The 72,089-nt window shown below is 42.8% G+C and overlaps 1 protein-coding gene and 1 long non-coding RNA gene across 11 annotated transcripts; one reads left to right on the top strand and one right to left on the bottom strand.

The window, feature by feature from the left end:
- Nucleotides 1-22,428: 22,428 nt before the first annotated feature.
- LOC140917727 (uncharacterized) lies at nt 22,429-39,241 on the bottom strand. 2 transcript variants are annotated; one of them, XR_012160961.1, is made up of 3 exons: nt 39,132-39,241; nt 25,062-25,230; nt 22,429-22,613 (listed from the first exon to the last, which is right to left on the bottom strand). It is a non-coding gene; the product is annotated as an uncharacterized lncRNA (long non-coding RNA). The 2 variants fall into 2 exon arrangements; XR_012160962.1 differs by lacking the exon at nt 39,132-39,241 and adding an exon at nt 27,683-27,731.
- A 96-nt stretch (nt 39,242-39,337) lies between these two features.
- RLIM (ring finger protein, LIM domain interacting) lies at nt 39,338-55,620 on the top strand. Of its 9 annotated transcripts, XM_073361111.1 has the most exons (7): nt 39,338-39,579; nt 41,999-42,204; nt 42,671-42,969; nt 45,898-46,005; nt 48,626-48,818; nt 50,491-50,574; nt 51,695-55,620. In XM_073361111.1, the coding sequence occupies exons 5-7, from the start codon at nt 48,650-48,652 to the stop codon at nt 53,251-53,253; spliced, it is 1,812 nt and encodes a 603-aa protein (XP_073217212.1). In that variant the 5' UTR covers nt 39,338-39,579; nt 41,999-42,204; nt 42,671-42,969; nt 45,898-46,005; nt 48,626-48,649; the 3' UTR covers nt 53,254-55,620. The 9 variants fall into 9 exon arrangements, with proteins under 9 accessions (XP_073217212.1, XP_073217217.1, XP_073217214.1 ...); XM_073361116.1 differs by lacking the exon at nt 42,671-42,969 and having other exon boundaries at nt 42,145-42,204; XM_073361113.1 differs by lacking the exon at nt 42,671-42,969.
- Nucleotides 55,621-72,089: the final 16,469 nt, after the last annotated feature.

Genomic DNA, 72,089 nt, shown 5'->3' with positions numbered 1-72,089 from the left:
AAAAATAGCTATTAACAACTCTTTGATCTGAATTTTCCAAACACAAGTTATGGATCAATGAGCAAAAGCAACTGAATTCTAACATAACATTTCATAAATGGTATTGACTAGTTTTCAATAAACTCTTTTTTTTCTGACCTTATGAATGTTGTTTTCCACCCTTGGAAAAGACAGATTAAATGTTGTTTAAAAGATACTCAGGCAATTTAGGCCCAAGATTTAAGTTTTGTGGGATAGAATATGAATATAAACATTTTTGTGATTCGATTTCAAAATCTATGGAAACATATTTTTTGGGTGGGAAAATTCCAAGCGAGCCAGAAAGTGAGAGGGAAGTTGACCAGAAACAGGAAGTAAAACTGAAAGAGATGAAGGGTGGGGAAGGTGTATCTACTCAGAAGGCTAGGAGAGCTTGGCAAAGGGAGTCTTCTGTTTCTCTCCTTCTCTTCCCGCACACCTCTTTATTTTGGGGCAGGCTATGTCCTAAGCCTTCATCGTCTTTTTTTTCTTCTATGGCCTCTTGTTCTCTCCTACCAACATATCTCAGGGTTCCTCCTCTCAAGGCCCTGGTAGTGAACATCCTGGGGACAGCCTATCCCACTCAGGCTTCCTTTTCCTCTGAGTGCCTGCTCAGCCACTTCTTCTTTTCCCCATTTTCTCCTTGGGAATCTCCATTTCCCTCTTTTACCCCCAGCTTGTATCTTCTTGTCTAGGGCAGCGGGTCTCAAATTTTAGCAACCCAAGGACCCTCATTTTGATTTTAAAATTGGGGGGGTTCTCCATCTCTTCTACTTAAACCAGAGGTAGGCAAACTATGGCCCGCAGGCCACATCTGGCCTGCGGGACCAGCCTGCCCGGCCCCTGAGCTCCCCACCAGGGAGGCTAGCACCCGGCCCCTCCCCCGCTGTGGGTGGTGGGGCTGCGCTTTCCTGCAGGGCAGAGTGGCAGCTTGTCTAGCTCTGGCCAGGCGGCATGGCTACCAGACATGCTGCTCTGAGCAGCATGGTAAGGGGGTCGGGGAGTGGAGGGGGTTGGATAAGGGGTCCCTGGGGGTGGTCAGTGGACAGGGAACAGGGGACAGTTGGATAGGGCAGAGGTTCTGGAGGGGGCAGGGGATGGGGAACGGGGGGGTTAGATGGGGGTGGAGTCCCAGAGGACGGTTAGGGGATGGGGTCCCGGGATGGGGCGGACAGAGGACAAGGAGCAGGGGGGGTTGGATGGGTGGGGGGTTCTGAGGGAGGCAGTCAGGGGGTGGGAAGTGGAAGGGGTTGGATGGGGGTGGGGGCAAGGCTGTTTGGGGACATGTGCACAGCCTTCCCTACCCGGCCCTCCATACAATTTCGCATCCCAATGTGACCCTTGGGCCAAAAAGTTTGCCCACCCCTAACTTAAACCCTTTCTCTATCTTCTCTGGAAGCTTAGTTCCCTTCCACTGTGGACCCCAGATGCCTGCTCTCTTCCTGAAGGGGAAGAGGCTCCAGTCCATCCCTAACACCACCGGATGGGGCAACCTCTCCACGACCCCAACCTGTTTCAATTTGAACTTTCCCTGGACCTCCCAGGGCATCTCAGCCATTGGTCAGAGTTTTCTCTCCCCCTGGATACACTCCAGAGTCAGCTTTTCCCCTGACAGGACCCAGTGTGGCTTTACCACATCTTTCCTAGCCAGCAAACACCCTGAGGCAGTGTCCACTAGGCCCTTCTCCCATCTCCTCCCCACCCTCACAGAGACTGTTGGCATTTTTCTCCACTGCTCCCCCAATGTCCCAGTCCAATCATGAAATTCAGTCACCCTACAATCCATTTAGGGGCAGTCTCTTTTTATATGGTCCAATCTCCCATATGGGTAGCAGGTAATTTCCTGACTTCCTGAAAAAATTCCTCTGGTTCTCTACCCTTTTCTTCTCTGCAAGCTTTACCCCTGCCAATTCTCCAACCTTCTTTCCCAGCTCTGGCCTGTTAAATAAACGCACCCACTTTGGGGGAAATTTCCTTCCTCAAACTCCTCTGTGAGTTTGACCACCACTTCCGGTGTTGTGAGTTGATGCCACCTAACCCAGATACGGGGGTGTTCAGGTACAAATTGATCCAGAATTATGGAGTCCATAATTTCACCCACACTCTGCATACCTGGATTTAACCAGCAGGTAGCCCAATCCATTAATCTTTGGGTGAATGCCTTAGGTCGTACATCTCCCACCCACCTAGCAGCTTGAAACTTCTGCCTGTACTTCTCTGTAGACAGTCTAATATAGCCACCTTCACAATATCATAGTCACTGGCCAGTTTGTCACTCAGGGCCATGTAGCCCACTTGAGCCTTCTCTGCCAAATAGGGTGCTAACCAGCGGGCCTACATTCTGCTGTCCCACACAGCTCCCATTGCTATCCTTGCAAACGTAACTGGAAATGCAGGTCTCATTTTACCCAGGCTGACTCCGTGTCTGCTTGCTGTTCCCCGTACTGGAACTCACCAGTTTCTGAAACAACTGTGCTTGCTCCCTGATAAATTCCTTCTGCTGCTCCAACTGCCATGCCAGCAGGGACTCTCTCTCTCTCTGGATGGCGTGATTGTTGAAAGACCTGCATAGTCTATTGAATCTCCTGCAGCTGCTCCACCAACCACTCCAGAGACTGCTCCATCGTCCAGATGCCAAATCCTCAGAGCTGCTTCCCACGTCTGCTTTCTCTATCACTGCAGCTGGGGGAGTCTGATCCCATCCAAGCCCCCAGTTGTAATGGGAATGCTCCATCCCCATCCTCTGATGCCCCAGAAACCTCTCAGACTCTGTCCAGTAAATGGCAACTTTGTGTGATTTATTTACATTCCCAACACCAACAGTCTTCTGCAGCAAATTATTACAGTGACTCGCTACCTAGCCCATTCCCACAGGCCAAGAGAGGAACACACTGGGCTCAGCTAACCCAAGTCCTTTCCCTCCCCCATACACTTTGTTGTTCTTTGTTTTTGGCAAGCAGCCTCATCACACAAGGCTATGAACACCACTTTCTTCATTTATTTTTAGACAAGATTTTTTTCAATGTCCTTTCACTCAGCCTAGTATCCTTAAAGAAATGCAACAAGCCTTTTTCCCCCCTGCACTATTCCATTTTCCCTGATATTCTCACTACTCCCTACTTTGATTCCAAGCCAACTTAATCTTCCATAAAGAAACTTTCTTACCATAGAATATTGCCCCCAATGCCACAGAACATGCTCACCAGTTTCTTTGGTTTTGCACACATTGCAGAGCCCAGCTTTATGTCTTTTTAATAAGTTTAACTTATCATGTAAGGCACAATGACCTACTCACACTTTTTAAAAATGACTCCTTTTCTGTCATGACCGTGGAGTATATTATTATCTTTGGGTTTTGAGCATATTTCATAAACCTTTGTCCTTTCGTTTTCTTGCCATTCCTTCCTGAGCTCCTTTGTGACCATATGTTTAAATTCGGGTCTACTTAAAGGTATCTTAATATCCACCTCCTCATTTTTTAGAGCTTGTTTTGTTGCTTTGTCACCCATCTCATTTCCAAGTATTCTGATATGCACCAGAACCCATGGTACAGTAGAACCCCAGAGTTACGAACCACAAAGTTATAACTGACCAGTCAACCACCCACCTCATTTGCAACTGGAAGTACTCAATCAGTCAGCAGCAGAGACCAACTCCGCCCACCCCCCCCCACAAACCACAAATACAGTACAGTACTGTGTTAAACATAAACTACGAAAAAAAGGGAAAGTTTTGATAAGGAAATTGTTTCATTTAAATTAAGATGGTTAAAAGCAGCATTTTTCTTCTGCAGAGTAAAGTTTCAAAGCTGTATTAAGTCAATGTTCATTTGTAAATTTTTGAAAGAACAACCACAATGGTTTGTTCAGTTATGAGCATTTTAGAGTTACCAACAGCTTCCATTCCCCAGGTGTTTAACTCTGAGGTTCTACTATATTGTTACACAGATGATTGCATTGTTATCATAGTTAAGATTATTTCACTTATTATTACATTTCTGCATTCCAAAGTCCCTGTGATAATGCTTGACAAGGAATCAGATAAAATTACAGCTGCAGTTGCACATCTCTTACCCAGGTTAATGCCAACATTATCCCCCTTAGTTCAGCTGTCAGAACAGTCATAATTCAATAGCCTTTTAGATTTCTGTATTCCAAGACTAGGAACTTAGAAGGCTGTTCCCACTCTACCCATGCTGTCATCTTTTGATCTGTTTGTACAGACTTGGCAAAGCTGGTCCCATTTTTCATAAATACATTTAGAAATGTCACTTGTGTGTTTTTTTCCCCTCCCAAGGTTTTTTTCATACAATTCCAAATCCCTAAATAGAGAAATATCTGTCCCAGTTGTAATTTCATTTCCATGACTAAACATTTTTAGTTCTCTCCTTTACCTATTTTTTGCCCCTGATAGTATGAGGATGTCTGTGGCAATGCATATAATTTTGCCTACTAAGCTCCCAGCAATCTTCAGAAATCTGTTGTGTACTTCTGTTTTGATGACTGGCTTTTACCTTCACCCAAAAGGTTAAATCTAATAGTTTTATCCTCCAATTTATAGGTGCCTCTCCAGGGCTGTTTGCCGCTCTCACACTGGTGGTATTATCATTGAGCCACATGCCAACACAGAACTTGGGCCGACAGCAATTCCTAGTTTCTAAGAGTTGTTTTTGAAACTGAACCAAATCTTGGCAGCCATAATCTAAAACTGGTCTTATCAATACTCTAGACATAATGGTCAATACCTTTTTATCGGCACCCCCCATTTGTTTCCAGCTATACTTTTAAGTAAGCTCATTCTACTTTTACGCTTTTGTATGATGATATCGATGGAACCTTTCCAAGTTAATTTATTATCAAACACTGTTCCTAGGAACATAAACTTTTCAACTATCTGAATTTTTTCACCATAAAGCAATAAGTCCAAAGCTTCCCTAATTTTCTTCCTAGTTAAAAGCATTCCTTTTATTTTTTGCAAGTGAGAATTTAAATCCTCACTCATTACCCCACTTGGAAATTCTCTGGAGTGTTTCATTTGTCTTTTCCATGGTTATTTTAAGTCTTTTAGGTTTCGTACATATAACACAGTCATCTGTGAAAGGGGAAATACCTATTCCCATCTGCACTCTTTCTGAGAGGTCATTTATCATAATGGAAAACAAAGTAGGGCTGATAATACTCCCTTGTGGAGTTCCATTTGTAAGCTTGTAGGTTGTTGATAAAGCCGTTCCCACTTTGAATTGTATAGTTTGTCTCTTAAAATGTCCCTTATCCACTACAACATTCTCCCCTTCATTCCAATTTTGGCTAGTTTATATAGGGGGCCTGTCATCCATAGCATGTCATATGCCTTTTCAATGTCCAGGAAGACGTATCATAAAGCTCTGAGTCCTTATGCTTTTTTTGTACCTCTGTTTCTAGTCTCACTATATGGTCAGCAGTACATCTTCCTTTTCTGAAACCACTTTGTACCTCAGTTATAATATAATTTTTCTCCAAGTATTCCGTTAGTCTTACATTTATCATTTTTTCCCTGAAACAATGTGCAGACAATAGGCCTATAAGTAAGGCTCCGCGTTTGTCACAGAGGTCATGGAAGTCATGGATTCCATGACTTTCCGTGACCTCCATGACTTCTGCAGCAGCTGGTTTGACTGGCCCTGGGGGGCTTACCTGGAGGGGGGGCTCCCTTCCCTCAGCTCCTAGCTCCATGTGCTGCCTCTGCCGGCAGGCACTGCCCCCCAGCTCCCATTGGCTGCAGTTCAAAACCAATGGGAGCTGCAGAACTGGGGCTTGGGGCAGAGTGGAGGCAGGATGTGGAGCTCAGGAGTCAGGTAGGGAGCCTGCCCCAGCCTCGCCAACCCCTCCTCCCCGGCACCTTGGCGAAATGACCCCTGCAAGCACCCGCTGCACCCCCCGGGCCATGCCCCCCCAAGCACCCACCGTGCCCCCCACCAGGCCATCACCTGAGGCTTCCCCCACAAGCTTTAATCAGGGGTATATAGTAAAAGTCATAGAAAGATCACTGGCTGTGAATTTTTGTTTACTGCACATGACCAGTCCATGACTTTTACTAAAAATACCCATGACTAAAACGTAGCCTTACCTATAAGGATCAGATCTTTTATGTGCTTTGCCTGGTTTCCTAATTGGTACCACCAATGCTTGTTTCCATTCTATTGGCAGCAGTCCTTTCCCCTATATATCATTCTAAACCACAATAGAACCTTTAGACTCCCTTCTGACAAGTGTTGAAGCATTTCATTACGTATATTATCTTTACCTGGAGCTGTAGTTTACCTTTTTCCAATAGCTGCAATATGCTCCTGCATACTAAAATTTTTGTTTAACACATTATCAGTATGTTTTCTCCCGCCATTTAATAGTTCACATTTTCCTCTATAAACCTCCTTTTTTTCCTCATGAAACTCATTGCTTTGATTCATATCCCTACTGACCCTTTGGAATTCTTTTTCTAAAATGGCTGCCTTTCCTAAGTTGGAAACCTCAATTTCATTGTTTACAATAAGACCAGGTATACATTTACTTTTTCTTCAAATTCCATTCGTTCTTTGAATTTGCTTATATATTTCTGAAAGCTTTGAATCTTTGGTCAGTTTCCCACAGAAATTTCTCCATTTTCTTTTTCTTTTTTTGTCTTTTTGATAATCCTTTGTGACATCGCTTTGCATCATTTATAATTCATTGTCTTTACTATTCATGGTGTGTTTTTCTTGCCTGTATGCCTTATTTCTTTCTTTCTTTGCTAATTTGCAACCCTCATTCCTCAGGAAAATGGATTTCTAAGTCAGGGGCCATTTCATGATTTGTAGGTGGCCAGATCAGTAATTTCTTTTATGACATTGCAATAGAATTCTCCTCAGTTGTCACTCATACAGTTACTATGTAAATATTCATCACATTTAATCTTGAAAAGGCCCAATCAGCTTTCTGAAAATTCCAACTAAGAACTCTTTTTGTGTTTTCAACGTTTCCTCAGTTCATCTCCCTGCACTTTCTTCCTGTCTCTTTCTTATGTACCTCAGCTGAGGGGTTAACTGGTTCATCAGCCCTCCCAGCCTGATCAGCTAATTAGCTTGCATATCCCCCATCAGTCTTCTTCCAGGGAACTGATGGATGTCTAAGTGATCAGAGTGCTGACTCACTGTACGCTTCCAGCACTCTGTCACAAACACATTTCTGCTGAACTCACAGTGCTGTAATTAAAACTTCCATAATTTCTGACTCAGACATCATCTATCTGAACTCAAGGCCCAGTGATTTCTGCTTGTGAGCAAAGGCAGAATCAAATCTTGTGTGAATGTAACTTAGTATCACAGGATTTTGAGTCTTGCTAATTAGAGCAGGTACATCTGGTTGATGATGGTAACTGTATGGAAAAATCCTATGGAATGTAATAGGGTTCTGTTAAATTACTCTGCAAACCTGATATTTTTCCTAAAGGATTTTTTTTCTACCACCCTACAGAATTCTGTTGCAGAAATATAATTCTCTGTTCAATTCTACAAAATGCTTAAAAAAATCTAGACAACAGTTAATTTTCTGTTAAATTCTAGAAGAGTTTCCATAAATGAAAGTATAATACATAATGGTTGTCAGTTTGCCCTATATAAATGTATCTCAGTAGGATCACCACTTATCTGAAGGGATTACAGAGCAGTTTTTTTTAAAATCAGGTTTGCAGCACAGATCAGTAGTGACTGATAGTTATTATCCAGTGGCTGTACAGAAGTCTATGTGAAATGAGTTTGGGATCTCAGCCCATTTCCCAGTGAAAGGATGTCCACATCAGAAAAACCACCACCACAGCTGACACCAGTTGAGCTCTTTCAGTGCAGTGCCAGGAGAGAGAGCAGAGCTAGAATGGGCAATGGAAGCTAATCTACTTTCTTACTTCTAGAGAATATCCCTTCAGGGGCACCTTGGCAGATCTGTGAGGGGAAAGTTTACCCTGCCACTGCCTATTCTGCCCCTGTTCTGTGGATTAACGAGAGGACTTTAGTCTCTGGGGTTGTCTGTCTAGCACCTTTCACTAACACTCACTAGGAACATCTTGTGGTAGCAGAATTGATTTTGTACTATCAGTTTCCAATGTATCGTCAATATTTAGTGTGGTTATCTCTATGTCAATCGACTAAGGAATAGTCCCAGGTTAGTTCACGGTTCAAGAGGCAGCAAACATTTCTCACCAAACTGCCGCACATATTCTTGAAAGAATTAGATTTAAAAATCTAATTTCCTATACCATTTTCTATTATGAGATTACCTCTGCTTAGATGCTACTCTACTGTACCTTGACTCAAAGCTACCTTAATACCCATTATAATTATCCTAGCTGCTGTGACATGAAAAATGGTTTCCTTCCATGCACTGCCTCACAAAGACAATTCAGTTATTTAACTGTGGGGAGGGATAGCTCAGTGGTTTCAGCATTGGCCTGCTAAACCCAGGGTTGTGAGTTCAATCCTTGAGGGGGCCATTTAGGGATCTGGGGCAAAAATTGGGGATTGGTCCTGCTTTGAGCAGGGGGTTGGACTAGATGACCTCCTGAAGTCCCTTCCAACCCTGATATTCTATGATTCTATGAAATGCTTAGCAAATGGGATGTGTTCAATCTTCTTTCCCTGCTCTCCTCACCAGATCTCTAACCAGGACAGAAATATTCTAAGGCTACTGTTGGAAGTACAAGAAAAATGAAGAAGATGAACAGTCAGTAGGTGTAAGAAGAAAAGGAGTGCTTGTGGCAGCTTAGAGACTAACCAATTTATTTGAGCATAAGCTTTCATGAGCTACAGCTCGCTTCATCGGATGCATATTGTGGAAAGTACAGAAGATCTTTTTATACACACAAACCATGCAAAAATGGGTGTTTACCACTACAAAAGGTTTTCTCTCCCCCCACCCCACTCTCCTGCTGGTAATAGCTTATCTAAAGTGATCACTCTCCTTACAATGTGTATGATAATCAAGGTGGGCCATTTCCAGCACAAATCCAGGTTTTCTCCCCACCTCACCCCTCTCACAAACCCACTCTCCTGTTGGTAATAGCTTATCCTTGTAAGGAGAGTGATCACTTTAGATAAGCTATTACCAACAGGAGAGTGGGTTTGTGTGTGTGGAAAAAAAAAGGGGGGGGGGGGAGAAAACCTGGATTTGTGCTGGAAATGGCTCACCTTGATTATCATACACATTGTAAGGAGAGTGATCACTTTAGATAAGCTATTACCAACAGGAGAGTGGGTTTGTGGTGGGGGGAGAGAAAACCTGGATTTGTGCTGGAAATGGCCCACCTTGATTATCATACACATTGTAAGGAGAGTGATCACTTTAGATAAGCTATTACCAGCAGGAGAGTGGGGTGGGGGGAAAGAAAATCTTTTGTAGTGGTAAACACCCATTTTTGCATGGTTTGTGTGTATAAAAAGATCTTCTGTACTTTCCACAGTATGCATCCGATGAAGCGAGCTGTAGCTCACGAAAGCTTATGCTCAAATAAATTGGTTAGTCTCTAAGGTGCCACAAGTACTCCTTTTCTTTTTGCGAATACAGACTAACACGGCCGTTACTCTCATAGATGTAAGAATTTATTGTATAAATTTGGTCACAGGCAGCAGTGTATCCTAATGTTTAATTAGGAGAATCATGAAAGTCATCAGAATCACACGGGTTTTTAAACAAGACATCTTGAGTTTCTCCTTGTGTTCTAGATAATAGCATCAGGTCCCCTCAATTGATTTACACCCTGCTAGTCTGTCTGTCTTCCTCATCCACGTTCATTATCCTATATGTAAATCCCTCAGGCTCTGTCTTGGTTTTATCAAAGCAGCACCTGCAAAGCACTCCTGTGGCTAAAGGGTCTGTCAGCACTTCCACTTTAAAGCCTTCTATGGAGGATTTGTAGCTTAGCTGTTAAACTCTATATCATGTGGAAGCTCAACAGCTGAGTTCACAGCTTGGGAAGTGGAGAGCTTCTGTTTTTATTTAAACCACTTTGGTTTGATTGTTTTCAGTTGATCAGAGGGGGGAAATACTAAAAGTGTACTAAGTCTTTTTAAAATGTTGTTTTGTTTTTTTGCAGTCTATATATCTCAACAGGACTTTTAGTTTAAAACATGATGATTACTATTTTATCTAATAATATCATGCATGCATAGTGCTGTTCATCTGAGACTATCCAAGTGCTTTAGAAACCTCGTTTAGGTTTCTTAACATTCCTGTGAGATAGGCACTGTAAATATTATCTATCTCCACTACCATATCCAGCTGGATAAACTCGGCACAGAGTTAAAGGGCTGATTTTGAAAATGATGTGCAGTTGTGCGTACAAAAATATGCCTAATTTTACATGCAGTTATTGCAGTCTCATAATTGCACTTGTCCATTTGCATGTCGTAACAGAACTGGTCAATTTAGGCATACGATTATACACATGCTTTTACAACCACAGTTGTGAATGCAATTCTTGAAAGCTAATTGGTCAAGGTCACATGGTGAATCAGTGGCAGAACCAGACATAGAAGCCAGGACTCCAGTCTTCATTCCCAAACCTCTGCCCTAGCCATAAGTTACTTTACCTCACTCCCTCAAAACATAAAAAGCCAAATTCTACCTTCAGACAAGCTTGCAAAAATCCCATTGACTTTACAGGGAGTTATAGCCCCGTAACTGAGGGCATAATTTGGTCCCCAAACCTGCTGAGCTAGCACATATTGAGAAGCAGCTGTGGCCCACGTTGCAATAACAAACCATTACAGCACTTAAGGAAGCTGGCCCATTTCACTGTCTCAAGCAGAGGTGGTCAGAAACAGCTAAAATATAGCCTTATTCCGCTCTTGCTCACTCCACATGTAAATCATTGATGTCAATGGAACTAAAGCTGGTTTGAGTCAGGCAGAATGTTTGTGAACATTCATAAATGGGTGTTTGGTTTATCTTCTCCATGCCGCAGGAGGACAGGTCCCAAGACTGAGAGGTAGCTGAACAGAGAGACAAGATGGGTGAGGTAATATAAACAAAAGTTGGACTAATAAAAGATATTACCTCACCCACTTTGTCTCTCTAATGTCCTGGGACTGACACAGCTACAACTACACTGCAGGTAGCTGATATTGAGATGGATGCATGTAACCAATGTACAAAATTTAGGTTAGTAAAGTCAACAGCTGACTAATCTGGTCATGCATGTGCACAGCTGTGAACTATGGATGTTGGCACATATGCTTGTTGCTTTTGGTGTAGGACGGAGGTCTTATCATGGTGTTGAGACATTTAGGGGTGTAGGATTTGGCATTTTTCACTTCCTTCTCAGGGCATGCTTACACTCTGACCTCAAATACACTTTCTCCAGTAGATCTACTCCCCACAATAACCAGGTGCTTATCAAAAGCAGTAAACACTGTGCCACTGTATGTGTAGGGTGCAGATACAACTGGGCACACCTGGGGAGGAGGTAACTCATACTAGGAGAGAGGGATTGTCTTTGTCTCCCTCTAGTGGTTGGTTCATAGAAAAGGCTATGTGTCTATTTTAAGGAGAGTTACTATTTTACCTTAAGTGGCTGATGGCCCAAGAAAGATCAGTCCCGTATGCATACACAACACAGCTAAACATAATCCTATGGAATTTGCCTTTCCCTGCTGCATAAAGTAACAGAAGATCCTTAATAAGATGAAGAGTAAGGCACTATAGACTGGCTATTTAAGGTCAGGTCCCCAGTACTGCATTATCTGAGCACCTCGCAGTTTTTAATGTATTTATCCTCACAGCACCCCTAAGAGGAAGGGAAATGTTACTATACTCATGGACAAAAGAGGCACCAAGAGGCTAAGTGACTTGTCACAGTCCCACATGAAGTCTGGGGTGGAGCAAAGAATTGAAGCTGGGTCTCCCAAGCCCTCAGCTAGTGGCCAAACCACTGGACCATCCTTCCTGAAATTCTGTAAAGCTTGTGGTTGTTAAAGACCCTATAAATTATGTATAATTAATAACAATAAATAACTGTGACTCCCAGACTGCTTTCACCTTATATTGTGATGTTATAATAGACACGATCCACCATATCATTACACACTGCTTTTTAACACTTCCAAGGAGTGTTGAATTTAGGTGTGCAACCAGAGCATTCATTCCACATCGTCTTGCTCATATTTTTTCTTAATATAATACATGGTTTGCTTCAGGGAAAACATATGGGACAGGATTTAAAATATGCTAAAACACAGGCTCGGATGTAAGAGAAGCTGTGACAGAGGAAATGCTCCAACTGGAGCCTTGCAGGCTTTGGCTACTGAAATGGAAAGTTTAGTGAGGAACAAAATCCTTCAGCAACGCTGCGACATGTTCAGGAGCACTGGTATCCGCCGTGCCAGCCATGGGCTGTAAACTAAATTTCATGGTCCAGAGTCACTGGTATGTGCCAGACTCTCTGCACCACTCCAGAGTGATGCAAAGCAGCTGTAAACTTCAGTTTAACTAGAGCTGGAGCAACATAAAGAAGCAGAAGAATATCAGTAAATCTGGCCCCATAGTTGTATGCCCTTGTAATAGAGGCACTACCTGGTCTCCAATGAACAAGGGGTTAACTTCAACTTGGCTTTGGGAATGTGTGTGGGGTGTGTGTGTGTGTGTGTGTGTGTGCAAAGGTTACTCAGGAGATGGGATCTGATTTTCCACTTCCTTGAACCTTGTGTGGTCATTGTCACCCATGCAGTGAGTGTAAAATGTTATCAAATCAGAATGGAAGTGTTTCAAATCCTCTTTGCACAGGAATAAATGACTATACAAGGCAGTGAAGAATCAGGCCCAGATGTCTTTGATAGGGTACACAAGCTTCAAAGGAATAAGTTGAGCCCAATGTGTGGCAGAGTTTTCTGTTTACATTTTTTCTGCTATGGTGCCTTATTTTGAGTGCTTATTATAAGTGTAATTCCTTACGGAAAGAAACTTAGCTATCGTTACATTTGATACTTCTTCTGACTCTTGCCATCAGTTTACAGCGTCATACCTTGCGGCATCATTTTCAGGTTTCTTTGTGTGTGTGTGCACGTGTGTGCAACACATCTCTCTCTCTCTCTCTCTCTAATTAAACCTTTTTCTTCAGTGGTGTGATCCTAGACACAACAGCATGAGAACCAGAAAGTGAAACTAACTGGAAACAAAGAGGTGAAATTGACCCTTTTAGTTCCATTATCTAAACTGAGCAAAGACAATCTTGGGAGTATTCATGAGAGTAAAATCAGACATGTGCTTAAATGTTTGCAGGATTGGGGCCTTAAGTGGCAGGCGAGGATTTTAAATATGTGATTTTTTAATCTTGGCTATATCTCTTTGAAAAAATATTTGTGTGTGTGGTGTCCAGAAGAGCTGGCCTTAAATATTTTCCTAACTTGAAAATGACAGTGCTTCCATGAACAATACATTTTTAGTCCTCTTATACTCAGCGCCAGTGCTAACCCATTGAGGGCCCTAAGCAGGATTATTCTCCCTTGAGCTGCTCGGGGCCCTAAACAATTGCTTAGTCTGTTTATGCCTAGCGCCGGCTATGATTATACTGCTGCAAGTGTGTCTACAACATTTCCAGAACTATTTAATCACCAATAGACAAAGCAAACAGGACCATCTGCTTACTGCTGCCTGCAAGAGTTCAGTGTAAGGGTCAAATTTCAGTTCTAAGTCAACCCTGAATGCAGAAAATGCCTTATGCAGCCAGCTATATTAGCCCATTATTTTATCTGAAGCAGAAAACTGTTATTAGGGTTAATAAACTGCAACCCTAAGAGATTTTCCTGTGCTAAATATGCTACAAATCCAGGCCTTCCCTGCTGGAGCTACCATTTTTCATAAGGATTTGGGGTATTCTAATAATAGTAATACCCATGCTTAATATAATATGCTTTTGGCTTCAAATTACTTTATTATTAATTATTTCTATAGCATCACAGGTGTGCATTAAGCTTTTACAGCCAACTAGAGAATAGAAACCCCTGGGTCCAACATAATACCTGTGATCAGCAGGTATGATGCAGCTGTTCGTACTCAAAACAAAGCTGAGCTGAGCTGCAGTCAGGGCATTCCCAGTGAAAGGCATCCAGCTCTGGAACTTTTAGCCACAGGCACTCATGATTTGCCCTCGTGAGAGTGCAGTGCAACATTCACAAGGCTGCGTTAGTCTTTCCCTCCCTCGCAACACACACACACACAGACAGAACATAGGCCAAACCAGGAGCCACCTGAAAATTAAAACTCTAATTTGGAGCCTAGATACTACAAGGAATGGCATAATAGAAATGTGTAGATAGCTAGGTAGAGTAAATAATTAATTAAGCCTCCAAGCACCCCTTTTAGTACTAGTAATAATAAGTATTATGATCCCCATTTTACACATGGGGAAACTGAGGAAGAAGAGTTATATAACTTGCCTAAAACCTCAGAAATATTCAGTGTCAGGAGGGGATTTAGACTTCAGGAGATCCTGGTTCCCTATTCCTTGCTTAGGGCTTGTCTGTGGTGCCCTACAGTTTGGTCTATAGGGGTGTGACTAGCAGTGTGCACCAAAGTTCTGTGCTGTAACAGCCCCATGTGGATACTGTGGGGGAAAACTAAAAGGTTCCTAATTTGTATTAACACAGGCCTCTGTAAACAGGATTACATTAACACATTATAATACAACCGCATAAGGGAATCAAATTAAGGTTACACAGGGAACCTTAATTCTGGCATTTCCTACCTTTTGGGTGCTTAACTTTGCAACCTTTATAATGTTCTTTTCACCTAGTTTTGTGTGTGTGTGTGTGTGTAAGTAAAGCAATGTGTCCACTGAGCGTACAGACTTACTGATTCCCTTGCGATGGGGGGAGGTGCAGTAGAATGCCTACATTTACCCAATTTAACATTTGTATGTTTCCATTCCATGGTCAAGCAAATTATAAATTTAGCCTTCCTCACCTCATCCTAGACTAGTGCTGTTGTACCTAGATTTTGAAGCTCTTTTGTTACGTAGCAATACACAATGATCTCAAAGGCTTTCAGCAACCCGGAGGACATTTTTTTGCCCTGGATTCAGTCTAGAATAGTTTTACCTGGAAGGATGACCTTGTGTTGGAGGCATACGTCTGGCATACTATAACCTTGATTCACTTTGTGGCAGTTCAGTGTTTACTCAAAGCAGGAGTGGGCATTCTGCCAGGCAAGATCATCTTTCATTTGGAGCTGTGCATGGAGATGCTGCCTGGGAGATGTACTGAAGCCACCTGTGGCCTGAGCTAGCTGGCCATGCCTGGTCCCCAGATAATTTTAAGAAGGTGCTAGCCAACTCTAGCTCCCTAGCAAAACAGAGATTGCGGGTTCCTCGTGCAGTTGCAACATCCTTCTGGGCTGATTTTCTGCCATTGAGGGCCTGTATCCTGGCTTCTCATGATGGGAACACAAAAGGGAGCCTATGTGACCTTGGGCAAATCACTTGACTGCTGTGTCTCAATTTCCCACTCTAAAATGGAGTTAACAATATTTCCTTATATCACAGGGGTTCTGTAGGTCTAAGTTTAGCCCCATAAGCTGTGGAACAGTCCAATCAGAATCATGACAGTCCCACTACATTCAGCCAAGTTGGCAATGGCAACATTCATTCTAGGCCAGTCTCCCTTTCTTTTTTTTAAATTGTGTTTTCCTTATACACTGATTTGAATTACCAACCCTGTCCCCCAGCCCCCACCCATGCAAAAATAAATAAATAATGAAACTGCTTCCAATTTCACTTGCTCTCCCTCTTCTCCCTATTTAACCTTCAATGAATTTTAATTGTGTCAGGGAGAGACAATCATGATTGCCCAGGCATAATCCTGTCACAGTTTGTAGAGGCTTCTATTATTAAATGTCTGCTGACCCATCACATTCTCTAACGGGGCAGAAATTCTTTCTCCTAGGATCATCCGTGAGGAAATCCCAGTCACTGGGATGTGAATCAGTGGCAGATTTTCTTGTGTGTGTCTTTTTGGGTTGCAGAGGATAGAATCAAATGTGCAGAAGGTTTGACATTTTACATAGGAATGATGCTTTGTCACTCAGCTAGCCCTGCTCTGAGCTGTAAGTGGACACAACTCTCCACAGAGGGAGACTCTATTAAAGTCAATGGGTGTTTTGCTATTGACTTCAGTGGGGCCAGGATTTCACCTGAACTGACTGGGAGCTATGCTAGCTAACATCAGGTCTGAATTCAGCCCCAAGAGAATGGTGAATTTCCATACAATACCCAAGGCTAAAACACAGGCATAAAAGGGAAAGCACTCTGGGAATTAAACGTGGCCATAGGTTATGTAGCAAGAACTCAGAACTTTCAAGAATATCATCCAGTGGAAAGGGCACCCCCACACTGGGTGATAGGAGACTTCATCTCTTAGTTTTCCCAACTGTAAAGGGGGGATAATGATACTTGCCAAGCCCAGTATCTTTTGTAAAGTGCTTCAAGATCAATGGGTAAAAACTGATGTATAACCATGAAATATTATCATAGTTAGGAACATAAGATTTGCCATTCCTGATCAGGCCAGTGGTCCATCATGTCCTGTATCCCACCTTCTAAGGAAGGTGGATATAATGCAACTAGCCAACTGTGAAATTCTGTATATTGGAGGTGGAAGAAGGAGGCATTCCCTTCTTGATCCTCATAGATGATCAGTTTATGCCTCGAAGCATGAAATATAATTACGTACCTTTAATTTGCATGTCTACAAATGCTCGATAACAATTATCCAGCCACTTTTACAATCCACCCCAGTAGTTGGCTGGCTGACCCCCTGCAGCCATGAATTCCACAGGCTGACTATATTTCTGTGAGAAAAAACATATTTTAACTAGTCTAAATGCCCTGGTCTAGAATTCCATCAAGTAACTCATTATATAACAGAGTACAAAAGAGGGACTGATCAGCTTCATGAATATCCTTCATGTTTTAAAATAACCTGTTCAAGTGTCCCTAAGTCTCGTTGTCTTCTTGCGGTTAAACAGTCCTGGTTTACGCAGTCTCTCCTCCTCTGCATGTCCTGGCATGTACCATTTCACCCTAGTGATAACTGCAGCCGAGACCCAAAGCAGGACCCTTATGAGCTGAAGACAGCAGGTTTAATGGATGAGTCAAAAGGAAATTTTCCTGGCTCACCCTTTCAGACTTATGCTAAGATGTCTCAACAGGGTTTCTTCTTTGCATAGTCTTCTTTGCATGAGGTTACTATGTGTGCACCACTATCCTCTACTGGCTGGTCACTTGGCTGGTCACAGTGTGTAAGTGTTATTCATGGAGATTTTCCCTTGATTGAAATGGTAGAAGCCTGTATTTTGGGCTGAGTTCTGTTCCTGTTTATGACCACACAGAGTATGCAGGCGCAGATTAATTGAAGTGCTCTACAGAGACCTACATCTGTGTAGTCTTCAGTGGTGCTTGTTTCTCACACCTGACTCAGCACTGCATTGTTTCAGCAGTAGCCTGCTACAAAAAATACGCTCTTATCTGTAAGTCGGCAGTTTGCATTCAATGTCTTTATTTGTCCTCATATAATCATCAGACATTTCTGCATTTTAGATTGATAAATACCAGATTATTGAGTCTTTAGGCATCTCAGTGCAGCACAAACAGAGCTGCTAATTTCTATTCCTTCCTTTAGTTTAACATTAAACTCTGCTCTTGTCCTCAGAGAAAAAGTGTGGCTACATCTTGTTTGCTAGGTGTTCCAAATATATTAACTGAAAGAAAAGATTACATAATGTGTCAAGGGCTGAAAAGACTAAGCATTTTATATTGAAATGTTGACAAAGCAAAGAGTACTATAAAAAGTCCTGGCAGGTTTGCCTATGCACCAGTGCTCTCTACTGGATGAAATTAGAACTGCTCATGTATGTGTCATGTTCCTTGTAAAGCTGAGAGGCAACAGAGATTTTTCCTTTAGTTCAGGTGTGAGTGCTTTTGGAACAAGAGGATGCCATTTATATCCCATGTATTTCCACGTGGCCACACTATATAGCAAAGTGCAAGCCATGAAGTGCCCCGGTGGCCACAGATTTGGTACACCAGATCTGAAGAGATCTTTTACAGCCCCAGTTTTTAAGGGCCAAATATTTCTCTTTCCCCAGGAAAACAGAGGGTTGAAAGTGCAGAAAGATACACAAGGTATTGCAGCACATGATGTCTGATGCATATGCTGCCAATGCGCACCTCTTAAAAAAAATCCATTGCACAAGGGTAGAAACTTTCAGTGATGCCATGGAGAAGCTGTCTAGGCCAAAGTTCCAATACATGGTACCACGGCTAGGGCCAGAGGCCCAGGCAGAGTTGTGTTTGTAAGATGTCACCCAAAGCCATTTTCTGTATATTGTCATATGAACATATGTATAATAGCATTCCATTGCCCCTGTATGGTGGTGATGCTTTGATAAGCAAAACACCCCCAAAAACAAAAACACAATTTGCACAAGTTATTGCGGCCGTAATTTGTGATGAGTTTTCAGATGGCACCAAGGTTGGGAATAGCATATGCATTAACTTGGTCTGGGTCTGTGCTTCTTATTTTTCACGATACAAGTGTTTACATTTCACCGTCATGCAGGAGGGATTCTTGTGAATGCTTTGCGCTGCAATCTTACTACAATGTGTTCTAGTGCTTCAGGGAACATGCCCCTTCAGCTTTTTTCACTTGTACAAGTGGGTTTGCCATCTGGTTCTGAATTAACATCGTACAAGTATTATTTTCCATGGAACAAATGAGAGGATGGGATCCCAAAATTTCACAATCTTGCATGGGGAAAAATCAGGAAAGGCTGTGAATTAATTTTGCTGACAAAGAAAAGAGGAAAAGGAGCAATGATAGATGAGAACAAATGCAGCACCTCCTATACTGCACATTAAAAACAGATCATGAATTTAGAAGTGAAAATCCAGAGATGGTTGTTTCACCTCTTTCATGATCAGGACATATTGATCAAAATTAAAACAAGCTATCATTGTAACTGTCTTGGATTATCTCTTTTTATGGCCTACATGAAAGAAACATAATGGGGGGAGTGTGAATAGTCTCCTGGAACATTTTGGTGAATGCTCTACTCCAGGTGTTGATCAATCTGTCATTCGTGGATTTTAAGAATAGGTTAGACAATCATCTGTCTAGATAGACTTAATTTTGCTTCAGTGCAGGGGGAGGGACTAGATGACCCTGCGATTCCTATCAGCCCTATATTTCTATGAATCTCCCCACTACATTTTGAGTAGGCTCAAATTTTAAAAACTAGAAATAAAATCAGGTAAAGCTCATTGTGTTTGTATAGTGTAGTCCCTACTGCACGCGATAAGATTTGGGTATGAATGTTATCCAGGCTTAAGAAGCATCAGTGATGACCCATGGCTTCAGCTCTGTGACCCAGCCTTTTGTCTTTCCAAGCCAGTCTGTAGTGGGATACAGATTACTGAAACAGCTGCATGAGCTATTTCACTAAATTCTAGTTCACAAATTCCCTCTTTGAATTTAGCCCATTCATACAACACTGAAGTACTAGAAGCCTAGCAGGAAAGCTAAAGCACCACCTGAGACTGATCCAAGCCCTTTTTGGCTTGTGAACATCAAGAACATATGGGACTCCTACCAAGAACATCAACAACACCACTGAGAAAGAAAATCTGCTTCTCCCTCTCAAAAGCACAGTATATGACCAATACTTATGACCCCAATTACTTCCTGGCATCTAGCCTCCCAGTCTTGAGCCATTACCTACTGCCATCTTCAACTCCAGCTAGATACTGCTCATATCCTGGATTCCTCCAAATCAGGCTTCCAGCCAGGACAGATGTCAGGGGTTAGCGACACTGTGCTGACATAATGGGCTGTTGCTCTTCCATCTCCTGTGCCCAGACCTGTGCAAATCCCATAGACATCCATCTCCCGTATCTGTAAGAAGGTCCTAGGGATGACAAAGATCCTATTCTAGCAATGGGTGGTGAGAAGACTGCACCCCCTGCTGTGAGGTTAGGCCTTGGCCAGGGTGATCCAACTCTGGTGATTTCCAAGTTTGATTGTTGCAATTCTCTGAATACAGAAAAGGATTGATTTTAAAACAAAGCTACAATTGTTTCAGAACAGAGCAGTCCATCTGTTCAGCAACCCAGCTCACCAAAAGGACACTGCCCTAGAGCTCTGCTCCCTTTACTGGCTACCCAGACATGATCAAACGCCTCATGCTTGCCCAAGTTACCAAAGGGACCACTTCAGTCTGTGTGATTGTGACCTTCTTGAGGTGCTGCATTCTATTGGAACAGCAGAACTGTCAGCTTTAAGGATGAGGCTCATGTGTGCGTGAGACAGAACTTTCTTAGTGCCTGATCCAAAAGTCTGGCACTCATGTTTGAGACAGATCAACATATTCAAGAAACTCAGCTCCTTCAGAACAAATTGCAAAACCAACTTATTTGACTTAGCATTCCTCCAAACAACCAAAAAATTAAACACCCACATTCTTGTACTTGCAGACTGGGGACAGGAGGGGAAGGAAGGTGACAGATAACTGTATCTTGTGTATCCACTTTACAATTTGTTAAGAATCAGATGCTCACATACCATGGTGGTGGGTGCCATATCAGAAACTAGCTAGCTGAAGGAAGGACAGGTTCACAGGGTTCTGTTCTGAGCGCTACAGCAGGTTGTGTAGGAAGCTGGCTAAGCCACTTATTTTTGTGTCACAATTCCTCCATCTGTAAAATGGGGATAGTAATGAGACCTAATTTATTAGGATCAGGTTGTTTGGCTTTTATATAGGTGTGCGTGGTGGTGGTGGTGGTGGGAAGCTCCAAATTATAGTCAAATCACAGTCTTTATGAAGGATCCTGAAGCCCTTGCTTGATTCATTTAAATTTTGTAGAAACCTTTAGCATGTAGTAATCCCATCCCTATTCAACAAAGCACTCAAGCAAGTGCTTAACTTTAAGCATGTCCTGAAGTCCCCAATTAAAACTTTTAATTAAATGTATGATTGAGTGCTTTGCTGAATGGGGATGTAACTACCTACATGCTTAAGGTTAAATGCTCTCCTGACTTGGAGACTATAACAGAAATTGTTGCAAACTGAACTGTGGAATAACTGCTGCCCCAAGTGTGTACCAAAATGTACAAATGTTTAATCTGGGAAGTATTCACGTACTTACTACCATAACCACAAGCAACCAGCTCAAATGATTAGTACCTAGACTTTCGTGAAATGTACAATAATTATCCTCCAATGGGTAAAATATCATTAGATGTTTCATTATCTTGGTAAATTACAAGTGAGTAAACTTTGTGTGGTAAATTGTCATAGAAATTTTGCAAGGCTGGATAAGGGCCAAGACTTTTTATAACTGCCGGTCTATTTAGTTTGCAAACACAAGCACCATGATTGCAGGAATAGTGACAATAATTATGCCTGCAATCACGAAAATCTGGGCCAAGATCAATAAAAAATTCATGTCATTCAGAGAGATGTATGACATTGCTCTTTTAACAAATGCTTACTAGTGAATCAGGCCCATAGTTCTCTGCAACTTGTGTTGCCATTTACACCTGTGCAAAGCTGGTGTAAAACACAACCATTCTGATTTGGATTCACTCTGCACTCATTTCCTGTTTGGCCAGGCGAGCTCATCAGCACAGGTGACCATGCAGTCCCAGAATCAAAAATGAGCTCCAGCATGGACTGAACGGGAGGTACTGGATCTGACTGCTGTATGGGGAGAGGAATCCGTGCTATCAGAACTACGTTCCAAAAGATGAAATGCCAAAACATTTCAAAAAATCTCAGAGGCCATGAGGGACAGAGGCTACATCAGGGATGCAACACAGTGCCACGTGAAACTTAAGGAGCTCAGACAAGCGTACCAGAAAACCAAAGAATCAAATGGATGCTCTGGGACAGAGCCCCAGACATGCCATTTCTACATTGAGCTACATGCAATTCTAGGGGGGGGCCACCACCACTACCCCACCCCGGTCCATGGACTCCGAGGATGTGATACTCTCCGCCATGGCTGAGGATTTAGCAGAGGAGGAGGAGGAGGAGGAGGACGAGCTTGGGGAGAGCAGAGCACACCGTTCTCCCCGACAGCCAGGATCTTTTTATCACCCTGACTGAAATACCCTCCCAATCCAACGAAGCCAGAGAAGGGATCTCTGGTGAGTGTACCTTTTAAAATATAATATATGTTATAAAAGCAAGCGTTTTTTAATGATTAAGTAGCCCTGAGGGCTTGGGATGCATTCGTGGCCAGTACTGCTACTGGAAAAGTCTGTTAACGTGTCTGGGGATGGAGCGGAAATCCTCCAGGGACATCTCCATGAAGCTCTCCTGGAGGTACTCTAAAAGCCTTTGCAGAAGGTTTCTGGGGAGAGCAGCCTTATTCCGTCCTCCATGGTAGGACACTTTACCACGCCATGCTAGTAGCAAGTAATCTGGTATCATTGCATGACAAAGCCTGGCAGCGAGTGGTCCCGGTGTTTGCTGGCATTCAAGCAACATCTGTTCTTTAGCTCTCTGTGTTATCCTCAGGAGAGTGATATCGTTCACGGTAACCTGGTTGAAATAGGGGAATTTGATTAAGGGGACATTCAGAGGTGGCCGTTTCTACTGGGCTGTTTGCCTGTGGCTGAAAAGAAATCCTCCCCGCTGTTAGCCACGCTGTGGGAGGGGGGGCCATTGGTGCTGAGCTGTTTGCGTTTGGCTAGCAGGGATCTTCCCTGATACCAGCCAGGCGGTGGGGGGAGGGGAAAAGCGATCATCCCAGAGAATTGGATGGGGGGAGGGGGTTAGTTTGATTTCTGCTGCTGCACGTTAACAGGAAAACTGCAGCAGTAAATGGCCAACTCAACGGGCTTTGCTTGGTATGGGAAAGGAGAGGGCTGCTGTTATGAAGGTTGCAGAAGCCGAAAGACTATGGTTTACCATGGCCACCTGCAAGCCGAATTCTGTTGCCCGGCCCTGCGTGTGTGATCTCTAACACCAAAGCCGCAGGCACTCAATATAAGATGCAAAATGCGACCTTGTACCAAAATCACATGTGCTATGTAATGTGAATACTGTTGTTCACCGTGAAAGAGTATAGCCATTGTTCTGTAAAATGTATCTTTTTAAATACTTCACTCCTTTTTTTTCCTCCAGCAGCTGCAAATGTTTTAAGCCTCCCTCCTCCATCCCAGAGGCTATCTCAGATAAGGCGGCGAAAAAAACGCACGCGCGTTGAAATGTTCTCTGAGCTCATGCAGTCGTCCAGCACTGACAGAGCTGTGTGGAGGGACACAATAGCAGAGTACAGGACGGTGGCTGATGAACATGAGGAGAGGTGGCAGCAGGAAGATCAGAGGAGGCATGAGGAAACGCTGGGGATACTGTGGGATCAAACGGACATGCTCTGGCATCTGGTGGAGGTTCATGAATGGCAGCAGGATCACAGGCTGCCACTGCAGCCCCTGCTTAACTGCCCTCCCTCCTCCCCAAGTTCCATAGCCTCCTCAGCCAAATGCCTAAGAATATGGGGTGGGAGGCTCCAGGCACCCAACCACTCCATCTCAGTGGACAGCCCAAGCAACAGAAGGCTGGCATTCAACAAGTTTTAAAGTGGCCTTTTCCTTCCCATCTACCCTCCTCCCACATCCCACCTGGGCTACCTTGTGAGTTATCTCCCTATTTTTATAATCAATTAATAAAGAATACATGTTTTTTAAATGATAGTGACTTTATTTCCTTTGCAAGCAAGTTGTGATCGAAGGTGGGAGGGTGGGTGGCTTACAGGGAATTAGAGTCAACCAAGGGGACGGGTTTTCATCAAGGAGAAACAAACAGAAGTGTCTCACAGTACCCTGGCCAGTCATGAAACTGGTTTTCAAAGTTTCTCTGATACTCACCGCTTCCTGCTGTGCTCTTCTAACTGCCCTGGTGTCTGGCTGCGCGTATTCAGTGGCCAGACGATTTGCATCAACCTCCCACCCCGCCATAAACGTCTCCCTCTTACTCTCACAGAGATTGTGGAGCACACAACAAGCAGCAATAACAATGGGAATACTGGTTTCGCTGAGGTCTGAGCGAGTCAGTAAACTGCGCCAGCGACCCTTTAAACATCCAAATGCACACTCTACCACCATTCTGCACTTGCTCAGCCTATAGTTGAACACTCCTGACTACTGTCCAGGGTGCCTGTGTACGGCTTCATGAGCCATGGCATTAAGGGGTAGGCTGGGTCCCCACGGATAACTATAGGCATTTCAACATCCCCAACAGTTATTTTCTGGTCTGGGAAGTAAATCCCTTCCTGCAGCCGTTTAAACAGACCAGAGTTCCTGAAGACGCGAGCGTCATGAACCTTTCCTGGCCATCCCATGTTGATGCTGGTGAAATGTCCCTTGTGATCCACCAGTGCTTGCAGCACCATTGAAAAGTACCCCTTGCGGTTTATGTACTGGCAGCCCTGGTGGTCCGGTCCCAAGATAGGGATATGCGTTCCGTCTATAGCCCCACCACAGTTAGGGAATCCCATTGCAGCAAAGCCATCTAGTATGACCTGCACATTTCCCAGAATCACTACCTTTGATAGCAGCAGCTAAATGATTGCATTGGCTACTTGCATCACAGCAACCCCCACAGTAGATTTGCCCACTCCAAATTGATTACCGACTGACTGGTAGCTGTCTGGTGTTGCAAGCTTCCACAGGGCTATTGCCACTCGCTTGTGAACTGTGAGGGCTGCTCTCATCTTGGTATTCTTGTGCTTCAGGGCAGGGGAAAGCAAATCACAAAGTTCCATGAAAGTGCCCTTACGCATGCAAAAGTTTCAGAGCCATGGGAATCATCCCAGACCTGCAACACTATGTGGTCCCACTGCTCTGTGCTTGTTTCCCAGGCCCAGAATCGGAGTTCCATGGCATGAGCCTGCCCCATTAAAACCATGATCTCCAAATTGCAGGGGAACGCGGTTTTAGAGAAAAGTGTGTTCATGTCCTCATCACCGCACTGCCGTCGCCTCCTCACCTGGTTTTTCACGTGCTGGTTCTGCATACACTGCACGATAATGCACCAGGTGTCTACAATGGTCATAACTGCTGTGGTGAGCTGAACGGGTTCCATGCTTGCTGTGTTATGGCTGCTCCTGCTCGGGCAATCCAGGGAAAAGGGCGTGAAACGATTGTTTGCCGTTGCTCTGGCGGAGGGAGGCACAAATGACAACATGGCTTACAGGGTTGGCTTACAGGGAATTAAGATCAACAAAGGGGCTGGCTTTGCGAGAAACAGAATGGCCCTCTCAAGGATAGAACTCCAAACCTCAAGGATAGAACTCAAAACTGGGTTTAGCAGGCCATTGATTTCATGGAGGGAGGGAGGAGAAAATGGATACAAAACAAATCTGGTCTATTTCTTGTTTTGATCCACTTCATCTATCTTTATACATCTTGCTGGCAGCAGACTGTGGAGTACGACCGCTAGCCATCGTCACCTCCTGGGTGCTCGGCAGAAGACGGTGCAGTATGACTGCTGGCCATCGTCTTCTGCTGGCTGCAGATTAAAAGACAGTGCACTGCTGGTAGGACTGAATCGCCATGAGACGAAACTTAAAAGGGAAATGACCTGGCTGAGTCACTCCCATGTTTGCCCAGGCGCCGCTGACCTCATTGAGGTCGGTCAAAAGAGCATCCTGGACTATGTCAATGACGGCTACCAGTCATACTGCACTGTCTGCTGCCAAAAGGCAATAAACTGTTGCTGTGTAGCAATGCAGTACCACGTCTGCCAGCACCCAGGAGACATACGGTGACAGTGAGCTGAGCGGGCTCCATGCTTGCCGTGGTATGGCGTCTGCGCAGGTAACTCAAGAAAAAAGGCTTAAAACGATTGTCTGCCCTTGCTTTCACGGAGGGAGGGAGGGAGGGAAGGGGGCCTGACGATATGTACCCAGAACCACTCGCGTCAATGTTTTAGCCCCATCAGGCACCGGGATTTCTACCCAGAATTCAAACGGGTGGAGGAGACTGCGGGAACTGTGGGATAGCCACCCACAGTGCAACGCTCCGGAAGTCGACGGTTGCCTCGGTACTGTGGACACACTCCGCCGACTACATGCACTTACAGCATTTGTGTGGGGACACACACAATTGACTGTATAAAAACACTTTCTACAAAACCGACTTCTATAAATTCGACCTAATTTCGTAGTGTAGACAAGGCCAAATGATTTAATTTGGGAGAGAGAACAGGAAAATGGCCACACTGTAAATCAACCCAAGGGGCCTATGGGAGCTCAGATTAAAGGGAGGGGAAGGTCTAAAACAGTCTTTCTGGCTCTTCTGTCTCCAGCATTAAACCATTTAATCTGTAAATCCTTGAGCTTTGATATGTGATTCTTGCTGTGTCATAGGATTTATTAATGTTTTGATGAGTTAGAACAAGCTGAAGGATTTTACACTCATGCTATCGAGCACCCACACAAATTGTGGAGTCTGAACATGTGATTCTGATCTCAGTTTTGGCCTGTCACATTGGATGATAAAATACTAACTATAATAAAAATGACTAACCTCTATCTCAGAGAAATGGCCTAGCGGAGTAAGCCAAGAACTCTTGAGGTCTATTTCCTCCTCTGCCACTAACTTGCTGTGTGGCCATGGGTACATTGTTTCACCTTTCTGAGCCTCAGGGGATCTGAGAAGGATTAATTAGGTAATGCTTGTAAAGCTTCTGTAACTCCTAAATTGTTTTTATGCATTTTAGGTACCCCGTGGTACTACACACACACTTATTTGCCAGGATCCACACTGCCTTGCAACCTTCCATTAAATCAAACAATTCAAAGATTCCATTAACATATATAATAAAAAGAGAGATGATTAATGATTAACAGCTCATCCAGAAATTTCCTCCCCAAAGTCCAGGCCTTTGACATGATTCTTTAGTGTTACTCTGAATTTCTTTCCGCATTAATTTCAATCAGTCATGAGAATCCCGGAAAATCGCTTTGGGGAACTTGTTCACACTCACTGCCACAGCAGATAACTTTGCATTCTAAACTCAGGCATTTGACTCCTATCTGTTTGGACATATGAGCTGCTCAGCACTGCTTTGGGAGGCAAGATATTTTTATATTCCCAGAAAGAGCACAACGTAGAGAGAGGAATTATCATTTACTGTTGTAATAGCTGCAAAACAGGGCAGAAATCAAACCCATATGAACTGCCCTGTTACTCGTGTAATTAACCGGACGGTATACATTTCATGTATATGCTCTCAAGATATATACTAAATAATGTTATAAACAGTAAATGATACCTAAGTGTAAGGATTCTTCAGTGACTATGGGGACCTGCGCCCTTTTGGTTTAAACAGAGGCAAGGCTAGAAGGCCCAGATCTTCAAAGGTATTTAGACACCTACCATCCATTGAAGTTAGGCATCTAAATATCTTTGAGGATCTGGGCTGAGGGCATCATGACTGAATAGTAAAATGTCCTGGGACTTTCCTCTCTCTGTTACTGACCAGGATTTTTGGAATAATGCTAGTAAGAAAAAAAAATAATCCATCCCCGGTTTGCACAAGATTCAGAACATGCATAAATTGCCTAACCCACTGTTGGTACAATGTAAATAATAATTACTTCACACCCTGGGACAAGATGCTTTCTGCGTTTTCAGTGAGTTCAGCCTAGCCATTCAGACAGCCAAATTGTGTTCAATAAAGTTGCTATTACTTTGTATTAATATTCACACAAGGCTCCCAGCAACCTGAAATAGAAGAGCAATGTTACAGTGCAAGGATGCAGCATGAACACAGATGTTGGAAAAGCACTTTATATTTGGATGTTGTTTCAAACATTGATATCCTATTGCTTGTATCAGTGTCTTTTTAACCAAGAGTCTCCCAAAATGAAAATGCTTGCAATTTCTTTGAATTCAATAATAAAACTTGATACGAATCATAAAAATAAAATGTGACCTTTTTTAAAAGCACACTTTTTTTTTAAGTTTTAAAAAATCTAACCCTCCCCGTTACTCACATGCACAATGTTAAGCATACACGAAAGGGGTTGCAGAAATGGAGGCAATGTTTGCAATAGTTATGGTAGTAATCTTTCCGTGTCTATTCATAGCTTTATAGATTATAAAACCACTAACGTGATCTAGTCTGACCTCCTGCATAAAACAGGCAGTAGGACTTCCTTGAATTACTTCCTGTTTGAACTGCAGTATATCTTAAAAACTTTCAATCTTGATTTTAGAAATCTCCAGTGACAGATAATCCACCACCGCCCTTAGGCAAATTGTTCCAATGGTTAAATACCCTCATTATTAAAAATGTGCACTATATTTCTAGTCTAAACCTGCCCCGCTTCAACTTCTAGCCATTGGAACTTCTTGCTACGCCTTTATCTGCTAGATTGAAGAGCTATCAAATTTCTGTTCCCCATGTAGGTATTTTTAGACAGTGATCAAGTCACCTGCTAGCTTTCTCTTTGTTAAAATAAACAGATTGAGCTCCTAGTATCTTTTCCAATGCTTTAATCATTCTCATGGGTCTTCTCTAAACTCTCCTCAATTTATCAACATCCTCCTTGAATTGTGAACACCAGACCTGGACTCACTATTCCAGTAGTGGTCACCAACTACAGAGCTAGTAATAATCTCCTTACTCCTGTCCTACAGTCTCCTGTTTATACACCCTGTGACGTTATCTGATTAAAATATGACCACATAGGTCATTGTTGCAAACACTGTTATATATTTGCAACAAATCTAGTACAAAAGGTAGCATGTAAGATGTCTATGAAACGGTTATGATTATGCTATCTGTATGCACATATCATTTTGGTATTTGAAGTTATGAGTATTGGCTCTATACCTGGATTTCAAATGTTTGCTCCTCGGGTAATGCTCACAAGGTAGTTAGCCTGCACATCTTGGAAGTACTATTCAAATTAAGTGGCTCATCAAGAAACGCTTAATTGACAATGGACCATGGAAGATGCCCATCTACACTAAATGGACCGTCCTGCAAACGGACTGTCTGGGGTATAGGTAATGGCTTCTACTGTGTCCGAACCTTCATGCATGGGCATGTGACATGCCCATATGACTCTAAACACTATCTTGTCACCTGTAATTTTCCACTAGCTGTGCTGAGGGCTTTGTTTAAAACAATGGGTTTCCCTCCACATGGCAGAAGATATAAAAGGCCCTGGAGACTCCTCCATTTTGCCTCTATCCTGCTCCAGCCTCTTTCCTGCCCAAACTTCTGGACTATGGTCTATACTAATGGGAACATTCTTACCAATGGATTGAGGACCTTCCAATGATTTGGAAGTAGCCAGAGACTTGACTTAAGCCAGCAGTTTATTCCATCACTGCTATAAGCCTGAACCAAGAACTTTGCATTTATTGTATGTATTTGATTCCTTTAACCAATTTTAACTCTCATCTTTCTTTCTTTTTCTTTTTTTTTATAAATAAATCTTTAAATTTTAGATATTAAAGGATTGGCATCAGTGTGATTTTTGGGTAAGATCTGAGTTATATATTGACCTGGGTGTGTGGCTGGTCCTTTGGGATCAGAAGAACCTTTTATTTGAAGAGACTGGTTTTAAAGAACCACTCATCTCTAAGTCTAGTGTTTTTGGTGGTAATACAGGACTGGAATGCCTGAGGAAACTGCTTTTATGACTTCTTGTTAGCCAGTGCGGTGAAAGAGAAGTTTACTTTTGTTGCTGGTTTGATATATCCTATGGGAGATTAGCCACCAGTCTTGGGGTGTATCTGCCATATTTTTCAACAGTTTGTCCTGAATTTGGCAGTTTATGGTTAGCTGATTATCCACCATGATCTCTAAGTCTTTTTCAAAATCCCCCGTCTTGTAGGGATAGCCTATATTATTTGTTCCTAGATGTATGACTTTACATTTGGCCTTATTGAAATGCATATTGTTTGTTTGAGCCCAGTTTATCAAGCAATCTAGATCGCTCTGTGCCAGTGACTTATCCACTTCATTATTTATCAATCTCACAATCTTTGTGTCACCTGCAACCTTTATCTGTAATTATTTTATGTTTTCTTATTCTAGACCACTGATAAGAATGCAGAGCATAGAGCCAAGAACTGATCCCTATGGGACTCCACTAGAAACACACCTGCTTGAGCATGATTTAACATTATATTTCAAGACCTGTCAGTTAGCCAGTTTTTAAGCTTTTTGTGTGCCATGTTGATTTTGTATTATTCTAGTTTCTTAATCAAAATGTCATGCAGTAACAAGTCAAATGCCTTACAGAAGTCTACGTATCTTACACCAACACCTTATCAAGCAAACTTGTAATCATTACAAAAATCAAGTTGGCTTGACAAGATCTATTTTCCATAAACCCTTGTTAATTGGCATTAATTATGGTACCCTGCTTCAGTTCTTTATTAATCAAGTCCCATATCAGCCATTCCATTTTTTTGCCCAGGATCAATGTCAGGCTGACATGCCTATAATTTCCCAGGTCATCCAGTTTGCCCTTTGTAAATATAAAAGCAACATAAGCTTTCTTTCAGTCCTCTAGAACTTCCCTGTGTTCTAAACCTTATTAACAATCAGCATTTATGATAGAGAGAGCTCCTCAGCCACCTTTTAAAAAACTCTTGGATGCAAATTATCCAGTCCTGCTGATTTGAAAATGTCTAACTTTAGTAGCTGCTGTTTGAACATCCTCTTGAATTCTTGTTGGAATGGAAACTATTTCATCACCATCATATGAGGAATATATTATTTAGCTTTATCCTAAACACAGAACAGAAATATTTATTGAACTGCTTCTACCATTTCCATTGAACCCCGCTTCTGCCACGTTTTATTATTGACAATTTTACCATTTCCATCTAGTAATGGACCAATACCGTAGTCTTAAGTCAAAGAAATCCTATATTTTAAGAGCTTTTTCCATAGCAATGTGATGCTGTAATATTATTTATCTTACTCTTGTGTTTTGTGTGATCATTTACACAAAGTTTAATAAACTATTATTCAAAAATATATTTATTTTTGTTATCTATACCTGATATCTATGGCCAGTACAACAGGCAGATTTTCTGCGCTGACTGTAAGAGAGCAGTAACAATGGGCCTGACTGTGCATCCCTTATCTACATGTGCATCTGCATTCAGAGAAGACCTTCTGTGTACAGATCTCCCCTTCCCAGGCATGAGTGCGCGGGTGGGTTCAGCCACCTCTATAGTAGCATCTCCCCTAGCCCTGCTCACCCAATTCAGAGCCAGCCTCTTTTAGCAGGCCAAGGGAGAAGAGTAGGCAGGGGACAAGGGCAGTGGAAGAATAATGCAGCCTCTCAAGCCACCTTTTGGTGAAGCCTTACTTTAGCTGACCTTCTGAGATATCTGGGGCATGGGGGTGGCATGTGATCTATTTCATAGGGGAACCCCACCTCCCTAATGATCAGACTGAGGATAAGCTTGTAGGGATTTCTTCCTCTTTAAGCCTCTCCTAAGGTCTTTCCTGAAGGAGGGGCTGGTAGGGAACACTGTATTTATGTCAAGTCTTCTAACATTAACCAGAATGCCAATGCTCGCATATTCAGAATAAGGGCTAATGCTCTGTCCTTAACTCATTCCATTGTTCCAAAGTGTTAGAGTACAGAATAACTTTTGAACATTTTTCAAATGTGTACATGTCTCTCCATTCGTCTGTTTATCTAATCAACATAGGGCCTGTTAGCACCTCAGGAAAGCACTGGTTCAGTAACGATTTGGGGAGAAAAGGAAAGGGGACTAAATCACCAATGCCACTGTGATGGGGTGGACTAGATCCATAGGCCTCCTGCTGGAGGCCTCACAGCCCTGCCTCATCCTGCCTCAAAAAAGAGCAGAGGAGAAGTCCTCCAGGCAGCCTAGATGGGCCAGAAGGGCCATATAAAAAGAAGCAGCAGAGGCAGAGCAGTCAGTTGCTTCCTAGAGCTTGAAGAGGGAGGACTTGATACCTGACTGGCTGAAAGAGCAGCAGGACCATGGACAGCTCACTGCAGGCAGGACTGAGCACAGGAAGGGCTGCTGAAGACCAGTTGGCTGGAAGAGCAGCAGGATCATGGACAGGTAAGTGCAGGCAGGCTGAGCCCAGGGACCCCAGAACCTAGCCAGACCAGGCGCCAAGGTACTGTGATGGGCCCTGCTGGTCTGATTGAACACTGAGCCTAGGTGAATGCTGCCAAAAGGACACTAACTGAAGGTACTGAGATTGGCCCCTGTTGGGCTGTTAAAGAAGGTAGTGCCTTGGGGGAAGAAGACTTGATGCTACAGCCCCATACCAGGGCTGTGAGCAAGAACTAGAGACTGTATACCTCAGAAGGAGGGAACAGTGTGTGTGACTCAACTGGAGGGCTCAGTTGCTGAAGACCTGCCGAAAGAAACATTGGCCGGCTGGGGGGGGGGGGCGCAAAGAGGGGGATGCTTGCGAGAGGCTGGTGCCACCCCATTATAAGTACAGAAAACAGGCTCACACCCAACCACAAAGGGGGTGCCTGTGACAGGTGGGTGCCACTCCGTTCAAAACTGAATGACTGCAGGCATATATAGGCCAGAGAGGAAGCGCTCGCAAGAGGCAGGTGCTGATGCCATTACAGCTATGTACCTGCTCAAACCCAGGCCTACTTAAGACTCCAAGTTAAGAGGACTGCTTACATGAGTAAACAAATGTATCTACAGAAGTGTTTGCAGCATCAGGTCCTTAGTCTGTAAGATCTAACAAATTCACATCCTGAGATGTGCTAGATGCAAGCCATATTGGTGGTGGTCAACTTCATTTACCTGTTTTAGTTTCTGACTCTACTGTTACTACTATGTACAGGATTTGAGTTTATTTTATTTTTTTACTTCAGCTTTAGAAGCTCCCAAGAGGTTTGGATTTTTCACCTCACGGCACTTGGGATTATTACTTAGCTAATATATATTGTGAATAAATTAGTAAGAGTTGTGCTAAAATTTTAATACATTTTTTGGGGGGGAAAGATGCTTTTCTTATCTGTCACTGAATACCAAATAACCAGTTTTTGAGGCTCAAGGGGATTTAAAAGCAGGTGTATTTACCTGCTCAGAAGGAAAAGACATTAAACTTACCAGTGAAAAGTGTTGTAATTGTCTTTCTCTGAGCACACATAATTAAATCAAAAACACTTTAAGATGAGTTACATGTTGGATTTATTGTAGATTTGGATTCTTTCTCTATGCCAGGAAGTTCTCTATATACAAAAATTTTTTTTTTCCTGAAGACTCTTTGAAATAAGATGCTTCTACACAGAACCTGTGATTTTCAAAGTGGCAATCGGGCACTGAATCCCGCAGTGGCTCTGAAAAGTTTTGAGAACCAGGGTATCTGTTGCACAAAGCAAGCACTAGGTCCCTTGGCAAAATGGCAACTGTGTTCCCCTAGCAGCCTGCAAACACCCACAAAAACAGTAAATGATACTTTTCATTTCTCTAGTGTTTTTCATTTGAGCATCTCAGAGTAATTTATCAAGATTAATTAAAACCATTTGGTAGATGGGGAAATTATTTGATATCTGTCACAAGCTGGTCAGTGGCAGTTCCAAAAACTGAAGCTTACGATCTTCAATACCACACTTCAACTTAGACATTGAACCACATTTACTGAATAGTCTGCTGTCCCTTATATTTTATTCCCTTAGGTTACTGTCTGTAGAGCACAGCAGGCCTCCACTATAGGACCTTAACCAGCATACAGAAATGGGAGGGAGGAAATAAAACACAGCATTCATTTACAATTGTAAACCACCTTGTCACAGACTGATCATCTCTTACGTCTCTACCTGTTCTTTGAGGACTGTTTGCTAGAGTTCTCTGATAGATACCAAGCTGATTTACTAATTGCCAATATTGGCTCATACTCAGCATCTGTCTTTGGTATTATCAGCACAAAGTTTTTCATACTAAAATAAATTAAAGGGGAAAATAGTTAAATGGCTTGTATGCTGGTCAATGAATTACTAATGGTTATAATGGAATGGGTTTTCTTACATCACAAATGGCTGCCAAGAATGAGAAGGTCGGTCTCTCTCTCTCTCTCTATGTATATGTGTGTGTATAGATATACACACGCAGCACACCAGTGTTCCCTCTAATTTTTTACATGCACGTGTGGAATGAATTTTGTTATATGCACCAATATAGAAGTGATGTGTGGCGGGGGGTGGGACTGAGGGGTTCGGAGTGTGGGAGGGGGCTCAGGGCTGGGGCAGATGGGTGTGGGGAGATGAGGGCTCCAGCTGGGGATGAAGGATCTGGGGGTGAGGCCAGGGATGAGGGGTTTGGGGTGCAGGCTGCCCTGGGGCTGTGGCAGGGAGAGAGGACTCCCCCAGCCCTCTCTCGTCACAGCAGCTCGAGGCCAGGCAAGAGGCGCCTCTCTCTGGCCACGGCAGCTCCAGCAGGTCCAGGCCGCCTTTCCACTCCTGCGTGGCCCTTGATAGCCTGCTGTGCAGCATAGAAGGAACTTTGACACACACTCCATTCTTCTTCCCTTTCTCTAGAGGTTGTAGTGTCCCCAGTTAATTAGAGGAGCTTTAACTTTCAAAACTACTGTGCATAGATAAGACCTATTTAAAAAAAGCATGTTCTTCCCTGTATTACTAAAACAATGCGGCATATTAAAGCTGCAAAATAATTTTAAAATGTTAAATTTAGTTTTTATCAGATGCCTTTTTTTTTTTTTTTTTTTTACTTTTTTTGTAAAATTTCACTCACCTTAGACAGTAATTTGGACCTTGGTCATTTTTGCTATATATTCTAATTAATTTCACTTACTGTTTCTTACCTACTTGGAAGTTAAACTGATTAAAAACACACACTAAAACTGATCAGTCTATTTTCTCTAGCACTAGTACTAGCATAATATTGTCATTATGTGTGGGGTTCTTAAAGCTAGAGGGCAATGCTATTGAAAATTTTAAAATATGTCATGTTAAGTGAATCTCCCCTCCCCTCCCCAATCTTCTTCCTCATTTTAATTTTTATAAAGTCTAAATTTAATCTCCAAAAAATAGACTGTTCCCTTTCATATTACAATGAGACACAGTAAAGCAAGCACACACACACACAAAACAACAATCCAAAGCAACACGTCCACCACAACAAACAAACTTTGCAGAATACATACAGCTCTCTTTGTGATCTTCCTGGAAGTACACAAATTTCCTGAAGTATCCTGTCACTTCATGCAAGTAGTCTTGTTTAAAACTGGGGATGTATTTTTTGGAAGTTGTCTCTTTCCAAATCTCTGAGGGTTATTTCCAGGCCATTAAGAGGGGATTTTCTCAGAGTTTTAGGGAACCCCTCTGTTTTTCATTTGTTTCATACTTCCCTTCTTTAAAGGTCAGCTTCAACATGTCCAACCTTCCCCTCCCCACCTGCCCAGGTCTAATTCTGTAACTACGTAGTGACCAAAGAACTCATGTGGCTATAAAAATTGGGACCATAAATTTTTCCATGATCTTCTCTCCATCACTCCTATGTGGTCTGTTTTTCTCTTGACTGGATTTATTTCTCTTGCAGAACATCACAAGTGAGGCATGTTTGTCCTGGAAGGGTCATATATGGTGGCAATAGATTATTATGGAACAGTAATAGCACAGGGATATAATCCATCATATGTGCCTTGTGGGAATAAGTATTTCCTTGTACCTCCCCATAATAGGATGATAGAAGAATGACCAAGATATGACAGACCCAGTATGCAAATAATGAGGATTTATTTTGTAGCTCTTATGGACTGCTTTTCATCAGTAGATCTCAAAGTGCTCTCCAAAAGAGGTCAGTATCACTATCTCTGTTTTTCAGGTGGGGAAACTGAGGCACTGAGCACTGAAGGACAAGATTCACAAAAGGACTTGAGTGCCCAAATACCATTTTAGACATCTAAATCCCAGAATCAGGCTCCACCGGGATTCCTTAAACTCCAACTCAGCTGTCCTTGAAAACTGTAGGCACCAGAATTCACTCAGCATCTAAATACTGCAACAAAAGTTCCGTAGGTGCCTACGTTTCTGTCTCTGGGAGCATCCACTGCAGCCTTATTTGAAGCATCTGGATGCCTAACCCCCAGAGGGATGCACGAACTGTGAGAAGATACGTAGTTCTTCCACAGAACTTGCCTGTGGGGCCTGATTGAGTGAACGTGTTCAGAATTTGCCTCTGGGATTGGACCCCTGTAGGCAAACCCAAACAAAATAACTGGAGGGTGGAGGAAAGGAAGCCTTTCCTCATAATTTTTAGCCCAGTGGTTAGGGTACTCACCTGGGACATGACTTGGTTCAAGTGCACATTCTGCCTGAAAAAGTAATTGGGGGTATGTGTGTATGTGTGAGAGAGAGAGCAAGCATGAGAATGACACTGTAGCTTGGTAAGAACACTCAAGAGGGCAGTGGGAGACCCAGCCTCCAGTCCTCCTGCTCCAGTGACTTCTTAAATTATTTCTGGAACAGCTTCAACAGGAACCTGAGGGATTGCCCACATCAGACTATCTTCAAGCCAAGTGGTTAGGACCCTCTCCTAAGAGATAGCAAAGCCCTGTTCAAATCCTTTCTACCACCTCAGGTGGAGGGTGGACTTGAATCAGAGTGCTCCCATATCCCAGACGAGTATCCTAACTGCCAGGCTAAAATGTATGAGAAAGGTGCCTATGCCATTTCTGCAGGATGTCCTAATATCAGAAGAGGGTTTGCAGCTGAGATTCCCAGGTGCCTCCTTGCTGCTCAGATTTAAGTGCCAAACTCCCTCAGAGCGGTGGGGTTTTGGATACACCCTTCCCTTTGGCTACTTAGGTGAGACCATGTAGCATGCTGACTTGGGTGGAACATGTCCTAAGAGGCCTATCTCACCCCATTCATTTTGCACGGAGCCTAGGCGCCTACCTCAGGCTTTGTGAAAACCAGTGATTTTCTAGGCACCTAAAAGATAGGTGGGCTGAATCTAACCCAAAGTGACTGGCAACACCCAACAAGCTAGTAGCGGACTTAGGAATAGAACCCAAGTCACCGAGGGCCAGTCCAGTGCACCTAGGCCATACTACAGTCAGTGTCGCCTAACAAATGCTAACTCTTCCTTGGTCACTGGTGTTTTGAAATCCAAACTGTAAATTTCTTATGTTGAAATAGAAAATCCCAGAAGTGCCTTAAACACCGTAAAGGTTGCTGGATATTCATGAATCTGTATATGTGAACTCAAAAATGGCAAAACCTGGTGTTAATGGCTGCTTAGTCTGTCTGCTAATAAACACACACATATACATATCTGCATAGCTAACTGAACAATGTGCAAATTCAACCTCATCCCCTCTGCTGTGTAATTCATATAGCACAGTGTCATAAATATAAAGGGAAGGGTAAACCCCTTTGAAATCCCTCCTGGCCAGGGGAAAGCTCCTCTCACCTGTAAAGGTTTAAGAAGCTAAAGGTAACCTCGCTGGCACCTGACCAAAATGACCAATGAGGAGACAAGATACTTTCAAAAGCTGGGAGGAGGGAGAGAAACAAAGGGTCTGTCTGTATGCTGGTTTCTGCTAGGGATAGACCAGGAATGGAGCCTTAGAACTTTTAGTAAGTAATCTAGCTAGGTATGTGTTAGATTATGATTTCTTTAAATGGCTGAGAAAAGAATTGTGCTGAGTAGAATAACTATTTCTGTCTGTGTATCTTTTTTGTAACTTAAGGTTTTGCCTAGAGGGGTTCTCTATGTTTTTGAATCTAATTACCCTGTAAGATATCTACCATCCTGATTTTACCGGGGGGGTTTCTTTATTTCTATTTACTTCTATTTTTTATTAAAAGTCTTCTTGTAAAACACTGAATGCTTTTTCATTGTTCTCAGATCCAAGGGTTTGGGTCTGTGGTCACCTATGCAAATTGGTGAGGCTTTTTATCCAACATTTCCCAGGAAAGGGGGGGTGCAAGTGTTGGGAGGATTGTTCATTGTTCTTAAGATCCAAGGGTCTGGGTCTGTAGTCACCTAGGCAAATTGGTGAGGCTTTTTACCAAACCTTGTCCAGGAAGTGGGGTGCAAGGTTTTGGGAAGTATTTTGGGGGGAAGGATGCGTCCAAACAGCTCTTCCCCAGTAACCAGTATTAGTTTGGTGGTGGTAGCGGCCAGTCCAAGGATAACAGGTGTAATATTTTGTACCTTGGGGAAGTTTTGACCTAAGCTGGTAAAGATAAGCTTAGGAGGTTTTTCATGCAGGTCCCCACATCTGTACCCTAGAGTTCAGAGTGGGGGAGGAACCTTGACACACAGAAAATCCACTGGGATGAAAAACTATAGGGAAATAACACCACACACCTATTTTGTTATCATAACCTCCAGGATACCAGGAGTCAGATCAAATAATGAAAGAATTAACATCTCCTCTTACAGTCATTGCTCTTTGTGATGTATTTTTATGCTTCTACATGTATGCATCTGGTGGGTCAGTTTGTGTGGCACCACGTTTTGGGTGTTTTAACACTCGTTTTTATTTAGGACTCTAATATCATCCCATCATGTGCCATACCCAGCAAAGGATTTTAATCTTCAGTGCATGAAATAAGCCAGTTCACTGGCCCAAACTCTGGGTTTGGGATTAGGGCTGCCAACCCTCCAGGACTGTCCTGGAGTCTCCGAGAATTAAAGATGAATCTTTAATTAAAGATAATGTCATGTGATTAAACCTCCAGGAATTCATCCAACCAAAACTGGTAACTAGGGTGACCAGATTAGGGACAAGCCCGATAATTGGGGCATTTTCTTCTATAGGCGCCTATTACCCCTCTCCCCCCGTCCCGATTTTTCACACTTGCTGTCTGGTCACCCTATTGGTAACCCTATTTGGGATCAGCCGACCTGCAACCATAGGTTCACCGTGGCCCATCCCCCTTGTGCGGGAGCCCAACCGACCCGTGTCTTTCACCCGACACCTTAGAGACCAGGGTCTTGTCTGAGCGCCCAGCGACGGAGGCTGGCCCCCCTGGACAAGGCCCCGGGCCCCCGCGCTGGGGTGCAAGGCAGGACCCGTGGGCTGGGGCCCCGCGCTCACCGGCAGTGCAGGCGGGAGTTGCGCGCATCCGGTCTGGCCCCGCTCAGCCCACTCGCCAACGCTTCAGGGGATCACGCAACGCCCCGCCCTCCTCCTTGGCCCCATCCAAAATGGCTGCCTGGGCAGTGAGTGGGACCGCTCTCTCTGCACGGTCCTCCAAGCTCTATGGCGGCTTGTGTCAGGCGCCTCGCGTACGCCGGACGGGAGAGGAGTGAGCATGCGCATTGAGTTTTCCTTTACTTCCTCTGGCGGCTGCTCCTGTTTCCGGCCCCCCACTTCCCTGGTAACAATGGAGCAGAAAATGGCCGCCTGAGAAGGGGAGGGAAGGAGACGCTGCTGCCGCTCGGGGAGGGACGGAGCAGAGCGAGCCAGGGCCGAGCCCGCTGAGCACCGGGGCAAGCAACGGACCGAGACCCGGGGGGAGGAGGGAGCCTGGCGGCGGCGGCGGGTGAGTATCGGGGCTGGACGCAGACTTTCAAAATGGCCTAGGGAAGGGAGAGGCCCAGGGGAGGAGGAGGCGGCGGCGCCGCTGCTCTGGTTGCCGGCGGAAAGGGGGAGTCTGTGTCCCCGAGCCTCTGCCCCCCTTCGATACCCGACCCTGCCTAGCCGGGGACGTTGGGAAGAGGGCGCAGAGGCGGTGGGTGGGGATCCCCGCTCCTGTGGCAGGGAGGACAGCAGGCCCCTTTGGTCTCCCTGTCTCCACGGAGGCGACCCCTTGGTCCTCTCTCTACCCCGTCCCCAAGTGTGAGCGCAGGTCCTTGTCGGCCGCAGGGGAGCCTCACTTCCTGCCCCATCCCCTCCGGCAGGGGAGGACTGACAGACATCTCAGGGCCCTTCAACTCCGCACGGCCTGAGCCCGGAAGGGGACCCATTCTCCGGTTGGGCACCGGGCTAAGCTCCCTCTCGGGGGTTTCGGGGCTTGTCTTTCCGCTGTACCCAGCTGGGTTTGAGGGGGATTGAAACTTGAAACTAGGCCTTTGGGTTTGCAGGGAAACTTGCGCCTCTCTCTCTCCTGTCCAGGGTCTCCTTTAAGGAACTGTAGTTTCTCAGGCTCAAGCCTTCATTTTGTCCTCCCCACACCAGGAGCAAGGAGCCCCATCGTGAGGAGAGAAGTGGAGGGGACTCTCCCTATCACACTCTGTGAGGGCCTCTTTTATTGGGGCCTCTTCTATTTCCAAGTGTCCAGGTTGTTTATAGTTTTGTAACCCACGAAAACTCATGGCCTTCTGATCCCCATTTTCTGTCTAGTCTCACTTACTTCCCAGTTACCTTTATTTACCACGCCTCCAAAATGTTCTGAGGATAATGTAAAAATGATCTGTACTTTTAGGAATGTTTATGGAGGTTAAAACTCTGGTCATCCTGGGATGTCTTATGTTGTTTGTAGTCAGACATCTCAAAGGAGGACCAAAATCTATTCTGTATGTATCTTATGGACTTATTCTTGATCCATTATCTATCTATTTGATATACTTACAAAAAGGGTTTTCAACAAAGAACTTCCCTAGGACATTAAGTTGGAACGTTGGATACAGTTTGTATTTTCTGGTGTGAATAAATAAAGAGCCCTGTTTAGTGTTGAATAAATGAGCTTTCAAACTGAAGTGGTACACAAATAACAATAATTAGGTGGACAGCACGACACCGAAGTCTTACTTCCCATCTGCACTATTGGCTATATTGTTTAATTTCAAGTTGGAGGTGACTATGAAATAGTAAAGAAGCTGTAACATCCATCTTCTAATCATTTCAACCATGATAAGTTGATAGGTAGAGTTGAAAATTAAACAGTAACTCCTTCATTTTGTAGATGAAGATAAATGTCTTCTCCCAGTGTCTGGGATTGGATATGTTATGGTGACAGCCCAGTGGTTAAAGGTGCCTATGTATGCCCAGCGTAGGTATGCCCGTTTTGGAATGGTTAATCATCATTTGGAAAGTAAAGGAGTCAGAAATGTTGATCTAACTGCTCATCAAAAGAGGAAAACACATTTTATTAAACAGGTTACAAAGGAAATAATTACTGCATTCTTCCCCCCTCCCCCAGTTAGCAGTACTAAAAATGTATGTTCTTCTGACTCTTAATGTCATATATAAATATTGGTGTGGTTAATTATAAGGTGATGTGACCGTCAAACAAATAGCAGATCCCTAGCCTGGATAATAAACGTTGTCCAGTCCATATTAACTACCTCACAGAAAAGAGAGAGTTGACAGTTTCAGCACTCCTCATCTCTCCACCAAACTCAGAACAGCCTGGTGCCTAATCTTCACACACATTTTGCACTTGTTTGGTTAAGGGCATGATTTTTCTAACCAAAATATTTATACTGGTGTAGCCCCTTATAGAGTTAAAACAGTACAATTCTTGTGTATAGATAAGCTCTTAAGAATGTGTTTAGGCTAAGATTTAAAGGTGTCTGTAGGAAGGTTAGTAACACCTTCTAACAAATCTAGTGGAGACAAGGCATTGTATAGTCTAACACATGCTAAACTGGTTTAATTGAAACCCAACTAGATTAACTGATCACTTACTAGCTGAATAGTCTACACTAGACTTTTAGAGCATGTTAGCTGACATGTTCTAACACACCTTTAAATCCTCTTCTAGGTGAAGTCTAAGAGGGGCAGGAACTTGTAAAAACCTAAGCCAGTTGAAGTATGGAAAGGATAAAACATAGCACGTGTATACCTTTTGCCATCAGGATCTCTTATTTTGAATTTCTTATACATAGGCACCTATCTTGCAACCCATATTTTTAAAAAATGTGTTAGTGTTAAACTTTAATGTAGGGATGGATCTTTCCATGGGTATATAAAGGTAACTTGAAGCGTCACAACATTTCCATTTGCTTTTCTCTTCTCAGAATGTATGAGACACTTGGCTGTGCATAAAAAACATAAAATGCATATAAGGCTGCAATTTCATCTTCTTGTCCTGGTTTATGTCAGCAGACACCAATTGGTATTTCTTGGTTGATCTGAAGTATTGATGTTTAACTCTTTCCTTCAGTGAGGACTGCAAAGCTGAGCAGCTTCATTGCTAAAAAATCAAGTGGCAACACTTGATTAGGTAAGATATACTAATATACATTTACTTTATCCTCTTAATTTTAATAACTTTTTTAAAAAACTTCCAACAAGAACAGTCTTTTACAAATTCAGTATGCCAGAGGCATCTGTATCCATAATCTCATAAATAATGTACATGAATTTCTGTTTCTTGATTTGTCATCAAAATCAGATGATGAGATTGTAGTTTTACGTACAGCTAGGTTTTATATTTAAACATAATATATAACTTAAATGTTATTAAATAAGGTATTCTTTTAAAAAAATTATATTTGGGAGTATTTCATGAATTAGACAGCAACCAGGATAGGCTTGTACCCTAATCCTCATTTGTTGGTTGCAGTTGTTTGTCAGCATAGCATTGGCCTGTTACCTCCAGTAGAATCTGTAATAGCAACAATTTTGCGGATTAAGTGGAGTTAAAAGAAGTGTTGAAGTTACATGTTTTTTGCATTGAAATTCTACAGGTTATGTTTGATTTAGAGCTTCCATTAACCGGAGGTCCTGTTTCTGCTGAAACTTGAGCACTACTCGACGGTCATCAGTTTTGCGGGTCTGGCTCCCCAGGATGCTACCCTACTTTTGCTGCTCTCCCTTTCAGTGACGACATTGGCTGCTGACATACCACAGTGCTGCTTCCTCCTAACTTCAGAGTGGGCGTTTTGCTTGCTGACCTTACAGGATGCTCAATTTTAGAGCAAGAGAGAACCATTTTCATGAGACTTCTCTTGTGATACCTCATGTCCAATAGGTCTTCTCTTCTGTGGTATAATCTAAAGACCAAAAGCAACATAATGTCATATTTATTTTCATTTTCAACATGTCTTTTTGACAAATGCTATTTTAATAAGGAAAATTATAACATTTTGAGCCCTCATAGTTGACAGTGGAGTTCTACGAGTGAAACATTTTATTGGATATGTGAAAGTATTGACATATATTCTATTGCGATGTCATACCTATGATTAAAATGATATTCTGATTCTTATGGCTTCTGCTTGTTAGGGCTCTGCGAATATCTTTGTTCCTTTATTAAAATAGCATTTTATACAAATATGTTGTAAAAAGACATACTTTTTTTGGTGTTCTTTGGCAAGTTGACATTTTTCCAGCTTAATTTTTTTTTAAGCAAGGAATGTACAGGTGAAATTTGAGTGGTGTAATGTTTGGGGTAAGATAAGTCTCTCTCCATCACATTTAATTTCCAGATAGATACTTTAAGAACTTTCTGTAGGTGTTTTGTTTTATTTTAGAATACACATTCATACTACATCCATTAGAGTTAATAGCAACAGGCAAAGAATAAGCCCAACATGTAAGGCAGACTTTTAAAAATTTGAAAACTTAATCCCCTATTGTCTCTATGCTGTAGATATTCAGACTGGTTTGAAGGCCCTGATCCTGCAGTACGTGTCTATGTGGGAAAACTCATTATTTTAAGAGGGGCTGTAGGTAGACAGTGGTCCGTCTGTGTGTATCTTGTTGTAGGATTGAGGTGCAAATCTCAGTGAGCCCTCTCCCTCACATGCTTGTATTTTTTTTTAATGCTCTTAATAATTGGGTTCACTCAACAGTCATTTTCTGTGGTCTGTTTTTTGAGAGCAAGGATTTACAGGATAAACAATGATGAAATTTCAAGGTTGAAAACACATGAAATGTGTGGTTTCTTAATGTATTGCAACTAATTATTTATAAAGTACTTGGTGTTTGACATAGCTACATTAAAACTATTTACTAGTTTTTTCTCTTGTGCATCTTAGAAGAGCACAGATTGTACTAGTTTGTTTTTTGAAGCCTAGTCATTAATTTGGTTGTCACATCATGTTAAATAAGGCACTTTAAAATATGATTTAGGCTTTGCAAATATTTTTATACCTTGAGAGAAATGGAGTTCAAGATATTCTAATAGCTAGTTTTAATTTCTCTCAGTGTAAATTACTTGGTGTTGGAGAGCTTTTCTTGACAGGGCAGTAGGGAAGAGCTTTCATCATGAAAGAGGGTTAATAGTCCTACTGGAGATTTAGGTGATCTTTGGGGGTAGGGAATGTGTATATTTTCAAGTCAACATCTGAGTTTTGTCTTGTACATTTTTCTTGAAGTTTGGTTTAGGGAAGGGCAACTCTGACTTCTATACTGATACAACAATTTACCTCTGATTATCAGAAAGGATGACTAGTTCCTTTAGGATGGAAGTGGATCAGTTGGTAATAGCTCATTAAGTATTGTAGTAGGTAATCATTATTTAGAAATTAGTCCTTGTTGGGCACAGTTGCTAAACTGTTTCCACCTATTAACCATCCCTTTTGTGTATTCAAAATTATAAATTAAATTTCTGGGAAGAGAGTCCAGAAATCTGCATAATGTATAGGAAACTAATTTTCTAGAAAATATCCTGTACATGCCAAATGAAATGATGTCCCTCTTAAATATTGAAACACGTATATTTTAATTTCATCTTAAAATATCAATCATTTAGACACAAGACGTTCTGGAGGAGATTAACTCCCTCCAGACAGTTCTTAATAGTGCTTGCTGTTATATTAATTTTGTTGGTCATAGTCTTTTTCCTCCGATTACTAAGGACTTTGAGACCTACTAGATATTGCTGATGAAGAGCACAACTTTATTTTTTTAAATCGCTCCTTTTTCTTCAGACAGTGTATATTGGAAAGACTTTGATCCTTTAGGGTCTCAAGTTTCCTTTTACTATATACAAGTTGCAGATTTCAGCAATGACTGCAACTTAATTTTAGGTGGGTTTTATTCACTTACAGAAACAAAAGAACATATACTAAGGTACTTCCCTGTAAATTCAGCTCAGATAGCTTTTGGGTTATTTTACTAAGGCCTGAAACAGCTTATTTATTTTCGTGCAAGGAAGACTTAGTTGGTAGGTCATTGTGTCATCTGCTCAATTAACACTTATTTCTGGGAAGCATCTTGTGATCCTCAGATGGAAGGTACCATATAAGTGTAAAGTAGTAAAGATAAAGGTGAACTGAGAGTTTTCGCATTTTACTATTGTATGGGGTCTGAAGTGAATTTCTTAAATGGCTATTTTAGTAAATTCTTGAATTGTGATGCCTGACCCTCGTTCATAGATAGGCTATAACTTAGAAGCCATATATTTTTATGACTTTCTACTCAGGCCTAGTTGTCACAGTATCAATGAATTGATAATTTTAGTACTGGTAGTGGAGCAAAGTAACTGGTAATGGCAACTTTTTTCAATACCAAATGAATATCTTTAGTTCTCCATCATTTATACCCCCGAGACCATAAAATAACTCCTCCCTTGTAGATTATAAAGTCTTGAACTATAGATAGTCACTTCTTGCTATTAAAGCTTGCTGTGTTTCATACACTCTGCTGCTTTGTAGTGATGGTAAGGAGGACACTAGTCATTTGTGCCTGGCACCTTTGAGTGGATTGTTAATGAGTAACTACAGGGAATCCACTTGACTGACTTGTCAAAGAGTGAGCACACCAATTTAAGAGTTTACTGCAATAATATCTGGTTATTCAGCTGCTGAAAAACACTTCCCATCACCATTTTAAAGAAAACTTTCACTTGTTTCAGTCAAGTAGCTGTACAGACTCTTGTTTCCAGCGAACTTTAGACAAATCTTACTGTGTTTCCATAAAGATGTTCAGTTTCATTACTGGATAAACTAAAGTTGGCTATAATCAACAGATCTGCACTCACTACATCTTAGAGACATGAGCTCCTCCAGACATTTGTGCTCTCCCTCGCCAGTTCTGTGCTGACAGAAGAAGGGAAATTTCAGGTTGTGTTACGCAGGTAAGAACTAAATCTCATGTTAAGTTGACCTAAAGCAATAAAAGCAAGGAAACTCACTGATGTGAAACATACTATATATGACCTCCCCTACACAGGTTTAATAGGATGCCACAGTTATGTCTATCATAATGTATTGACAGACATGGTGTGTCTTTCCCTTATTTGCATTTCTTGCTTTATGGTAATATGCTGCTTATGATATCTTAATGTGATGTTTACATTTTAGTGGATAAGTCTCATTTTAGGCATCAAGATAGTGCATTACACTCAAGACACAATTTGTATAGTGGGCTTCAATTATCTAACTGTATCTAGTTATTGTTTCCATAGGCATCTGTTGCATAGTAATCTGGTAATGGTGCTGCTTTACCGCCGCTATTGAAATCCTGTTGTGTAGCTAGGCAGAACCAAGGAAACCCCATTGTCATTGTAGTACTATTAGTATCCTAGTGATAGGCATCTAGAATTTATATGCCTATATTCTGCAATGGCTAGGGTAGAAGAGAACTGTTTCTTAGAGGTGGATAAACTGGCTTGGTGCACCTTACATTAGATGTTTGCACTGGTGAAGCTTCTTTGGGGTAGCTATACCAGTGTGAAAAGCCCTAATGTAGGCAAGCTTCCAGGAGTAAACCTAATAGTGTTGAATCTAAATGCAAGACCCTCCTCTGTGGCCTTCTTCCAATAATTACATTTGCCACATCCAACATGTAATTTTGGGCTTGGAGACGGAAGAAGACAAACACAGTAACTCCTGTGTAAGTTACCTAAATGTGTGTAAACAAATGGGCCTTGAAGGTCATGCAATGCCTCTTTTATATTTAGGAGACGTTATGATTTAAATCAGTGGTCCCCAAGGCAGTGCCCACAGGTGCCATGGTGCCCACCAGGGCATTTTTGTGTGCCCGCAGGACACTGCGCCGCCGAGAAGCGTTGCCGTTTCTTGGCAGCATTTTGGTGGTGACGCTTCTTGCCACTGCTGCATTTTGGCGGCGGGGTGTCTGGCGCCCGCCACAGTCTTCTGGGAACAGCAATATGCTATTCCCACAGAAATGTTGGGGACCATTTATTTAAACTGTAGAGACATTTTGATTTTTCTTGACAGTTTTGTTTAGAAACCAAAAAGAGGATCCGTTTCATGCACTAGACCAGTTGTTTTCAACCTTTTGTCATTTGCAGACCCCTAAAAATTTCAAATGGAAGTGTGGACCCTTTTGGAATTCTTAGACATAGTCTGCAGACCCCCAGGGTCCACAGTTTGAAAACCACTGCACTAGGCAAGTGGCCGAGAAACGGATCCTATTATATTTGGAAATTCTCAGATTTAAAAGCACAAAACTCAGAATGGTGTGGTTTTTTTGTTTTCCCCCCTTCCCCCCCCCCCACCCCCTTTTCAATATGTTCACGAGGCATCAGGAGCTGTTTAAAAAAAGAAAACATTTCTGGTGGAAATGTTGTAGAGGAGCATTCCATCAGGTGTAAAACTAGCTAGATAACCAGCCACTTGAGTAACTGGTGCATTCCCACAGTTGTGTAAGACAGTGCTTTACATCGTGGTTGGTGAGGCATACTGATTAATAACCAGGCTTCCTTGTTCTGGCTTCCATTTGGGTAGGTTTACGGTTAACATAATTTCTCCAGAGGTGATACGTTTTCACTGTTAACGTTGACCAAATGCAGATATTACCATATCTCACTAATGTTGAAAGATGCGTTAGAGGTTCTAACCTAACTGAAGCAGGAAAAGTGTGGGGAGAATGCACATATATTGAATTCCTGTAAACGTCTGGCAATATGCCAGGTACATAAGACTTTTTGGTCTCATATTCCACTTCATCAAAATTGACAGTTTAACTGCTGTCTAATAAATTACTTTTGGCACTAAATTCCAGAATTCATTCTACAGAACCTTTTTATCCCGAGGAGCTGAATGATCTTTGTATTGCAAGGTGTTCTGTGGCACCCACAATCTACTATGCTGTAATTCTGCTTCCTAGTTTTCACATTTCTTCCAAATTCCTTTGGGGATTGGCTATTCCTCTTAATTGTTCAGAAGGATTGCTGATGAGTAACATGAGGCACTTCCTTTCCTTATAGGCTTGAGCTTGGGAGGCTTAATCCTATTAAAATTGCCTTCTAAAGGAACATAGTGTTGGATTCAGATGACTCATGTCCTTCACAGGATTGTTTTAAGGCAGACTTTAGGCTGCTCTAGGTTCTGCTTTGTCACATAGCTGCAACATTTGGGTATGCTATAAGGCGGTTTAGACGTCTCCTTCCTGAGCAATGTTGGGTGCACGAAAGATTGCCTGAAGGATTTGGTCTGTAATTTTTATGCTTCCCTAAACATATTGCATTTTTAAAATGATTTAAATTCTGGATCAAGTAGTGATTTAAATTGTGGTACAAGATACCCATATAACTGGAACTTTATCAGCAAACTAAATTTCTCCTTAAATAATTTAAATATATGATAGCGATTAAGTGTGTGTTGTCCGAGTCAAGTTCAACGACAGATTGTGCTGAATTCCACTGAATGTGTCAATAAGCATTACAGATTATTTTATTCATTTTTGTATGTATGGTTTTCAAAATATGTAGTTTTCCTCTCCTTTTTTAGATACTTTCCCACTCTTTCATCAACATGGAAAGCTCAGATTCTAACGATAAAGGAAGTATTGATCACTCAGAAGCACAGCGCCGGAGTCAGCTGGATCGATTAGAACGTGAAGAAGCTTTTTATCACTTTGTAAATAACCTGAATGAAGAGGACTATAGGCTTATGAGGGATAACAATTTGCTAGGAACACCAGGTATGTTAAAACATGTAGGTAGCATGAAAACTTTAATTTACGAATGTGAATGCCTCTGCACCCATTTTCAGACTACCTAGTTCCTCTCTCCATTCTGGTGCTGAATGTGTCTTCAGCATTTCTGATATTTTTACTACTATTTTATGCCATTGTATAGAGTAGTTCTTCTGCTTGGCTGAGCACACAGTAGACCAGTGGTTTTCAAACTTTTTTCTGGTGACCCAATTAAAGAAAATTGTTGATACCCGCAACCCAACGGAGCTGGGGATGAGGTGTTTGGGGTGTGGGAGGGGGCTTAGGGCTGGGGCAGAGGGTTGGGGTGTGGGGATGAGGGCTGTGGGGTGGGGCCGGGAATGAGGGGTTCAGGGTGTGGTAGGGGCTTTGGGCTTTGGAGGGGGTTGGGGTGCAGGAGGGGGTCGGGGCTGGGGGTGCAGGCTCTGAGGGAGGCCAGGGATGAGGGGCTTGGGGTGCAGGAAGGGGCTCCGGGTTGGGGCAGGGGATTGGTGCACGGGGTTTGGGTGTGGGTTTACCTCCGGCGGCTCATGGTCAGTGGCACAACCCGAGTGCAGAGGCAGGCTTCCCGCCTGTCCTGGCACCGCGGACTGTGCTGTGCCCTGGAAGTGGCCAGAGGAGGTCCAGCTCCCAGACAGAGGTGCGCAGTGAGCGGAGCCCCATGCGCCGCCCTCCTCCCCCTCCCCCCGGCCTAGGAGCAGGACCTGCTGCTGGCTGCTTCTGGGGCGTAGCGCGGTGCCAGACTCAGAACAGGTAGGAACTATTAATTTTTACTGGCCAGCCACCAGGCTCTCTGGGTGCTAAGCAAGGCAACCCATTGCCTTGCATTCCACGACCTAGTGCTGAAGTTTGAAAACCACTGCAGTAGACCATTCCTTGAAGGTAATATGAATAGTGTAGAGCTTGTTAGGTTAAACTAGATGTGCTAATTCAATTTTAAGAAAATGTTAGTGTTCACTGGGACTTGCAAAGTCTGTACTACTGAGGGCTGCATTGGCATCTTGCCAGGTATCTGAGTCTCACTTGGGCTCTTTCTACATAAGAAGGTTGCAGTGGTTTAACTAAAGGTGTCATTTTAAAACCAATTTAGCTAAACCTGTGTGAACAGTCTTGTTTCAGTATAAGAGTGGCTTATTTTGGTTTAGTTAAAACTGATTCCAAATAGATTTGTGCTAAACTGAAATCAACAACTCTTAATCTGAAATGCGTCCGCTGTGGTGTTTTTGCACTGGTTTAACTAAATCAGTTTAAAATAACACTTTTAGATAACCAGTGCAACTTTCTCTTGTAAATGAGGCCTTGATTGATGTAGGATGGAGAATACTGCTGACATGTCATTATAAGACCCAGAAAGCATTTTGCCATCTTCTGAGCACGTTGTAACTCTTTGTTAGCTGGAGCCTCAGCAAATCTTACCTAAGGGCAGTAGTGTTGGAGGGCTGTGATTTATGCTTTGGCTACCCTGACTTAGGTATCACAGTGTGTCAGAATTCAGAAAACACTTAAAAGCAGTCAGTATCTTGTTAGGACAGTATTTGCAGTTCAAAGAGAATGTAGGCGTAATCTAATGTAATGTAATGTACTCTTAAGCTATGGATTATTCTTGCCTTTGCATATCTGCCTTTAAAATAGTTTTGGAAATCTTTGCTTGCTTCCTAAGGTGAAATTACTGAAGAAGAACTGATGAGAAGGCTACATCAAGTTAAAGAAGGTCCACCACAGCAAAACGGTGATGAGAATAGAGGTATATATACTGTATTTGTGGAAGCTCTTAACTTTAGCACCCAGTATAGATCTTAACTTGAATGCAGGAATGGAACATGTTAAGCCTGGGCAGGTGTGAGGTGAGCAGTGTTTTAGAATTAAGTGAAGATAATCTGTTATCTGCTTCAGAGGTCAAAGTTTTGAAGAGATTTCAGCTAGAACATGTCGCACTTATATTTTGCTGCACTGTGATCACTTCTGCAGTTCTTTATTTTTGTTTAGATTTCTCTCCATTCTGTTCCCTTACTGGAGTGCTTTCTGAGATTCCCACATTTTCTCACCTTTACTCTTTTCCTCTCAAGGTTGCCACATTGCCTCCCTACAGAAAGGTTTACACATGGGTCCCACTGAACCCTGTCATTGTTAGCTAAATGAGTGTGCTAGACTAGAGAACCAAGTATTCCAGGCCATTAAGGCAATGTCTACACTAGCACTTACGTTGGCAAAACTTTTGTTGCTCAGAGATATGAAAAAACCACTCCCCCGAGTGACATAAATTTTGCCAGAATAAGTGCTCATGTGTACAGCACTATGTTGGTGGGAGAGCATCTCCCACCGACATACTACCACTCCTCATTGAGTTGGTTTTATTTTGTTGGCGGGAGAACTCTCTCCTGTTGGCATAATGTGGCTACACAAGTACTCTTACAGCAGCACAACTGTATCTGTACAGCTGTGCCTCTATACGCTTGTAAATATAGACATGGCTTTGGTTTTGTGATTTAACTGCTGCTATACTAGACCATTGAATGGACAGTATTCAAGCAAGTAAAAAACATCTAATGTTTTTTTTTTTTTTTACAGTTGAAACGTAACTGATTTTCCATTTAGTTGTTACAAGAAATAATTATTTTGATTACTTGTTTGCTATTTGGCTACAACTTCTAAAGAGGCATAATTATTGGCAGTAGAAAAATGTCCACTCATGCTCCCGCAAAGAAACAGCTCTTTTAGACATGACACTAATCAAGATGTTAAGGATGAAACTGTTACGGTGTTTAAAAGGCTTAAATATTTTAAAACTGTAACTTGCTTAATTAAGGAATTATATTTTTGGAAAATTTAATCTAAGAATTACCTCAGTTCTCTAATTTTGGTAGTTCCCTTTCTTTTGACAGGTGCAGAATCCACAGAAGATGTTTCTAATAGAGATTCCATAATAGACTGGCTTAATTCAGTACGACAGACTGGAAATACCACACGGAGCGGGCAAAGAGGAAACCAGTCTTGGAGGGCAGTGAGCCGGACTAACCCTAACAGTGGTGATTTCAGATTCAGTTTGGAAATAAATGTCAACCGTAATAATGGGAACCCAAACCCAGAAGCTGAAAATGAGCAATCTGTAGAGCCCTCCAATGGTGAGGATTTGGAAAATAGCCAAAGTGACACTGAGACTCCAAGATCTGAATCGCCATCTGTAAGGCAGCCTGGATCAGACAGAAGTACCTCTGAGGAGTTAGCAACTGAGGAAGCATCTCCTGTCAGAGGCCAGAGAAGAGCAAGAAGCAGGAGCCCAGAACAACGAAGAACCCGGGCTAGGACTGATAGAAGTAGGTCACCTATTAATCCAGCAAGCGAGACTCCTCGCAGGTCTCCTCACAATATGCCATCTCAGACTCTTGATCATTCCCTGGTAAATGAATCCGAGGGAAGTTCTAGAACTAGACAGCATGTGACGTTAAGGCAACATACAACGGGGACTGAGATTGCAAGTGAAAATGCAGTTCTGTTTTCAACCCCTGAAACAAGACCTGCTCCTCCAGCATTAGGTTCTTCAGAAACAAATGGCAGCAGTGAGTCTGCAGCTCCTGGACAGAGGCCACCTACCATAGTTCTTGATCTTCAAGTGAGAAGAGTCCGTCCAGGAGAATATCGGCAGAGAGACAGCATAGCCAACCGAACCCGATCCAGGTCCCAGACACCAAACAATACAGTCACTTATGAAAGTGAACGTGGAGGGCTTAGGCGCACATTTTCACGTTCAGAACGGGCTGGAGTGAGAACTTATGTCAGTACCATTAGGATTCCTATTCGTAGAATCATAAACACGGGCTTTAATGAGACAACATCAGTCGCAATTCAGACCATTCTGAGGCAGATAATGACAGGTTTTGGAGAATTAAACTACTATATGTACAGTGATGGTGATGCAGATCCTAGTGGCCCAGTCCCAAACCAAAATGTAGATGCTCCTGAGCTACAGAATGGAGGTGATAGTGGTGGTACTAGTTCACGCAGTGAAAGTACCGAGGGTAGCTCAGGGGAGGTATATGAAAGTAGTAATGAAGGAGGTTCAACATCTGTTAGGCGGGAAGGTCGCAATACGAGAGGATCAGTCACTTTTGAAGAAAGTGGCTCTTTACCATTCCTTAGCCTAGCGCAGTTTTTTCTACTAAATGAGGATGATGATGACCAGCCAAGAGGACTCACCAAAGAACAAATTGACAACCTAGCGTGGAGGAATTTTGGTGAAAGCGATGCTCTGAAAACCTGTAGTGTCTGTATTACAGAATACACAGAAGGCAACAAGCTTCGTAAACTGCCTTGTTCCCATGAGTACCATGTCCACTGCATTGATCGCTGGTTATCAGAAAATTCCACTTGTCCTATTTGTCGTAGAGCAGTCTTAGCATCTGGTAACAGAGAAAGTGTTGTCTAAATGAGATCTGAATCTTTGGCTGAACAGCTGGTGTAATAGTGATGGGCAACAAAGTCACTTTCATTATGGCCACTTTTTGAGTGGTGCTTCAATGTAAAGTAATGAGTTTGGCTGCTTCTTCCCTCATGGAAACATTTTCTCAGAATTAAAGCTTTTAAAATGGGAATCTCTTTAAATCAGAGTCTCCAAATCTATTCAGTTTCAGTGTCTTGAATTTCAGAAAATTTTATTTCCCCTAAGATGCCTATTTGCTATAAATTTCTTTTTTTTTTTTCCCATCATCAAGACTGTTAAGCTCCTTCCCCCGCCTTCCCTTCCCCTCCCCATGCATTGTGAATCTTAAAGACCTTAGCGCTCAGCTCATCCCTTTAAGGAACTTATCTGAGAAGTCATCCTAGCTACAGCACATGCTTCATAGTGGATTTTTAAAAACAAACCCAGCTATTCCACTGAATATGAAATTAATTCAACTGCACCCTTAAATATAATTTTGGTTAACTTTCGTATTGCGTATTCTTGGACATGTGAGTGCAGATAACACTAATGGTAGCCCTTTTCCCATTGTACAGCTGTCTCCAGCCCATCACTATGGCACGCTGTAGAGTGAGCTGATTGCTTAATCGGGATATTTATCTTGTGGAAATAAAGATATGCCTATGCTTGTTTAAATAAAAAAATCACAATTTTTGTTTTACAATTGTAAAGCTTTTTTGTAGAAGCTCAGTACTTTTCCAGTGCACTGTTGTACTAATGCATTAAGAATTAAAATTGTACCATGCTTAGAAATGAAGAGAATGCTTTTCATATAAGACCCACCACACACACAGCAAACTAAATACAAGCGAGCTGCTTTTGTAAATGTTATTGTCAAGAGCAGTGCATATCTGTACTATTTAATTTATGTGAACAGCTACTGTAACATAAAACAGTTAAGAATTAGACATCTTAATTGCATTAAAACTCATGGCAATTGAATGTTATAATTGCAATGTCTTGGCTCAGTAATGCCACCAAAAAGGTGGTGATAAAAAAAAAATAGAAACCTGCTCTGAAGACTGGTTTTTTCTTTGTATGGTTACTGATGTGTAATGATACAAATTTGTATGTACCAGTTTCATTCAGTGAGGATTTTGCCCAAGTTTTGTATTAAGCTGTATTTTAATCACTGAGGGGGCTGTATGTAACTTTCAGCAGTCATGTTGGCAAATTAATTTTTCTTTTTCCACCCTAATGACATCGTTAATCTCTGGAGCTTTGGTAGTTGATTTAACACACTGACCTCCAAATATCAATGGAAGTTGCAGTGTCCAGGGTAGAGAAATTAACATTTAGGTGTAACTGAGAAATAATCTTCTAACAGAAGTTTATCAAACGAATTGCCAATCTTAAATTGTTGGTTACTGGAATACATTTAAAAAATGAAATTTCAAGTTGTTTGAATTTGCAACTTATTTTCCTTAAAGTAAAATATTAGGCATGTCTCTTTACTGTTAAAGACCTGTCTAAATTCCAGTTGCGTTTTGTATTAAAAGTTAATGTGGGCTTATCACAATTCAGATCTTATAAATGCATTTACACAATTTTAAGTCTTCTTTGGAAATGTTCATAGCTCAGCTGTCTTTACACGGTGGGAAACCTCTTCCCCATCTCCCCCATCCCCAAGAAACCTTCCTTTTGTTTTACTCTTTAGTAGCTTTGCCAACGCTACATGCTTCTCAAGGAAAGCAGCGTTCTGTTTCAAGTAAAAAATATAGTAGTTGTTAACTAGGGATATGAACTGCTCTTGCTGGCTAGGTCCAAACTGTTGCTCGATACTCAGATGGCAAAACCAAACCTGTCCTGTCTTTTTTACGTTAACAGATCTTCAGTATTTGAGTGGTGGTTACATAGAACGTCATCCTAGCTGTTAAAGCCATTATAATTGAACTACTCACCAGCCAGGTCAGGATTCCAAGGTGTTCTGGAGCGCTCCCATTTTTCTAACAGTGCATTTTCCTGTCATCCCCAGTTCAGTGGGGAATCCTGACTGGCTGGTGAGCTCGCTTTCCTTGTGGTGGAACGCTCCATCATTGTAAGGGTGTTCCTTATCATATGTTTTTAAAACATTTATAAACAAATACATACTCTCGAATGTTTTCTCTCTGAGATGTGTTCAGCTATAAAATTGGAGGTTAGATATTAATGTTACTGGTTGGACTTTGATTCATGAATGTAGCTAATGAATCTTAAACCAAAACTACTTCTCAAACATTGGACACCATGATTTTGAATCTTTTCTGTAGTGTGCACATAAGTGTATGCAATCACTTGCATTTTTCAGTAACAGTCTTTGCTGACTTGGACTGTAGAATTAAAATTGAAATATTTTATAGTGGTATTTGCTACTGATTTCTAAATACACTTTTAGCTTTTTAAAATCAGATGTCTTAGGAGGACTAAGGACAGAAATTAGAATAATATGAGCCCATTAGCAACAAGCGATACTCAGTGGAGCAAGGCTGTAATACCTCATTAAGAAGTTACTCTTGTTAATTCAGATTGTTCTTGGTTTCCAAGAACTATACAGTTCAACAACCATCTTTGTAGTTTTATTATGATTGCCTAAAAGTGGTATGCCTTAATGTTTTAACTTTATGTAATTGTACCAACGGTTTAGTGTCTGAGGTTCCCAAAAAGGTACCAGAAACCAGTGTTCACCTCAATTAAGAATCCTTTGAATGTTTCAAATGTTTTAATTATTTATAATGAAATTCCTTTTTAAACTTACTATACCAGTAGCACTGGGGTTTGTTTCTTTGACTTCAAACAATTGGCATGATTGATATTGCTGTTAGTGAGGAACTCTTAAGTAGATGAGGCATTTACCAACGTCCACAACAGTTCTGGAAATGAGCAATGGTATAACTGTGCTCTGAGCTACATCCAGTAACTCAGTGGCGTTTATGAATTACTTTCGTATTATGAATTGTGCAAAACAAATCTGTGGAAAATTATTGGCCTGATCCAGCAGCAGGAATTCTCATCTGAATAAGGGTTGCTGGATCAGGCCCTAGTATTATAAGGTAGTTTAGTTCATTCCAGTATAGTACAATAAATTTATGGGTGTCATTCTTTCCTTTAAAGTTATATTAAGCTTTAAAAGCCAATATTAATACTTCAATTTTAAATTAAATTGCAAGCTTTATAGGTAAAGTATAAAAGCGTCTCTAGTGAGGTGCTCACAATTAGTAAAGTTAGTCTCTTGAATCAATTTATTTAAAAATATATGAATCCTTTTGGTGCCAAGCATTCTTAACATATTTGCACCTATAGCTTTCTTAAGCTTAAACCTATTTTTTCAGCATTGGAATTGTAGATGGATGTGCACTGTTTTTACAGCCACTTTACTGGATGCCAGTGGCCACTGAGAGGTTAAAACACAGCCGTTATCTTTTGGGTTTTTTTTTAATGCCCACGTGTACATAGATGAATAAATTTAAAAGATTCTGGTAGCCTTATTATACATTTGCTGCTCTCCTCTCCTTAGTTTATAGTGCCATCTTGAGGAAGCTTTTTTTACCCTCCTTCAAAGTTGGGGCGAATACACATCTTTGACTCCATTATTTATTAAAACATTAATTTCTTTGCTGTTTAAGTTGGTTTTGTGTCTGAAGAAGCTCCCCTGCTAGAGCTTGTATAAGGAAAGCGGATGTTAAAAAAAAGAAAAGAAAAGAAAAACACACACTCTCTCTCTCTCTCTCTCTCTCTTGCACATTGTGGACAGCCATCCTTCCGGTGTTTGGGATTACCCCTAGGTATTTAAAATGTAGAAGAGTGCACAACCTTTTGTTTTGTAAGAGTGCAGCATATAGTTCTAATCAAACTGCAAATTTGTAGACCTTTTTAATGGGTTTTATCCATTAAGTGAAAGAACTGTGAAAAATAGTGATTGGTTTTTATTGGGATTCTTCTTTTACTTGCACTTTTGTAAAAAAATAAAAATAAAAATAAACAGCTTTTTGCAAATAGTATTTTTCAGGCAGTTAGTTCATTTATGTTAACTGATCCTTGTTTGGAAACTAGTGTTATTTGACAGGGTAGTTGCTGCACCGCATGCATAGAAACTACTCGTTAAAAGTTTCTTAAGGACTTTCTGTAGGAAGTATTGGTGTGCATGCATAGCAGCTGCACTAACATGATACTGTACAAATTTTGAAGAAGCCATGATTGGCCATTGTGCCAACTTGCAGATTAATGTGTTTTCAACTAATGTTGACACAATGGACAGTAATGACTGTCCACTATCCATGGATTATGCGAACATGTAGTGTCCAAAGGACCATTTCACTAATCTAATTTCAGTATGAAATTTATCTTAAAATATTTGCCTACACTTTGAGGAAATTCATGGTCTGAGATATGTTATCGTAACTAGGGTCTAATTTTAAGATGAGAAAAGAAATTTAGTTAAAGCATTGGTTTCCATTTTGTACCAGTGTGCCTAGGTATTCTATGGGTCTTCCAACAGTGTGTGTTCTTAATCAGCACATATATTGCAATATCAAGGTTCAGCTGGCTGGGTTTAGCTGTTTAGCTGCAGCCTTAACTTTTCTTTGCATTGTTAATTTGAGACCCTTACTATAACTGTAATGTGGCATTCCGTGTAAGAATCTGGTGTTTCCATTCATCCTCAGTATGACTGGGGATTTATGTGACTTGATTAGGGTTACGTGATCGGATCTTGAGTTGATTAGGTATGCAGTTGTAATGGAAATGCCTGTGCCAGATTAGCTGGCTTCTCCCAGGAGGTGTTAACTTGGAGCCATGTTAAGGGAATTAAGCAACACAGTTAGAAATATTTCAAATTTTCACCTACAAGAGGCTTTTTTTTGTTTGGGTTGGGTTGCTGAGGGGAAGGAGACAAGCAAATCTAATGGTAATGTAATTTACTGAAAGCACATTAAATTATGTTGTGTAAAAATTAGTTTGATTCTGTTATATCAGGGCTTCCCAACCTCTTTTGCACCAAGATTTCCTTTTTCTTATGGGCGAATCCATTATTGAACCTTACTTGGTTCCATTATCTGGTTTTCGTCACTTAAATTAAAATCCCAAGAGCCCTTCCCTATATCTGATAGGCTGTTGGCTGGGAAGCCCTGTATTAAACTGAGAATGTAACAATTTTCCTTTTTGTACAGTGCTTTACATTGTTTATATTGGACTTTAGTACAAAATGGTACTCTAAAAGGTCATAAAACAGTTTGATCATATTTGATAGCTAACATTTAGGAAGAGTTTGTTTCCTATGTAAGATGTCATAATGCAAATTTAAATAGACTCAATAAAATGCATGAAGTGATAATTTTGTTCTTGATCATCGCTCCTTGGGGACTGGGGGGTGGTGTTCATTCTGTAGTGGGAATGAAATTGGGACTACCAGGGTTAATAGCTCATGATAAATGTGATGGGAATCCCTTTTTTTTTTTTCAGGTTTTAGAGTAGCAGCTGTGTTAGTCTGTTATTTGAAGTGGGAGAGCAGGAAAGGAATAGGAACAACCTATGGCTTTTTGTCAAAAGAATTTGTCTGCTTCTTTGTATACTAAACTGAAGGGATAAATCTCATCACATACAAGAGTTCACTAAATCAGTTGCATAGAATACAAGGACATAGTTTTAATTCATCTTCCAAAATAGTAGCTGTGATTTATGGGTGCTATTCAGTAACTGAAATCAATGACCTGGCCTCAACGGTGAAAGTCAATCTAGAAACATGCAGAGGGCCATAGAAACACCGTCAAGATTGCATAAATTCATCTATGGCCAGAGGCTTCCTTTTAAAATTAATCTCTGACCTGTGTGCGGTGCTCCACATGAAGAGAAGGAAACTAAATACCTTTTGGAGGATGTGGAAAACTATATGCTTCTCCATGCATGCTCTATGAGTAGGAAGCAAAGACCAATCCTGGACACGTGGGATGATGTCTGAAACAAAGGGTGGGAGGGTCTAATTGTATTTATTAAGACAGCGTTCAACAAGATGTAACAAAAAATGGAAGGCAGGAGTAGGAGAATAGTGATGGGATTGCGTGGGATAATATAAAGGCTTACATAGACATAGTTATAAGAGCCATGTCTGTGCTTTGTGCAATTTCTCTAACTTTGTGCAGATATTTATTGATAAAAGTGGTGTCTTGCATCAGAAACTAACAGTATTGAGTTCGGTTTGGACTGAAAGTGGCACCCTTAAGTGTACTGCAACGCAAAATAGTAGTGTCCTCTGTGTGAAGATGCTTTCAATGCCCTTCAAGGATGATTTATCTGTTTAATTAGGGGCATAATCTAATCTTTCTGAAGGCAAAGGCTTGTGAATTGGGAAGTCTTGAGTTCTAATTCTGGCTCTGATACAGACTTTGTAGTCTTGGGCAAGTCACTTTGCTTTTCTCCCTCTGTGTCCCTGTTTCACAGATGGGGATCATAATCTCCACCTCCTTTTATTTCTAGATGACTGGTTCAAGTGTGCCTCCGGTAGGTACTGATATTCATTATATGAAGTGAGTTGGTCTCTGTTGGGAAGTGGCAACAGCCACATTATTAAAAACCACCACCATAATTAGCATCGTTTGTTCTTGTTGGAATTCTTATATAAAATGGCCATTGAAACTGATCTCTCATGGCCCTGCCCACTCAGTGTTGATGTGATTGCAAGGAGAAGCTTGCGTTACTCCTGCTGTCTGTACTGTACAGTACCTACTCTGTAGAGGGCAGACTTCATTTTCTAAGGTGCCTTTTTACCAGTGCCAATTTCTTAAAGAAAAATATTCTCTATATTCTAACTTCTGTCTGTTTTAGGGTTTTATACTAGCACCCTTCACTATAGGATCCAAGCATTTTCCATGTAAAATCAATAGCAATAGTGATATCCTGGAACCTTTGGCTCTCCTCACTTTTGGGGGTAAAAACTCTGCTTAGCCTATTTATTATTTGGCTTGTTGGTTGTTTGGTTTGTTAAAAGTTCTTTGTTTTTATTATTGGATGGGTGTGCTTTGGTAGGATGGAATAGTCAGTGTTGTGCAAACTGACTACCACTGACTTCCACCACTGACTTGTATGGTGGAAGGACTTGCAGTGTTTCCTAAAGGATAGTTTAGTTTTGGATCTGTCTAATCTCTGGAATTTTATTTCTAGTCAGATCTCCTTGCCCGAGGGTGCTTTATCCACAACTCTTATATGCTTCATCCTGAGTTTTGTGATTTGTATTGTCCCAGAGGGACACAACTGTTTCAGTGGTTCATAGATTGAAATTTGATCTTTAATATTGTTGGGCCTTGATCTATTAAGTTGTGTGATTTTAGTCTAGTCCATTGAGCTCCTTGTCAATCTTTTTCTATAGCAGGACCTCCCTCCCATCTAGCTGCTACCACAACCCTCAGGCTAGGGTGGATGTGACCTCCCCACTTTGAGAAATCCTGATCTATTCCTTGTGAATCCCCTTCTGTCTCAAAAACTCCCTCAAAAAACCTTACCCACCTCACTTATTTTCCAGTTCCTTCATTGCATCAAATTTTGAGCTCTGTTTCTCTAGCCTTCAAACCCTTATATAATTTAGCTCCTCCCTGTCTGTTCAGGCCCATGACCTTCAACTTTGCATTGTCCTTCTAGAATCACCTTCAGGCTTGCTTCCACGTAGTCCTGCATACCTTGCAGTCTATTACTGCAGTGAAGAAATCAACATAAATATCTAGAGACAACTAACTGTCTCCCTGCTCCTCTGTACCAGATATGATCAGGATCAGATCAGAAAGGGTGCAACTCTCTTGCTACTCCTCTCTTGTGGCTCGAGCCACAGTTCAGTGTCTATCTCTACCATGAACTCAAGCATCTTTGCAAAAGTGGCATGAAAACGTACCTCCCGGGTATGTATGTTGGTTATCTTATTGTCAGTGGAGCTGGGAGAGCTGCAATCTTGCAAGCAGAAGTTGTGAATGCCGAGAAGGTGCTGTTGTGGCTCCGTGACTTGCTTTCACATGGGTATAGAACATAAGGAAGGAAGTTGCTCATAGGTTTGATAGGTGCTTTAAGTGGAGAACACTTGTGTGAACTGGGAAGATGATTTAGGTTCTTGAGGCTGTTAGCCCCTGCAGCAGGACTGTAGCTTAATCCAAAATGAAGGTCTGTGAGCAATGTTTTCCTGTAACTTCACTGATGCAGGGCTCTGTTGAAGTGCTCATCTTCTAAAAGGGGTTTCAACTTGCCATGAAGGACTGTGAAAGACATTCCATCATGCCCTCTGTACGTCAGGGAGCAGTGGACTCTCTATGCAGTCAGTGGCCTTATGCCTCAGGCTCACAGTGCAGATAGATGAGAACAAAAACTCTTCTAATAGCAAAATGACTTTTGCACTTATGCATTAGGAGCAGAACAAGACTTCCTTGTGGGATGGGGATAGGCACAGGGGAAAGTATGAATGCTATTTTTCTCTGCCTGTCTCCCCTTGCAAATCATGTAAAATGCCTTTGACAAGTCCACAAGCACATAGAAAGGTCATAGGAGGAAAATATTTAATATACTTTTGGCTTTTAATGCCATTTATTATTTGGAAACAGACACTCTGTCACTAGCAAGCTCTCACTCAACTAGTTTACAAGGACTCTGGACCGCAGGTAGGAACCTCTAAACTCAGGGTGGACTTGCCATGGGGTAGGTGGGCACTCAGTATAGCAGAGCAGTCCTTGGAAAAAGGACAGACATGGCTTTTAATTACAACAGCTTCCTACCACTTTGCTTTCCAATCTATCTTGAGGGAGAATCCATACTTTACCACCTCCAGGAGAAGACACTAAACGTACCATCACGCACAATCATACATAGGGGGTTAGATAAGTTACCCGAGCAGCTCTCTTCCATCTAACTTATAGGAATCTAATTTAGAAGCAAAACTGCTACCTTCCATACATGAAATTCTAGAGTGAAAACACTTCAGACTCCTACAAGACTTAAAGCGGAGGAAGCATTGTTTCAAGGTTAATGGCATTCCAACATTAAAAACATTATTGCATTAAATATGTGCAATATTGACACCTTTGGCATGCAAAAAATCATGAGTCATGCTGTAGAAAAACCATGAGACTTGCTTAAAAATCATAAAATTGGGGCATTTTTGTTTTGTTTCTTTTAGGTGCAGTTGGATTATGGTTTCAAACTTTTCTCAAGAGCCAGGAGGACTAGGAACTTAGCTTTGATGATTTTTAAAAGGTTTGAATGTCTCACATAAGCACATGCATCAAGGAGCTGGGGTTTAAGAAAAATATCAAATACGAGATTCATGATAAGATTTTAAGAGTTGGCAACGCAGTAGTGTGTGAAGCAATTTTACAGTGATATTGAAGTAATAATTGTTAATCGTATAACAAGCGTTATTGCAAATGTCAGCCATTAGGGGGATGTCTTGTGCAACTGTAAAAGAGAGGTCACCATAGTTTATTACCAATGTTGAAAACCCACCGATTTTGACATGAAGATTTTTGCTTCACTACCTTAGGACAAGTTTTCAGAAACTCTTTTTCAGGGCAGCATTTTCAGATCTCAAATAGCCAAACTTGGATCCTTCTAATGTCCCATAGCAGCATAAGCACTTTATAAATGCTTACCTGAATTTTAAAAATGATTCCAGATTGTCAAATATGAACTAAATGGAGCAAAGAGGCTATAGTGTGGAACCTTTAAACAAGCAAGCGTTTCCAGCACAAACATCCTGCTTTTAGTTAGTTTAATGAGTAGATGCATGGTCTTTGTGTTGTTTGGCAATCTGCACCCAAATATTTTGGCTTCGGTAGTGTGCTACATGAAATGTTGAAAAGAAAAAAGTGCTCTTGTTTGAGTTGATATTTGGACCCCAGAGCAGGATTAATTCTTGTGGTTTATTGTCTGCTTATGGAAGCCTTCTGTTTCTCATTCTGTCCTTAAAGCAACAAAATCTGGACCTTAACAAAACCAACACCATCTCAGATGCAGAGTTCTGGATAGACAGCAAGATGCACTGTAGTATTCACGTGAAAAAATTCATATTTGATCTGTCTACAAACCAAAACATCTCCTATGAGACTGAGTGGCATTCTCAGAGGCACCTAACCCAGTTGTGTCAAAGTCCTGTTGAAACTCAAGCAATTGAAGGTGTACAAGTTTCTACCTCCTGACCCCAAGCAAGGATGTAAGCCAAGACCCTCTTAGTGCCAATGGGAGATCTGAGTGTTTTAGGAACACTGTAGTGACTCTGTACTCCTGCTACTGAAAATAATTGCCACCTAACAAAGCTGGATGAATGGCAACACAATGGCAAATGAAATTGTGTTGACAAATGTAAGGGAATGAATGTCCATTGGAATAATTTGACCTTTTTGTGTAGATGTGGTTGGGTTTTAAATAAACTTGGTCTGTATGGCTGACAGCTCCCTGGTGATCTCTGCTCAATTTGCAATGCCAGTGGAAGATATAAACAAAACACTAAGCATGGAATAGAAAATACTACTGAAAATATATTACGAGTTGATTGTACCCCCTCAACTGACATGTTTCGTTTAGGTGTGTTCACCCCACCTTCCTAAAAATAGAGCAAAAAGAGAAAGGGGGCTGGAGATAAATGATGAAAATAAAAGGAGGCATACGGCAACTTCCATGGGAACAGCGAGGCTGAAAAGAGTAGGACTGTTTATTTTAAGGAGGAGATGAATAAGAAGGGAGATGAGAATAAAGGTGTGCCCAATAGTGCAGAATGCAGCTGCGGTAAACATCAGTTTCCACACTCATAACCCAAGAGCAAGGGAACAGCCAATGCAATGAAAAGTTAGAACATTTAAAACTGGTCAACATACTTAACTCTTTTATATAGCACTTTACAAAAGAGGTCAGTATCATTATCTGCATTTTTCAGATGGGGAAGGGTCAGAGAAGTGACTTGCTCAATCTTGCCCAATAGGCCCACGGAAGGGCAGGGAATAGACTGAGTCTTCTGAGCTGCAACCTAGTGCTCCATTTTGGCCACACGGAAATACTTTTTGACATAAACCACAATTAGTCTATGTTGCAGAGGCCAAGAGTTTAACATGGCTCCAGCAAGAATTGGGCATTTACATGGAGAATGACAGGCGCTACAGTTACAATAGTAAAGATTATGAGTAACAAGAGTTTTAGAAGGGACGGAAATCCTTGTGTTTCAGGGTTCTATAACAGCCTTTTGCAAAGTTTTTGTTCTGTCTTCTGAAGCAGCTGCTCCTGGATTAGAAGGCTGACTGGTTTAATCCAGAATGGCTATTCCGATTTGACCTAAAGGACAAGAATCTGTTCCAAGCACAGTGGGTGGCGAGAAGAGATAAAAGTAGAGGACAGGAGCAAAGACGGGAGATGACGTAGAGGGCATAAATCCTAAGGTAAGGATGCACATTTTGTGTCTGAAGCATTTGGCAATGGCTGCTGTAAAAAACAAGATACTGGACTAGATGGACCAAGGGTCTTAGATGACATGGCAGTTCCTTTGTAGGATGATGAGCAGTGTAGAGGGGGAGAGGTACTTCCTTGAGGCTTTGACTGGGATATAGTGAGAGTTTGAGGGAAAGCAGAATAACACCTATTTCAATCTTTTAAACTATATTTATTTGACTGAAACCCTTACACAAGAACCACATGCAGCCAGAATGCTGACAGCAATGAAGATATGCTAAGCTTTGCAATTTTTTGAGAGCTTGCAGGGGAAGTGTGCCAGGTCCAGAGGCAAATTGACTCTTAGGCACAACAGACTCCACAGTGGTTGGAAGCAAGGTTGGGATTCTGCAGGGCTGGTGATGTCTGTGACAGCTGAGAAGAGACAGCCCATAGCAACATGTCTAGCCAAGGTGGTGATAAAGCCAAGGCACTAAACTAAGAAACCTCTGTTCACTCCAGAACAATGAATTAAGATAGTATATGCTGCTATGGCAACCTTTGCTACTCCTGCAGCAGCTAATCTTTACGTAGGGATTTGTTTATATCAGCTTAGTGGCTAGGAGAGCTGGCACATCTGATGCTCCCATGTGGATGATGTAAAAGAAGCATGTTAGAACAGCATTTTAAGCTTACAGTGACTAAATGAATGGTGAGTATGAATGTGATGGCAGAGAATACCCTTTGTATCGGGAGGAGGGGAAGATTATGAGGCAAAAATGAGTGTGTCACTACGAATGTGGGCGCAAACAGGACTGTGACTGATTAGATGGACTCAATGTTGTCTTTTGAATGAAAAGCTAATGTCCTGAGGCCTAATTCACTACAAAACACACAAATGTAAATTAAAACTAACTAGATCCAAAATCAATCAAAATTTCAGCACTCTCCAAACTAAAAATTTTGAGGGAGCCCTCTCCCCCTCAACAAACTTCTCCTATCACCCCTACTTTTCAGACAGGTTCTTTATACTATCCTCGCCCCCAGTCTGGGCTCTTCCTCAAAGCTTCCTGTCCCATGTGAAATGCTTGTCTTCTTCCCAAAGACTCCTGAATGATCAGCCTTCCCAACTCTCACTGCATTGCCCAGGGTCACTCTCCATGACCGAGTTCTTGATTTTCTTGCTAAGAGAGGCAGTCTAGCCAGAATGGTCGTTGTTCTCTGGAGCAGTCTGAGGCTGGTCCTCAACTTTCTTTTCTCTGACTGAGTGGGGCCAGCATCTGTCCAAAGTGTGCATCTATTCCTCTTGTCTGTGCCTCATTGTCTGCACCAATGCTAGGTGACCAACCAACCCATCACCTGTTTGAAGCAGCATCTTTGAAGTCAAAACACATCCTACTTGCCTCTGACCATGAAGGCAGCAGCTGAGACCCTGTTATCCTGCTATCGCTGCATTTTCAGTGGACTTCTTTGAACTCCAGGGGCCTAATCCTTCACTGCATTGCACATGTGTTGTCATTTTTAACCTGTGCAAAGTGGTGGAGAGTTGTTTTAAAAGTACATCAGAAAGGCAACCCCCTACCCCAAAGAGCCAACAATCAAGGTATAAGCTGAGAGCCAACACCTGGATACAATAAATCAGTGTGGGGCAGGGAGCACAAGGTAACATTGAGATTACTATGATGGCTACAGTGGATAGCAGTGCACAGCTTTCTGTTCTAATGCAAGGTGTAGTTTGTTGACTTTGCCTGCATTAAAGCAACAGAATGCAGCAGACAAATATAAATAAAAACCTCCTGTTGTTTCCCCTTGAGGCAAGATGGGCTAAAGCGAGCATCTGATGTATCAAATGCTAGCCACATCACTTAACTCATATCTGGAAGGGATTTGGATGCTATTGTAACTCTCCTTCCAAGCAAGGCACCATCAGACCGGATCAGTGTATAGTAGGATGACCAGACAGCAAGTGTGAAAAATCGGGGTGGGGGGGTAATAGGACCCTATATAAGATAAGGCCCCAAATATTGGGACTGTCCCTATAAAATTGGGACAGCTGGTCACCCTAGTGTATAGATGGCAGACCTCAAAGAGCCTGGCATTGCAGGGGTGTGTGTTGGGGAGCAAATAGGTGGCGCAGTAGATACCCCAGCACATGGCAGGGGGAGGCTGGTGGAGGTCCATCCTTTAGATGAGACATCAAAGGACATTAAAACTGTATGATGCTATGTCTGCAAGAGCTCACTATGCTCACCAAAGGGTGAGAGTCAAGTTCGGTGGGTAATAATTAGTCACCAGTTGTATTTCACTTGCAGGCTGCAGCTGGTATGAACGTGCAAAGAAGTACTGTGGTCTGTAGCAGGCATGACTGTGTCGAGTTGTAATATACTCAGGGGGCCTTGCCCGTGCCAGTGCTGTGCCCATCTGCTTATACTCCAGCGAGCTGGTACTTTGGGGAGAAGGGTTCCTACACAATCCAGCTCAATCCCCTCGTGACTCTCAAGACCCGAAGCAGAGTGGCAGTACAGAAGGACACCGATGCTGAAGGAATTCCTTGCCTTCTGGGCTAGCCAATCACCGGCCCTGATGGCATCCGCTTAGTCCTTGCTTCGAGGTGGGCCATAATACATCTTTCACTTTCAGGAGAGCATTTAACAGTACAAGGCATTTTTTGGGTTAACCAACTCACTGTACAAGCGGCTTTTTGGAAGCTGTGTGCCTCTATGTAGAGGTGTGCATCATGGGAAGGAAAAGAGAGGTTAAACGTGGAGCCTGGTCCTTGACTGAGTCCCATTAAAGGGTGTCTTTCTTTAAATATTTAATGTTACATATGGGTTTACTGAAAGCTAAAATACCAGGGCAACTTTGCAGAGAGCTTTAATGTGTTCAGTGCCACTTAAAAGGTTTGTTAGCACACATGTTCTTTGCATTAGCAGGAGCAGTTCTGAAAAGGATGCATATAACAAGGAGGGATGGACTCCTGGCTTCAATATCTGCATGTTTTACCTGCAAATAACCTCCCTGGGGTGTGGAGTAATGACAGCCATGCCTCTATTCATGGGGGGGGGGGAGGAGAGCCAAGGCATGGACTGGTTGGGTCACAGGCCAAGATGACATGCTGCCAAACACAGGCTTTTGTGGACATGCAGCTTACCAGTATAGACCTTCCACTCAATCGCCCTCCTCCCCAGGAAATCTGTTTTTCCCCTTACTCCCCAGAATGCACCTCTCCAACACATTGTATTTTGTATAAAAATGGCCTGTATTTTTGCCTGTGTCCACATTTTAGACAAACTAGGATGCTTTTAGCTTCTCATGGGGATGATTGGGAGCATGTAACACTGAGAGGGAGGAAGGCTACCTCCTGAAGGTCAGAAAGTGTGGGAATAAAGTGAGAACTGCCAAAGCCAACCAGCGTTGGACCTTGCAAAGGGAATTAAAACCACTAGTAAAAGATTCTATTGCCATATAAATAAGAAAACAAGGAAAGAAGTGGGACTGCTAACCAATGAGGATGGGGTGGAGATTAAAGATAAACGAGGCATGGCTCAACATCTAAACAAATACTTCGCCTCAGTGTTTAATGAGGCTAATGAAGAGTAAGGAGTTATGTAAATTAAGCACCAATATGGCCACAAGAGCAAATGGATATAAACTGGCCATCAACCAGTTTAGGCTTGAAATTAGGTCAATGTTTCTAATAATTAGAGGAGTGAAGTTGTGGAACAGCCTTCCCAGAGGAGCAGTGGAAGGCAAAAAACCATAACTGGTTTCAAGACTGAGCTTGATAAGTTTATGGGGGCAATGGTATGATGAGACTGCCTACAATGGCAGGTAGCCAATCTGCAACTGCTAACAGCAAAAATCTCTAAAGGCCAGTGATGGAGCTGTAGATGGGGAAGGGCTCTGTGTTACTACAGATTTTTTATTTCCCCAGGGGTCTGGCTGGTGGGTCTTGCCCACATGCTCAGGATCTAATTGATTGCTATAATTGTGGTCAGGCAGGAATTTTCCTCCAGGTCAGATTGCAGAGATGCTGGGTCTTTTTCGCCTTCCTCTGCAGCATGGAGCTTGCATCTCTTTTGGGTTTAAACTAGTGTAAATGGTGGATTCTCTGTAATTTGAAGTCTTTAAACCATGATTTGAGGACTTCAGTAATGCAGCCAGACGTTAGGGGGTCTATTACAGGAGTGGGTGGGTGCGGTTCTGTGGCCTGTAATGTGCAGATGATCAGACGAGATGATCATGCGGGTCCCTGCTCACCTTAAAATCTATGAGTCAAACACCTGGAGCTAGTCCAATCTTAGCAATAGCCCAAAGTCAGTGATTTAAGTGCACCCTTTGCTCCCCTTCCAAGAACAGTGCATGAAGAACCATGAGTTTACCAGGAAGGGATTATCTAGCTCCAACTACCATGAAATTCCTAAACAAATGCTATCATGCACTGTGGTTCTGGCTTCCTCATACCAACCAGATGCACTGGGAATATGCTGAAAGTGAGTCATTTGTGTACAATAATACAAGTGTTCACTGTTACTAAATGTGTCATCGCCCTGTGCCTGTACAATGCCTGTACAATGCCTATTGGCCAATATGCCTTGAGGGCAGAATAAGCTCCTGACTGGCCAAAACAAATGATACTCAGTGACATGCCTAAATGAATAATGTGCAGCACAGTCATAATCTGGAAGACAGCAATGGGCTTTTTGGCTAGCTTGACCTACCTGGCAATTTACTAGGTAAGGTTGAATTCTGGCCTTTCCTCAAAGATGAAAATGTTTTTTGGCTCATGAATAAGGATATGATTTAGGTACACTTAGGGATTCTGTGACTTTATCAGACCTCCATGACTTCTTTGGCCTCAGTTGTCAGCGGCTGTAGCTGGGGTTGGGGTTGTGTGCCCCCCGCCCGGCTAGGACCAGGACAGGTTGGGGATGTGCCCCGTCCCTCATTACAGTGGGGCTCGAGCTGTCAGTCCCACCATGGTGGGGCTCCAGCTGTCAGTCCTGACCCTACGTGAGTTAAAGTCACAGGTCAGAGGCAATAAACAAAAATTAACCAGACTCTGTGACCTGTCTGTAACTTTTACTAAAAGTAACCATGACAAAACTCTTTACCTTACTCATGAGAAAACCCTGTTGTAGTTTAGGGGCAGGGGAGACACAAGACTGTACCCAGTTCCATGCATTACAAAACCAACCCCCACAGCAGGTACTAACTGGCCTCCTTATTGGTGTCCTCAGCCAAGAGGCTCGAAGTGGGACCACCTTTCCCCTCAGCCATAGAGGTGGCCTGGCCAGGTCAGAGCACAGCTTGTCGCTGGAAAGCAGCACGGCTGCTGCCCCTGCGGCTAGAGCCCTGGACTTTCCAGCACATCGAGCAGGGGAGATTAGAACCACCAGCTCGAAGTCCCCGGTCGAGGTGTTGGCCTATGAACTGGCTCTTGGCAGTTCTCTTTAGCATCTTATACTGTGATAACCGAAGCCCTAACGGTGCACGAGGGCCTTGGCACTACTTTTGTGTGCTGCTAGGCCATTACGGGTTGTGGGCCCTCCTTCTCTACACCCACCACCTTTACACACTAGGGCCTTGGGCTTTCTCTGGCTTTGGTAGTAGCAGCAAACTTGCCCGTTGCCAGCGCCATTGTCCAGCAGTTGCGCGCGCTCTCTCATGAACGCAGTTCTGCATTGTCCTAAGTGGAAGCCCAGGCCACTGGCTGGGGGGCTCAGCCCTGATGTGGATGGGCTGTTAGCTCAGCCTGCTGCGTCCCCTGGCACTGAAGCAGCTGCACAACAGCAGCAGCAAAAAGCAGAGTCCTGTCCTGTGGGACAAGCGCCTCTAAGGCACCTGGACCAAGCAGGCCCATTGGTTCAGCAAAGGCTGCCAATCATTAAAGCATCACAAATAAAAGCAACGGGGCATTATACAAAGATTCTGTTCAGGCATTAAATAACCCATAATTCAAAGGCCATACTGCTAAGGACCCCAAACTGTGGTGCGCGCCCCAGCGGGGTGGGGCGGGGGCACAGCGAGGCCTAGGCCAGCCCCCACGGGGTGGAGTAGGGGGAGGGGTAGAGAGTGCCACCCAGCCCTGTTTTGCTCTCAGCTCTACCCTATTTGGGATTAGCCGACCTGCAGCCATAGGTTCACCGTGGCCCATCCCCCTTGTCAAGGAGCCCAGCTGACCCGTGTCGTTCACCTGGCGACACCTTAGAGACCAGGGTCTTGTCTGAGCGCCCAGCGATGGAGGCTGGCCCCCCTGGGACAACGCCCTGAGCCCCTGCACTGGGGTGCAAGTAGGGTGACCAGACGTCCCACTATTATTGGGACAGTCCCGATTTTAGGGGCCTTGTCCCGCGTCCTGACCTTACATCGGTCGGGACACGCTTTCTCCAGCTATTGGGACTGTCTGGTGGAGAAGGACCGCCGGCGCTGCTCTCCGCGTCTTCCTGGGGCAGCTCCCGGCGCCTGCCCGCCCGCCGGCCAGCAGGAGCCTGCAGTGCAGCCCTAGGCACAGAGGTGGCGAGGCGGTCTCTGCCGCATGCTGCAGGGGTGGGGCTTGCAGGTGCTGGCAGCGGGCAGAGAGCCGCGCCCCGACCCAAGGAGCCAGAGGGACCTGCCTGCCGGATACCACCCCAGGTAAGCACCACCAGGACTCCCCACCTCGCCCCGTGGCAGGGCCCCTCGGGCTCCGTGGCTCCGGCAGCTCCCACTGGCGCTTTTCCCGGCCAATGAGAGCCACGGAGCTCGCGCTTGTGGCGGGCGCAGCATGTGGTGGGTCTGGAGACTCCGCTCGCCACTCTCACCCTAGGAGCCAGAGACTTCCCAGCAGGGCTGATGCGTGCGGCCAGGGAAGGGGGCAGGGTGTGATGGTGAGTGGCTGGGAGGTTGTGGGGGTGCTGGGCAGTAGGGGAGGTTTGTGTGTTTGTGGGGGGTGCTGGGAAGTGGGGGAGATCTGTGTGTGTCAGGGGATGGGGGGGTCTGTATGGGGCATTGTGCAGTTGTGGTGGTGGGGCTGTGGGGAAGGGCACTGGGAGGGAGGAAGGGGAAATGGGTGTGTATTGGGAAACTAGCAAGTGGGGAGTTGTGTGTGGGGTGCTGGGCAGCTGGGGTGGGGCTGTGGGCTGGGGTGTGTGCACAGCTCTGTGCATTTGTGGTGGAAGGGTTGTAGGGGGACTCCGGACAGGAGAGCTGTGTGGCGCAGCACAGGCCCACCCCCAACAGGAAGGGGCATGTTGGTAGCACAGGGCCAGGTGGACCAGTGTGCCTCTGGCTCTGGTCAGGGCTGTGCACCTGTGTCTGTTTCTCCTCCTCCCCCCCGCCCCCCAACCGCTCGCCCAATGTGTCCTGATATTTCACTCTTGCGATCTCGTCACCCTAGCTCTACTCCAGCCTTGTCCCCAGCTGCAGCCCTGGCTCCTGGTCCCTGTCTGCAGCGCCATTCTTGG

The sequence above is a fragment of the Lepidochelys kempii genome, chromosome 9, assembly GCF_965140265.1.
Source record: "Lepidochelys kempii isolate rLepKem1 chromosome 9, rLepKem1.hap2, whole genome shotgun sequence".
Classification (NCBI taxonomy): Eukaryota; Metazoa; Chordata; order Testudines; family Cheloniidae; genus Lepidochelys; species Lepidochelys kempii.
Note: the sequence above shows the minus strand (reverse complement) of the source record. Positions and strands in the feature narration are given on the sequence as shown.

Excerpts from the sequence above, each read along its gene's own strand:
- RLIM (XM_073361117.1), top strand. The coding sequence starts at position 48,650 with ATGGAAAGCTCAGATTCTAACGATAAAGGAAGTATTGATCACTCAGAA. Across the intron at positions 48,819-50,490 it reads CAATTTGCTAGGAACACCAG|GTGAAATTACTGAAGAAGAA; the intron begins GTATGTTAAAAC and ends TTGCTTCCTAAG. Across the intron at positions 50,575-51,694 it reads AAACGGTGATGAGAATAGAG|TTCCCTTTCTTTTGACAGGT; the intron begins GTATATATACTG and ends TAATTTTGGTAG.